The sequence below is a fragment of the Lygodium microphyllum genome, chromosome 7 (assembly GCF_053477565.2).
Source record: "Lygodium microphyllum isolate KBCC chromosome 7, Lygodium_microphyllum_v1.1.10, whole genome shotgun sequence".
Classification (NCBI taxonomy): Eukaryota; Viridiplantae; Streptophyta; class Polypodiopsida; order Schizaeales; family Lygodiaceae; genus Lygodium; species Lygodium microphyllum.
Window position 1 is genome coordinate 133,090,270 of NC_141141.1, and position 72,089 is coordinate 133,162,358.

General features: G+C 41.1%; 1 protein-coding gene across 5 annotated transcripts; it reads right to left on the reverse strand.

Annotated features, from left to right (window-relative positions):
• Nucleotides 1–4,005: 4,005 nt before the first annotated feature.
• Nucleotides 4,006–53,084, reverse strand: MUS81 (Restriction endonuclease, type II-like superfamily protein). 5 transcript variants are annotated; one of them, XM_087681965.1, is made up of 13 exons: nucleotides 52,782–53,084; nucleotides 52,561–52,655; nucleotides 51,858–51,936; nucleotides 51,687–51,776; nucleotides 51,484–51,609; nucleotides 50,315–50,633; nucleotides 50,048–50,202; nucleotides 48,510–48,567; nucleotides 47,753–47,911; nucleotides 19,579–19,679; nucleotides 19,275–19,509; nucleotides 19,096–19,182; nucleotides 4,006–4,684 (listed from the first exon to the last, which is right to left on the reverse strand). In XM_087681965.1, the coding sequence occupies exons 1-13, from the start codon at nucleotides 52,982–52,984 to the stop codon at nucleotides 4,553–4,555; spliced, it is 1,839 nt and encodes a 612-aa protein (XP_087538091.1). In that variant the 5' UTR covers nucleotides 52,985–53,084; the 3' UTR covers nucleotides 4,006–4,552. The 5 variants fall into 5 exon arrangements, with proteins under 5 accessions (XP_087538091.1, XP_087538094.1, XP_087538092.1 ...); XM_087681966.1 differs by having other exon boundaries at nucleotides 4,007–4,684; nucleotides 51,687–51,773; XM_087681967.1 differs by having other exon boundaries at nucleotides 4,011–4,684; nucleotides 19,600–19,679; nucleotides 52,782–53,083.
• Nucleotides 53,085–72,089: the final 19,005 nt, after the last annotated feature.

The window sequence follows — 72,089 nt, forward strand, 5'->3', positions numbered from 1 at the left end:
ATTACAATAGTTTGATTATTCAAGGTTTCAATATAGTGGCAAAGGTCTTAACTTTTCCCAAGCTTCAATGGCCTAAAGCCCTTGGCTCTTCCAAGAAAGTTATCAAGGTCTTTAATTTCAATATACATAACCAAAAAAAAATTATTTGCAAATAGATGAAAATATTAAAGTAACCTATCCATTAAGCACAACAAAAATCTAACATCAAGCCTATCAAGATCTTGGAAATATATTTCATACCTTTAGGATTTCATCATCTTCAAGAAGGATCTCATCGTAAAGATGTATTGAGCTCTTTGGCTTCTCCTTTGATGGAGGCTTCAATGTTTCTTCATACCCCATGCCCTCAATGCCAAGTCCTTTCTAGATCTCTAAGAACTCTTCTTTTGTGAATAGCCCCTTCTTTTCATATTCCACAATCTTATCAACACATGAATGCAAGGCCATGGAGGTATCTTGGAAATTCTCCCCTCAATATCTAGAGCTACTAGTGAGCATGGTATAATCAAGAGGGCCTTCTTTAGTCTCTATATTAAATTCTATCTTCCTTTCTTCTACCTTTGTCATGTTCTTACTCTTAAACACAACAAGATCAAGACCTTACACCTACTAGTTCTCAACATAGCCTTGCAACCTCTCTACTTTCTCCTCAACCTCTTGATCTATGCATGCAACATCTTCTCCCTTCTTGTCTTGCACTTTCTCTAAAGAAGAATATTTCATATGTTGGAGGTATACAAGAAATGCTATGTCTTTTTGGATCAAAAGTCACTATTATCGATCCCTATGAAAAGGGCAATTTGTTTCACACTTTCTAAATTCCTCATCAATAAAAGGACCTATGAAGAAAGTTGTAAACAATTATCAAAAAAACTTCATCACAATATTTGTCTTTCAATAAAGATATTACTATATGCACATCTTTTGCTATGGCTGTTATGTTAACATTATCGTCATGTTTTTCAAAATGTCTACCAATAAGTAAATGATAAATTGAAGCTCAAAGACTATGGTACCCTCATATTGAGCTAATGCTTTTCCTTCCAACACAAGCAAAAATGGACATGATTTTGACCAATCTATACAAAAATAACTTATAAATAAGCCATATTCAAAGTACAATAGGTCGAATCGATAAAATTACTTTATTATAGCCTTTTCTCTAAATAACCATCTCATGCCACGAGTCTACAAGGCTTTCCATTATTGTTCTAACAACGCATCCATTATCTTCCCCAACAGTTCTCATTTACTTCTTTATATATCATTTTTTATTACATTTTAGCACACATACATCAATGAGCTAATAAGTTTGTATAAATACAAATTACAATAAAAAAATGTAAAGAACAAAGTTATTAACATATTATTACTTTTGTTAATAGCTTCTGTACTACATTGATACCAACATATTAATATAATGAAAAGTTATTATCTTATTAATGTATCTATTCCAAAGAAAATTAGGGTTATTAGAAAGATGGTGCCTGAAACATAAATCATTTAATGAAGATGGCTCTAAGGGATATGAGGATTGAGGATTGAGGCTTCAACATGGTGGATAAGGCTTCAACATGGTGGATAAGGCTTCAAAGCTCCCCTCTATATCATGAATGATGCCTAAGGCCCCTAAACAAGAAAAGGAAGAAAACTTCATGATGCCACTGAAAAATTAGTCAAGAACACCGAATAATATAATAGCCTAAATGCACTTGCATTGTAACTCCTTTGATCCACGTAAATTAGGTAAGTGGTTTATGAGATTATGAAAAGGGAGTAAAGAGCAAACGACACATGCCATACCTCCTACATTTTGTTATTAGACACTACTCCCCAAAAAAAAAAATTCTAATGTGGCTTTATTTCTCCTCGATGCAAACTTATTTATTTGTTTGCTTGGTTCAAAAGTGGTGTTAGTGGTAGAGTACCATCCTCTGTTTGTGGTTTCAATCTCTACAATCCATGTTGTGGTGGTTCTTAGGCTTGATAGCTTTACTACTCGTTATTCTCCCACAAAACTAACATAGGGATCTCTTGCCTACAATAGTTCTATCATAAATCAATCGCTTCAACATGTGCTATCATTGCTCAAGCATGAATTAGGATAGCTTGGTAAGGGGGATGGCTTGATCCTTGTTAACAATTACCATGTGAGCTGGAGTACAAGAAAATTTGACCAATGCTTACACTAAACACATCAACTTAGAATACCCCATTAACTGTGATTGGAATTCCATTTATTAAAGTAATAGTACTTGCACCACCAACATCACACCTTCAAGCAACTCTACATCATGCAATCAATACACAAGCACATTTGGCCTCACAAAAGACTTACCACCACATCACACAAATACATCGACATTTGGAATACAAAGAACATATAGCACACATCCCAACCAATAATACAAAGCAATTAACAACCTTAAGACTCAACAAGTACATTTTACTAAAGAGGTGTTTCACAGTAAACTAAAAGTTCACTTCATCATTGATGGTGCTGGAACATGCATAACATTTTAGCCATTCATTGTTATCCAAGCTCTTTTCAAGCTACGATCGCCTATTAAAAGAACGCACAAATGTTTCTATATCATTATTTACAATACACTTTGTCAAAGCCTCCTTCAAGGCCAATGGCACAATATATACTCAACATCAAGCCTTCCAATTATAATGAGCAAACTAACAAATTTATCATACAAAACAGTGGACACAATTACAAAAACATGCTCACAAATACAAACACACAACTCCACACAATTACACATGACTATTGTAACTCATTTTGAGATTTTCTTTTGTGGTGAAGCCATTAGAATCATAGGTCACATTCTAGCAACTTTCTTGGCCTACAAAAAGCCTAACAAAGTAACCACGCGTTTGAAATCTTTCAAGGGCAAGCCATGATTTTTGAAATCAAAGACAAGGCTGTCATCATGTTCTAAACTTTAAAACATAAATTATCACATGGCTTGGTTCACATAACGCTCTCAAAATTTAGACCTAACATAATCTTCATTTAAAAACATCCAAACACACCAACAATATTAATTTCATTTTCAAACTTCCAAACACACCAACAACAATACTAATATTACTTGCAAAATATTCTATACAACATACCCACAAAACCAACAATTCATATACATGAGTGACCTCACCAATGATTATAACAAACCTAGGATATAAAACCTATTCCTAGACAACACATTATCAAACATCAAGCAACTCAACTTGTAGTCAAACCTACAACAATATATCAATCTACAATAGACCACATGGACAAGTGTACCCTCCCAACAAATTAAAATATGCAACATATTTTGCCAAAGAACAAATCGATCCATCTATATTTTGATATAGATCATTGCATGTAGATGCACTTACATTTAAATAATGTACTAGCGAATGGACCGACAAATATTATTACTGTTCTCTCTCTTGAATTTCCATCCAAAACCCCACCCCAACCAAAAAGAAAAGCAAAAATAACATACTTTTCCGATCTATAATAGACTTCACAAATACCTCACTTGAAAGAGCAAGTCCCATGAGGTTTCATCCCTTGTTACGTATTGTATTCGCACTGCACATAACATCTCCTATACATCAATATTATTCGTTCTTATGGCTTAGCCCACCAAAAAAAAAAGAAGCAAAACATAAGAAAAAGTATATTTCAAAATGTACTTGATTCTCCTATTTAATGAATGAGAAATAAGAGTAATAGTGTATATAACATTTGTCATATGTTCAAGGAGGGATGCTCTAAAGTGAGGGGCTCTACTAAGACTAATAAATACTTTAGACAAGGCATAAGAGCTTGCTTTTGCATCGATTGCAAGTTGGACACTAGAGGACATGGCAAACCTACATTTGCTCACATTGTGCTAAGTGTTGTCTTCATGCAACTTGTAAAACCCACACACCATTTGCACACTTCTCTATATGTGATCGTGAGGATACATTTCACATCATTCTTCCATTTCACATCATTCTTCACATGTTTTCCAATGCTGGAACTTTACACGTCACGTTATGTTTCAAGATTAGTTGCATACAAATGTTCAACATAACTTAAAACTCTTTCCATGCACACCTTCACAAACTAGTTGTACTCTTCATTCAAAAATATCTTTGGGGGCAGCATTGTGGCACCATGTATGATGTATGATGGCTCCACTTGGCTGGTCACCAAGATGGACGTTGTACTGTGACCACTTGTAAAATGCGTGACCAAGGGTTTGGGCAATACAGCCAAATATGTTCAACATCCAAAATCATTATCAATAAAAGAATCCCTTCAATGGCAATGCCTTGGATCGTGCAACCTTTGTTTATATACACAAGAAAGAAGCCAAGAGCATTTATTTTCATTGTGAAATCTTTATGGTGAAAAATGGAACTTTAGAACCCCAAGCTTCTTACATCCAGATCAGTTTTACAAGATGTAAAACTGGATAGTAAGCTGCAACATACATTCTCATAAGCAAGCAACTGGACTCACTGTAGAATTTCCCGAAGAAAGAAAAGGAACTCGTCAGCCAAGTTAGAAAGTAACACTCTCTGTAGAGCAAACAAACTTGAACACATTTTTGCTTATCGATGAACTGATCTGCTTATTTTGATATAAGATGGGAATGCCTTTGAGAAGTTGCTCCTGGGCTCGTTCATCTCCTGCCTGCAACAATACCGATCATTGATGTTATGAAACTTGCACTCGTCCTCATACTTCTTCATTAGACTTTTCAAGATTAGGGAAGTAAACAGTATGAACTTCTAATCTTAAGAACTCCTTTATCTCAAGACAAAAGGGACTCGTTAACAATGAATGGGATCAGCTTGATCTCACTGATTAAGAATGACACCCATCATTAAGAATGAGACTTCCTGCTCTACTACACAGTTGCCTACATGCTTCAGCTGATAAGTGCAGTGTAATACATCTAACTGGTTACAGCTTATGGATTAGACTGCAATTGCTACTGTCCTAAGGGAAGTAATTACACAGAAACCCAATCAATTTGACAGGATGCCACAGACAGAGCAACTCAGAAGAAAGAGTCTATATGAGGCATGCAAAGCATATTCCTGAAAGGGGTGTCAGAAATAACATATATTCTTGTGAAAGAAACACTTTCCAGAGAGAAGTGTATATGCATAAATAATTTGAGCACACAATCTTATTACTACAATCCTGGGTCTAAATAGTAAGTTGTAGCACCTCACTAAACTTTAGTCTTTTAAATCTCAGCATTCTATAGCAAAATAAAAACACTTAAAACAAAAGGCAACAGAAGAGAGTCCTAAGACGAAATCCCGAAGAAAAGTGGTTTTACATGGCCAAGAACTATTGCACAATCAGTCACACCATAAAACGACCAGCGGTGGCCACTACTAAGATTTAGAACACGTGTTGGGAATAGAGGGTCACCATGCCTTTTATATGTGCTCGGGTGTGAACACACCCTCAGCACTTGGTACTTTAGTACTTTACATATAACTATCACAAAAACCTGAAAAGAGGTACAACTCTTTGTACCCACATGTCGTGCATCTCTTTTTTTTTTTCGTAATGGGTCATGCATCTCTCTCTCTCTCTCTCTCTCTCTCTCTCTCTCTCTCTCTCTCTCTCTCTATATATATATATATATATACTGCTGCTGCTCACTCTCTTTGTCTTCGCCATTGCCATTGCTGAATATCAAACCTTCACTGCGCCCTGGTCACCACAAGCTAGTTTCAGAGCTGAAAGCCATCTCAATCACACTTTTGGAGCTTGTCCAAGCTCTGACACAGCAAGTCGTCAGTCTGAGTCAGGTCACGGAACTATCCGGCAGTCAGCACAGGCAGTCGGCAGCCGTCAGGCAGACAGTCAATGGACAGCTGTCGACAGGTCGTGTGCATCCTGACCTGCCGACAAGTTTTTTATTTAAGAAACTTTTTTTAAAGCAGCCCTGCGAGCTGTCAGGCGCGCTAAGCACAGCTTGACAAATCTCAATGATCTGGCACGCATTTACTCCGGGAGTATGCTTGAAGATTTTACTTGGCTGAGTAAAATTTGTGGAATTTTGCACACACTCGGGTCTGATAAATTGGGGTTTTTCATGTACTTGAAGAAATTGCAGTGGGACGAACAATTTCTTGAAATTTTGACACATTGGACCCCCTACAATTTGGTGCTTTTGCAAAATTTGCAAAATTTGGGTCAAATTTGGTCTTGGTATGTACTTGCAATGCAATTTCTATGCAAACTGAGCACATTGGACCCCGGACAAATTTGGGGCTTTTGCAAAATTTGTGAAATTTTGGTAAATTTGACTTGTGCAATCCACTTGGGAGTTATGTTTGATATAATTTGAGCAATTTGAGCACAGAAATTTAGGGGCTTTTAACCATTGAAGTCAAATTTGTGCCAATGGATGCATTTGGAGCAAAAATTGCAGCTAAAATTTGGGGCTTTCTCATGAAATTGATGTATTAGCCCGTGACACGGCTGCAATTGCTTGTGGTGTGCTGTAGCACACATTTTATACCACTGAAAATTGAGTTACAAATCTGATATTTCTGCAATTACTCGAGTTTTCATTGCTGGTTGGTACTTGCTTCGTACCTTGGTCATTTGTGCGAGAGTTGGGCTCATATTTGTTGACTTTTGAGTCACTTGTGAGCTGTAAATCATGGCTGGCGACAATGATAGCAACAATCTTTTGCACATTAAAAAGCTTGAGGGTGCACACAACTTTGCTATATGGCAAAAGCAATGCTATAAGGTCTTGGTGCAAAAAAAACAAGTGAAGCCCATAAAGCTAAAAGGGGTAAAACCAGCAACCATTGATCTAGATGAGTGGGATGAGTTAGATGAGCCTACATGCTCTACTATAGAACTTTCAATGTTAGACACCTTGCTCCTTAACATAGAGAAATTGAAATCTACCTATGATATGTGACGACGACTTGAGGAGATATGCTCAAAAAGTGCAGCCAGTAAGGTTTATTGGTCGAAAACATTGATGGACCTTCATATGAAGGAAGGTACAGCCATGTCTATACATTTGAATGATTTTAACTTTCAACCAGCTGATTGCTTTGGAGTTTCACATTGATGAAGAGTTCAAGGCAACATTCTTGCTACGCACTTTGCCTAAAAGTTGGGATACTTTTACGACAGCAATGTGAGTAATTCTAATGCTATGCTGTTATATTCAGATGTGAAGAGCTCTTTACTCGTGGAGGAGCTCAACAGGAAAAATATTTCAGCAAACAAGTCTTCCAATGCACTGCATACTAGAGGCAAATCCCAACAGAAGGGCAACCCTAACAACAAAGCACGTAGCAAGTCTCATGAAAAAAAAGTGGAGTACCATCATTGTGGCAAGAAAGGGCACTTCAAGCAAGATTGCTTTAAGTGGAAGAAAGAAAAGGGCAAATGCAAAAACACCGATGATAATGAAGATGAGAGAAAGGACAACCAACATGCAAAGAAGAGCAATGTGAAAATGGAGAAAGTCAATGTAGTCAATCACAAGACTAACACTCGCAATGATGTACTCTTTGCTTTTTCTTTTAGTGCACACTCCATTCTGATGATGACATGCACACCTAGATTCTCGATTCAGGTTTTTCATTCCATGTAACACCACACTATGAGTGGCTTTCTGATTACAGTGGTGAAAGACATGGTGTCGTCCACTTGGGAAACAATTATGCATGTGACATTGCAAGGATTGACAATGTGCAGTTAGCAGTTCAACATGGTTCATTGTTTACTTTGCATAATGTGAGGCATATACATCAACTCAAGAAGAGCTTGATAAGCACAAGGCAACTAGATGATGAAGGCTATCACACCACTTTTGGGGATAGCAAATGGAAGATATGTAAGGGCTCTAGGATTGTTACTAAAGGCTCTAAAAGTGATATTTTGTATCCATTATATGTATCTAGTGAGCATGATCATTTTGTCGTCATAACCAAGCAATCAAGTGTGTCTTTGTGGCATAGTCGATTAGGGCACATGAGTCAAACTGGAATGAAAGTGCTTTCTCATTTGGGTTATTTGTTGTGTTTGAGGTATGCTGATTTTGGCCATTGTGATCATTGAATTTTTGCAAGCATCCTCAAACATCACATGAAAGTTCTCCTTCATTAAAATCTTTACCCTTAGAGTTGGTACGTTCAAATGTCTATGAGATGCCAAGGTTGTCTTTAAGAGGAAAGAAATATTTTATCACTTTTGTTGATGATGTCACACTTAAAATATGGGTTTATTCAATCCTCATAAAGACGAGGCTTCTGATAAGTTTAAAAAATTTCTCGCACTTGGTAAAAATATGACCAACAAGACATTAAAATGTCTTCACTTTGACAATGGTGGAAAATATGTGTGAAAAGCCTTACAAACCTTTTGTAACATCAAAGGGATAAAAAGAAAGCTTACTGCCCCTTACAATCCGCTCCAAAATGGTATCATCAAGCCTATGAATAGGACTATTCAAGAGAAGGTCTGTACCATACTATCTCATGCTGCATTACCTCATGGATTTTGGGCAAAGTCTATAATGACAACCGTACATTTTATAAATCAATCACCGAACAAGTCTTTGGGGGGAAGAGTCCCTCAAGAAGTGTGGTCGAGCAAGTCACCTTCGTATACACACTTGAGAGTGTTTGACTATGAGACATTTGTGCACGTACGCAAGAAGCAACCAAGCAAATTGGAGCCAATATCCTGAAATTGCATTTTCCCAGGATATGGTGACAAGGGTGAAATGGGGTATAAATTATGGGATCCCAAGAAAATGAAAATTGTAAACAACAATGATGTTACCTTCCGAGAAGATCGGATGCATAAATAGCCCGAAAAGACTAAGGAAGTCAAAAGGGTTATGTTTCAAGAATAAACATCTGTAGAACAGCAAAGAGTGTCTGTTGTATAGCAGCAAATACCTATTGTAAATGACCCTACAAATGCAAGGAATGATGTGAAAATTGTTCAACAAGAAGTTGCCCATGATATACCACAGTTTCAACAAGAAAATGTGCCATTGGACAGCTGGAATAGGTAAGACAACATGTTGAACCCTTTGAATAACAAGCTGCTAATGCAAATTTGCAAGCTAAACAACCAACGAACACTAATCATTGGATCCGAGGTTAACCCAAAATACTAAACAATCAGATAGGTTTGTTCCTGGTGCAAATTATATTGCAAATTATGTCATGTTGACAAATTGTGGTGAACCGTCTTGCTTCAAGGAAATAATGGACAGGGAGGACAGCAAGAAATAGCATAAAGCTATGTTGTTAAACATGGAATCTCTAAAAAAGAATGGTACCTGGGATTTGGTGAATTTGCCTAAGGGGCAAAAAGTCCTACCATGCAAATGGGTTTACAAGATGAAGGCCACTTCTGGTTCTTCAGCAAAGTACAACGCACGACTTGTTGCAAAAGCATAGAAGCACATGGGATTGACTTTGACGAGATATTTCTTCTGTAGTCAAAATGACTACTTTGCAAACCATATCGGGCTTGGTTGCATGTGAAGATATGGAACTCATACAGATGGATGTAAAGAATGCATTCTTAAATGGTGATCTACATGAGGACATATATATACAACAGCCAGAATGTTTTGTGGCTAAGGGGCAAGAAAAGATGATATATGTAAACGCAACAAAGACTTATATGGGCTGAAACAAGCACTACGTGAATAGTATCATAAGTTTGATACATTCATGCAATCTCAAGGGTTTAAAAGAGGTCAAATGGATCATTGCTTATATACCAAAAAGGCAACAGATAGCAATCTTATTATACTGATTTTGTATGTGGACGACATGTTGATTGGTAGTAAGAATGCTCATGCTTTGGACACATTGAGGCAGAATGTAACCAGCCTTTCTTCCATGGATGGGTGGTAGATCCCCCATCATAACTTAATTACAGCAACAAACAATAAATGCAAATCTGAAAATACAAATTTACCTACTGATCTTGGACAATGCACACCCGATTGGCCCCAAAACTGGCACCCCTTTCGGTATTTCTTTAGCTTTATTGAACAAAAAATCGATTTACAATGGGATTCTCCCAATCCCCTTCGCAATCCAAACTCCCCTTACTGTCCAAAGTGACCAATAAGTCTTCAATCTAATTTGCCCCTTGATTCGAGCACTTAATTGGCCTTCACCCACTTCATAGATGATGGAAATGCCCCAAATTCAATGGCTGGCTAGTCCTCCACCTGAATTTAGCTGAAATTCACCTTCAGTCCTGAAAAATCCAAGTCTAGGAGCTTCCAATTTCTAGCATGCTTTTTGATGCTACTGCTAAATCCTAATTTCTGCTGCAAATTAAGATTTACAACAAAGAAATCTGAAATTTCTCAGCCTCTAGTGATCTCAATGTTGCAATCTCTGGAGCAAGGCTGTAGAAAGTTGGGAAATGAGAGAGAATGCTGAGGAGAGAGAAAATTCGGACTTTCTTCGCAAAGAACTAAAGAAAATCAATCATTTACTGCCACTGCCCTATCTCAACAGCTTGTAGATGTAAAGAACCAAAGAAAGTCAGTCATTTACTACTGTTGCTCTATCTCAATAGCCTATAGATGCTGTCACCTGCTGTTGATTGGTCTTCTTCTACCCCTGGCTGCCTCAGAAGGTCCTGCAATAGCTGCAAATTAGACCAACAACATCTCTTCCCTCTCTCTTGCAAGCTGAATACACTAAAAATGCCTCTCTCCAACCTCTAAAAGAAGTTTTTCAATCTTACATGTGCATTTTTGACAAGTGACAGCCTTCCCAAATGGTTTTTTCAGCATTAACCATAATTAAATATTAATTTTTAGTCTTTAAATACTGAAAATTAATCTAGTAATTATTTCAGTGCCCTAAAAATTAATCTAACTGGCCAATAATAAATTGACTAGGCAACTTTCATTCCCAAGTGTCACTACACCATCTTTGACCATCAAATTGGTGTTAGGTACCATTAGACGCCACTTCTCTAGTGTCACTGTACAACATAACTTATAGCAACTTTTGCCTTTAACATCCTGTGATTTTCTCGGGTCTCAGGCTTATAAATTTACTCTAACCCCAATTACATCTCACATGTGCAACATTTACTTAACTATGTGATTAAAAATTAATCCACATGTTAAGTGAGGTTTCAAAAATACATGTCCTCATGACAACCCTTCCCCTTGAAATACTTGCAATTATCCTCGATTGCACTGCCAAATGCATCAAAAGCAAAGAGCTACACTAGAATTTCCATAGGGCATCATAGTCAACACAACATTGTGCATTGTTGTTCAACCATTTCATATGCCCAACATATGCTAAAAATTACCAGCCAACATAACATGACATAAGATTCACAAGGAGTCTTAAAAACATTGCCAGATTATCATGTGACATGTCCATTTCTCATGATCTCAACTCATCTGGCAAAACCAAACCATAGTATAGTGTAACCAAGCATAAACCATGGCTAAAACATCAATGGCATCATAACACGTGCTGTTGTCCATGGAACTAGATGTAAACCATTGAAAACTGAGCATAATTTGATCATAAACCGATCACTTGCTGATCTGAGAACTAATCACAAATTGCTACAAATGTGACCCCAAACTGATCACAAACTCGTTGCAAAAACTTATAGAAAACTGATCCAAAAAATAACCACAAACGGTTCTCAAGCTTATCAAAAACTGAGTTAAATACCACTGAATATTAATGATCATACGTTGAAAACCAACATTTGATAATCAGCCCCTAATGATCATTAATTGATGCTACACCAAGCATAACCAATGCCATACCAAGCATAATTGATTACACACCGAGCATAAGGGATGCAAATGTACAGTTTCAGAGCTACAGTGAAAACCATACCAATCTACATACCAAACATAGTGACTAGTATACTGAATTGTAATCCTCTTGCAAACATATTGTTCAGCTACAGTACCTTGAATGTATGTTGAATGCATTCGAGATCCACCACTTCCAGAGTTGTTCATTATTGAGGAACGGAGGTGCTAGCTCCCTCACAAGCATCAGGTAATACTCTAGACCTCTACTTTGCTGAACCTGATTGAGCCCGAAAAAAAGTCGGCTCTAACTGAAAAGCATCAAGGTAAAGCTACAACAACTAAGGATGGTCTGCCAAGTCATCCTTCTCCATCCATTTGGCATCCATTGGTGAATAATTCTGGAACCCTTACCCCTGATCTTCCTCTCTTTGAGTGCCAAAATCTGCTCTGGTACCAGTATTTCATCGAGCTCTTCAACCTCTAGCTGAATTTCAGCAAGTACATCCTCTGGCACATCTCCATGAAAAGGTCTAAGCAAACTCACATTAAAGGCATTGTGTATCCGCCAGTGTGGAGGCAATTTCAGCCTATAGCATGCATCATTGGTCCTCTCCAACACTTGATATGGCCCATAATATCTCATAGACAGCTTTGGATACAATCGCTCTTTTGCCCTTCATCTTTTTCAACCGTACCTTTTCAAATCGCAACAATACATAATCGCCCTCTACAAGGTGCAAAGCATACCTATGACGATCAGCTACTCTCTTTTGCTTATCCTGTGGTCTTTGAAGCACATATTTAACCTTCTGATAAGTTGCATCCATGCTTTCCACATAGTGATCAAACTCAAAGATATCTTTTGTGTGTAAAATAGGGAGTACTTTCTTACCACCCTCTACCACCTCAAATGGAGCTTTGCCCGTAGAACTATGCACAATGTTGTTGTAAGCAAACTCAACCAAGGGCAAATACTGCTCCCACTTTGTCTTGTGGTCTGAAACATAGCACCTCAAAAGATCTAACACTGTAGAATTTGCTTCCTCAAACTAACCATCTATCTGCGAATGGAAGGATGATGAGAATTTTAGCGTGGTATCCATATTCTCAAACAAGCCCTTCCAAAATAAACTGGTCATCCAAGGGTCTCGATCACTAATGATCGACTCTAGCATACCATGATACTTAAAGATGTGCTTCAAAAACAATCATGCCATATGATCAACCTTAATTTTCTTCCTCACCGGAATGAAATGGGCTTGTTTGCTAAACCTGCAAATGATAGTCCATATTCCATCATTCCTTGTAGGTGTCTTCGGAAGCTCAAAAATAAAGTCCATTGCAATGCTCTGCCAAGGCCTATCTAGAATAGGCAAGGGCTGCAACAAACCCGGCATCTTTTTCCTATCATGCTTTACCTTTTGGCATAAGATGCATGTCTTAATAAATTGTTCTACATCATACCTCAAAGCTGGCCAATAAACGAAATGCTCCACTGCCTTGACCGTGGCATCAATACCTCTGTGTCTTGCATACGGAGAAGCATGACTTTCAGTGATAACTCTAGGCCTTAATTGCTTTGTAACATAGTCGTCCATGCATTATCAGAAATCCATCTCTTACACAGTGTCCATGCCTTTGGCCATTGCAAAGCTAATCATAAACATTAGCAAAGTTCGAATCAGCAACATATTGCTCTTTCATGGCATCCAACTCAGTGTGATATACCATATTGACAGCCGACAACTGAGGTTTACGTGCCAGTGCATCACTTTTTCCACTCTTTCTCTACGATCTGTTTCTCTTTCGAGCCTTATTTTTCATATCTGCCCTGATTTTCAGCTTTATTTTCAGATTTACCCTTTTTCTCAACCTTTGACTCTTTGACATGTGGCTTGGCATCATCATCATGGTATCCTGCATCCTTTCCACGCAGCAATGTGTCAGTTGTAGTAGCAGTTTCTATAAGCTGAGACATGCTAGAACCAATGGACTCAATGCAAAAATCCTGAATACCCTTTGGCAAACCACAAATATACTTCTCCGCATGCTCATGGAGGGATATTGTGTGATAAGAAGTAATTGGCAGCAATGCATCCCAAATCTTCTTATTGTACTGATCCAAGTTTTTGCAGTCTTTGGAATTCAATTGATTCCAAGCTGTCATAATGTCTACTTCAAAGGTATTTGTCAACCAATTTGAAGCAAACACTTGCTTGAACTAGACCCAAGTGGTAGGTGACTTCCCTTGAATAAGAAGTATAGACCACCACTGCAATGCATTTCCCTTCAAAAATGTGATTGCCTTGCATATCTTAGATGCCTCTATGAAGTTGCCTCCAGAATAGGAGGCATCAAACTGCTGAATAAAAACAAGTGCTTTCAACCTATCTTGTGCACCACTGAAAGGCTCAAACTTCACGCGTTTGCCACCTTCATCATAGTCCTTCAACAGACCTATGGGAGTCAAGTTATCATAAATGGGTTGCTGCAAAAAGGGTGCATTGGCTGTATTTGCATAAAAACCAGTACTATCTAAAGCACCTACATGACCAACATCAAATCCTTGTGCTCCAACAATCCCTAGGGATACCGATACATATCCATATGGCCCGCTTTGTGTCCTAAGCATCATGCTTATGCTACCATACATGGGATTAGGCATTCCACTTGCATTACGCGGATACATTGGGTGTTGTAAGCCATGCATTGGTGCCATACATTCCCGTATGTTGTGTCTGTCCAATCATAGCATGAAAAATGGTACTACCACCAAAGTATCCTTGTTGTCTCATGCTTGCATGTGCATAATTGCCTTGCTGCCCATATTCCCATGGATTAGCACTACCAAGTTGGCCATGCAGTTGCACTTGTTGCCCCACGAATACCAATTGTTTGTGCTCACAAGCATAGTGGGCTCTTCTAAAGTAGGCTTAGGCATTTTCTTCGATTCTTGTGGCTGTCCCGAAGATGTAAAAGGTGTCTTCTTCTCTTTGCCTTTGCTGTCGTTCTTTGGGGCATTCAAGAATCAAGTAAACTAGGGATCCTTTGCCAATTCAGTAAAAATATTTGCTATTATACACATTCGATCCTTGAAGCTATCATCAAATTCTTCAGCCCCTTGCTGGTCATCACTCTCTTTATGCATTGAAGTGCCAACATTTGGGTCATTTCCCACATTTTCAACATGCTGTCCATGCTGAGAACCATGCCCAACATCAATCATTGAATTTCCCCCTTCACCACGTGATTGACCAAGGAGTGATGCATCCTCTCCACTTGATCCCGTATCACCATGTGAAGACATGCTTGCTATAATTCACTGTTGAGAGCAACTTCAGCAATAATGCAATAGTCCCAAGTTGCAATCAAGTACCACGGGCCCACCAATTCAAAGGATTTGATGGTATCCCAACAACGGAACCATGTAACCAGCCTTCTTCCGTGGATGGGTGGTAAATCCCTGATTACAACTTAATTACAACAACAAACAACAAATGCAAATCTGAAAATACAAATTTACCTACTGATCTTGAACAATGCATACCCGATTGGGCCCAAAATTGGTATCCCTTTTGGTTTTTCTTTAGCTTTATTAAACAAAAAATCGATTTACAATGGGATTCTCCCAATCCCCTTCCCAATCCAAACTCCCCTTGCTATCCAAAGTGACCAGCAAGTCTTCAATCTGATTTGCCCCTTGATTCGGGCACTTAATTGGCTTCACCCACTTCATAGATGATGGAAATGTCCCAAATTCAATGGCTGGCTAGTCCTCCACCTGAATTTAGATGAAATCCAACTTCAACCCTGAAAATCCAAGTTTAGGAGCTTCCAATTTCTAGCACGCTTCTCGAGGCTGCTGCTAAACCCTAATTTCTGCTACAAATTAGGGTTTACAACAGAGAAATCTGAAATTTCTCAACCTCTGGTGATCTCAATGCTACAATCTTTGGAGCCAAGCTGTAGAAAGGCTGGGAGATGAGAGAGAATGCTGAGGAGAGAGAAAATTCAGCCTTTCTTCGCGAAGAACTGAAGAAAATATGTCATTTACTACTGCTGCCCTGACTCAACAGCTTGTAGATGCAAAGAACTAAAGAAAATCAGTCATTTACTGCTGTTGTCCTGTCTCAACAGCCTGTAGATGCTGTCACCTGCTATTGATTGGTCTTCTCCTGTCCCTATCTGCCTCAAAAGGTCCTCCAAAGGCTGCAAATGAGACCAACAGCATCTCCTCCCTCTCTCTTGCAAGCTAAAAACACTAAAAATGCCTCTCTCTAGCCTTTAGACGTTTTTCAGTCTTACATGGGCATTTTTGACAAGTGGCAATCTTTCCAAATGGTTTTTCTAGCATTAGCCATAATTAAATATTAATTTTTAGTCTTTAAATATTGAAAATTAATCTAATAATTATTTCAATGCCCTAAGAAATAATTTAATAGGCCAATAATTAAATTGGCTAGGCAACTTCCATTCTCAAGTATAACTGCACCATCTTTGAACATCAAATTGGCGTTAGATACCATTAAATGCCACTTCTCTAGTGTCACTGACCGACACTTGTGGCCAAATGAATGACCTAGGCCAACAATTGACACCATGCAACATAACTCATAGCAACTTTTGCCTTTGACATCCCGTGATTTTCTCGAGTCCCCGACTCATAAATTTACTCTAGTCTCAATTACATCTCGCATGTGCAACATTTACTTAACCATGTGATTAAAAATTAATCCACATGTTAAGTGAGGTTTCAAAAATACATGTTCTCATGACACAGAACGTACACAGTAATTTTGATATGAAAGATCTTGGTGAAGCAAATCACATCCTGTTAGCAATCATGTTTGTCATGCCTTGTCATCTCCTGCCTGTGAGCCTCAGTCTGAGTCAGATGAGGACTTTAGGAGCTCTGACTTGTTTATCACTTGTTTTGATGGAGGAGGTAGCTCGTTCTAGAGCACTCAGTTTATTGCATTTCAGTGCATTTTCTCCTCTAGTCGGGATTTTATGTGCATTTCCCGGGGCAGTTTCTGCATTCTTTAGCCTGCCTCACCTGCCAGACATTGTCCACCCTTTCCGGGATTTTTCTGAGCATTCCTGGCATTTTTACCAGCATTAAATGCTGGTCGGACATATTTATGGCCTCAAATTTCAAGTCGGCCAGTTTTGGGGTTTTTTGGCTATTTATAGTCATTTCCCACTTGGCAGTCAGTTGTATTATCATCTTCCCTCCTCCTTTGGCAGGCGCACACTCCGACTCCGTCATCTTCCTCCGTCTTCGGTGCTGCCGTCATCATCAACCTGATCCGGTGCCCTCACTGACGCTGTGGGCTGCGTGCAGGGACTGATCAGTCCACAGTTTTGTATTCAGCATTCATTACAGTCAGTGCAGATTTTCTTCCTTCATTTTCTGCTGTCTCTCTCTCCTCTGTGTTCGTGTTCTTCTTCCGTTGCGCACTCTCACACATCCTTGGTATGCGTATACTCACAGACAGATCGAAAGGTCTTCTTTATTTGTCACAACAAAAATATGTATCCAAGATTTTGCAGTGTTTCAATATGGAGGGAGGAAAAGCAATCAGTGTGCCATTGCCTCCGTATGTGAAACTTAAAGCAAAGGACAACCCTACATCTGATGATAAAAAGACTAAAATGGCTAAGATTTCATATGCTTCAACTGTGAATAGCTTGATGAATGCTATGGTTGCTACACATCCTGACATGGCATTTGCAGTGGGAGTGATTAGCAAATACATGGCATATCCTAGTAGAAAGCATTGGAAAGCAGTAAAAGGTATCATGAGATATTTTTAAGAGCACAAAGAATTTGTACACCTGCTTTATAAAACAGAAGGCTTGTGTCTTTGGCTTTACAGATGTAGACTATGTTGATCATACTTCCTGAGAGCCTACTTTAGATTATGTATTCAGCTTCACAAGGGGAGCAATTTTCTAGATCTCCAGCCTACAAAAGTTTGTTCCATTGTCTACTACAGAGGCAAAGTATGTGGGTGCCACTAAGACGTGCAAGGAGGCTTTATGACGTGAATGGTGGGAGACCTTGGCATTCCTAAGATTCTTGTCCTCCATTGCGATAGCTAGTGTGCTATCATGCTAGCACGGAATTTGATTTTTCATGCAAAGACGCAGCACATATGAGTGAAGTATCACTTTATCAAGGATGTACTTGACAACAAAAGCATTGAGCTTGCTAAGGTATATACAGATGATAATCCTGCAAATCTTCTCATTAAGGGTCTTCCAGCAAAGCAGTTTGCTCATTGCCCCGACACATGATGGGAGTTGGATAGTATGTGTATTTCAGCTTTGTACGTACTTCAAACTTAGCTTATTCTTTTCTCAACCTTACGGTAAACTATCTTTAGATGGGAGGTTGTTGGAAATAAAGGGCCACCGTGCCTTTTATACGTGCTCGGGTGTGAACACATCCTTAGCACTTGTACTTTAGTACTTTACATATAACTATCACAAAAACCTAAAAAGAGGTACAACTCTTTGTACCCACACATCATGCATCTCTCTCTCTCACTCTCTACTACTGCTCACTCTTTCTCTCTTTCTCTTTGCCATTGCCATTGCTGAATATCGAACCTTCACTACACCTTGGTCACCACAACACCATCACATACTCACAATCTCAACACCTTTTCAATAAAATACTAGCCAATCTGAGGCCTGAATTGCTCTCTCTTCTGCTAGCGATGGAACTAGAGGTCAACTTAGGTATTGGAACCCAAAATGCTAGAGGCCTAGAAGGGCACCCAGAATGTCCAATGTATTGGAACCAACATCAACTCTAGTTGCTTTAAGTCACACGCTACGCCTCATTTGCATATCACCCTTTTAACACTAGAAGAACTCAAGCATACTGCGATCCGGAATCCAAACTTATCACCCCAGATTTGGCCAAATAAGTATCCCTAACCAAGTAGTAGGCCTCCTTTTGCTTGAACTTATCTTCCGCCAATTAACAAACTAGAGACTAACCTGGGTCTGACCAGGGCTGGTTAGTCAGGTGAAATAAAAATCAAAGATACATTGGCTTGAAAAAGGGAGGCCCTCCTCTACAGTGAATAAGACCAAGCAAACAGTTCACCACTAGAAAAGCCCCAGCAAAAAAGGCTCAACAACAAAGAATATTCTTGATTCTATAGACATGGAGATTCAGAGAACTACTGTCATGCCCAGAACATGCATGTAATTGCTATTAGGAAACTGTCTAGTTACAAAAAGAAAGACATACCAATCTCGAATATGCCAACACTAGTGAGAAGGGGGTAGGATATTTCTCAAGAATAGAAAGCGCAATATTCTCTGTCACTTGTTTCACCTGCAGCCAGTCATCTGTCATTTGCCCACTCTTGATTCCAGTATGTAAACCATTGATATGAAACCACCCTCGTATTTAAACATTTAGCTTACCTGCATTAGCATAACTCCAAAAACATCAGTCACTCTCTCTTTTTCAAGATCTTTGCATTGGTCAACGAATTGTGTGTATGTCCTACACAAACTATAGTCAGAATTCCGGCACACACTCAGCTCATCATAATGACCACTGATGGCATTGGTGAGGTGACCATATTTTCGCATCGTGTCCCTAATATCATTCGTTCTCTGAACATCAAAACCTTCAGCAATTTCTGTAGTGAAGCACCTGCATGAAAAACCTTCAGATTCACATAAGTAAAGCACTTACTGCAACTGCAAGGTTCAAAGATATTACATGAGGACTTGCGCAACATACGCTGTCTTGATGCTTTCTGCAGAATCCATGACATTTGGATCCCCCTCAACAATATATATTAATTTCCTCAAACCACATCTCTGCATCACATAAAGAAGAGCCATCACCATTGCAAGCAAGTATAACATCATATTGGACTATAGTGTCCAAAACAAACCAATCCATGTAGTACTTTTTGCATTTAGACATCCTCCTCAGCCACGTAAAGTAAGTTTACAGACACCATGCTTTATAGTTGAATACAAAAAAGCTATGTAAATGCTTGAACTTTGTGCTTTTAACACAGCAGGCACAATATGATATGGTTGAAATCCACTTTTCAAATCCTGCAACCCCAAAAAAAATATTCCAGTCGTTTAAAAAGAGACATTTATTCAGCATGCAAGAAAACTTACCATATCAAGTTCTCAGGATAGCAAGGAGCTCCAAAATCATAGAATCAATATGCCAGTACTAGCAGATGCTTGACATTCCAATGGTTCACTATTTAATATGGCAGGGCATACTAAGCCATATTGATGACATACAAAAGTATGGATGTAATAAGAGTGATGAATGTTTGGAAGCATCATCTATTGGGCAAAGAACTTCTGATTATATTCATCAAAGCTTGACCTCAGTAGAGCAAGAAAAAAAAATGTTTCAAGTCACAAAGGAAAATGCAGAATGAGAAAACATACTACGTATGTTTCTTTCTATAAAACTTGTATACTCCTTGAAAGCAAACTATGGTTGTAAGTGTATTTCCTAGGGTTCCTCAAATCTCAACCATGAAAGTAGAACATTGAGAAGAGTTTCAAGAAATGCAACAAAGCTATGAAATAATACAGTAAGAGGGGGTCTGACAATAACTAGAGCCTACGATCAAAGTACCAAAGTAGAACAAAAAGATAACAAAGGAATCAGGATCAAGCTCTTACTATTGCACCTTTGTACCGAGAACTACTGAACAAGTATCAAAAGATTAATCATGCATTTGAATTACAAAAATAATTCAAATGTGTTGTCTCAATAATCCACCTTATTGATGTCCAATATCACTAGATCTAGCTTCATTTATCTAAGATGTTCTACATCTGTCCAAATTCCATTTCTAGCTATATAACCTTGAGCTTGAATCCAGTAACCAGTCATACATTTGACACAATGCTACATGAAAGAAATGCCAAAAATGGGAGGGGAAGTTCATGACTTCCACCCAAATATCACAAGTCTGCAAAAGAATGTCCTCCTTCAGGGACCCACAAGCGCCAACTGGCCATCCAAAAACAAAGAAGCACTCTGTAATCTATTGATGAGCCTGAGCAGTTCCAAAGAGGATTTCAGGAAACCATTAGATTTGTCGTAAATTTACTCCGCCGCCACCTCCTGCACATTACCTTCCTGTGCATTGCCACTCAACATGATGCCCTCCAAACAAGCCTGAATCCACCCAACCAACAAAGTGTGACTAGTCAAAAATAAATGCTTGGACTCTCATGCAAGGCAACAATTTGCTGCAGAACCAAGTCCACAGCCCAAACAGCCATGGCATCTTCCACCACAGGAAAACAAGCTGCTCAACCTTTGTTAGCATTTATATAGTCCTACATCAAAACATTTGCTTGGGGTACATGTGCTGAAACATCCCATTTCCCTTTACAAAAGATGGAAGGAGAATCCCCCTCCTACAAAGGTGTGCCTGAAACATCACACCACATCCCAGGGTATCCATTCTAAGCTTACAATGCTTACCCACATTCTCACCATCAACATCAAGTATCTTTTGGAGACCCCTCATCATACTCGATCTGATCCTTATTCGTACCCAAGTCAATACCTTGATCCACAAAATCCATATGTATACCAACAACTCCTTGGTTGCAAGGGCTGGACAAATCAACTTGACACCAACAAATGAGTTCTTGAACAATGAAACTCCACAAGCTGCTCATGAAGCTGACATGTAGTCACAAATCTTCAACTATGCAGAGACTTCAGCAACTGCAAGGGAAACTTTGGCTAGAGAAACTCAAACACATCCCTTGAGATTTCACCTAAAGGAATTCAGACATATTCCTGGAGATCATGACGTGGGTCACCAATGTCTTGTGAATTTGGCCTATCTTTGTTATACTACAAAATTATAGAATAAACATCAAAGAAATACAACAACAGGCAATGGTCTTGGGGCCAATCAATGTCAATTGTCTCATTTGCTTGGTAATGTGCTGATTTTGTTAATTACTTATTTCTTGCTTGCTGTAAATTACTTGTAAATCAAAAAAATCACCGCCCTCTCCCGCAATGAAGGCTGATCTCATGGTTCCATTGCCACAATACATCAACTTTCTCAAGTAGGTGGACTGAAGGCACTGTAAAGAAAACTATGGGGTAGCTGATAGGGCTTGCACTGAGGAAACACAACGATACAAACACAAACATGCAAAACTCAAAACTCAAACAATTCAAACACAAAAACAAAAACAAGCAAGAGGAGAGAGAAAGAGAACAACTCTAAAGTGAATGAAGGTTTGTTTTTTTTGGTTCCATCTAAAGAAGGGGAGTCACCCTTGGTTTGGCTTGCCTTCGCATCTTGCAAGTTCTTGCCACTGCCAGTTTTACCTTGCAAAAAAGATGCAACCATCCTCATCTCTCTATCAGTGTGTGTGGAGGATTTCTTAGGGACTTGGTTATGCAACCTTGCGTAATGCAAGAACTAGTACTCAAACTCATAGAAGGTCGGAAATCTAGGTAGTGAGATAATGTGCTAGATAAAATGGAAGTATTTGTCGGTGAACTTGTTCAAGAAGAACATGACCTAATCATCATCTAACTTTGGGGAGCCACTAGTGGCAAACTCCACGAGTAACTACCGATATTTGACCAACTTGACTTTCAGATTAGCCCCTTCCTTAATGGAAAACTCCTGAAGCTCAAAATCGAGATTGATAGATCAAGTGTGATCTTGTGCTGCATAGTATTCAATGAGATGACTTCAATGCTCAAATGCAAGGGGAAAATGTAGTAACTGAGAGTGGAACTCGTGAAGTAACCCTTACATTAACTCGACATTGGTTGTGGCATTGTGGGCTCTCCATTGATGGATGTGCTCAGGGTGAGCTAATCAAGGGTGCAATATAGGCTTTAGACCAATGACAAGGTCCCTAAGCCCCTAAGATTCAAGCACTTGTTGCATGAAGTTCGAGCAAGTGGTGAAATTCAACCCGTTAAAACGAGTCTAATCCTAGAGGCATTCTTGGCCATTGCAACAGGAGTGGTAGTGCTGGGAGATGAATAAGATGTATAATGAGGGTAGAATGGATACGGTGGGGGAGTCGAGTACACTTTGGAAATGAATCCTAGAGTGCCCACTATGCATACGAGAAGTGTGCACATTGGATCCGAATGTGAGCATGGACTAACTAGACATGGGCATAGTAACCACATGAGGAGCCCAAAGATAGGGACACGTGGAGAAGAGGATGGAAATCCTCGTGTAGAAGTGACCCATGGAAAGTGTGATGATGCACCATAAGCAAAGGATGAAAATCCCTACATTTGAGAGGTCAAAGAATGGGTGTGACTGAAGGTAGTGAGGGAAATGCCCATCATAATCGTCCCAAAGGGAAATTATATTCTCACTTGCAAAAAGGTGGAGGAAATTGTGTAAAAGGGTAGCAATCCTTGTAACAAAGCCCATGGTGCAAAGGGGCTGGAGAGTAAGGGGATGGTACATTGTTAAAAGGGTGGCATTCCCTATAACGATGCACCATGATATAAAGAGGTACTAACGTGTGAGTATGAAACGAAGAATGAGAATGTGCTAGGAGGAGAAACAGAGGTTCCAACTTCTAGTGTGGAGGATGCCGATGTGGAGTGTAATTCAAGGTTTTAGAATGAAGAAGAAAGGAAATCGATGTGTGGGCCATAAAAGGGTGGGATAAGAGGGATTTGAGGAGAGTGGCCTACATGCTCAAATGAAACACAAGATGTAGATATACCTAATGAAGGATATCTACTTCCAAAGCTCCATCTATTAAAGTTTACATATAAAAAATCATCTAGATCCTGCACACCAAAAGTAGAAACAAGAGAGGGCTTTGATTCATACAACTCAAAGGGGTTGTACAAGCCTGACACTAGGCCTAGCTGAGATGATAAAGATGATCACCAATCATCCCAAATGCCGTGTCCTTCATGATCGAAGAGGTGACCAACCTCACCAACCAATCCGGATGGAGTAGCAAAGCTAGTAGGAGGGGTGTAAGTTTGACTATACATGATGCACAAGTACTGTTGAAACCCCTCTGATATGGGACTGAATCTTAGACGAGAAACCAAAGAAGGTGAAGTAAGTGTCATCTACCTCGCCGAGTCCATAATGTCTCCTTAGGGCCTCTAATGATGAAGCAACCTAATAAGACATCATGGGTTCATAAGAAGAAGGTGACTAGGACATTGTGATTTAGTTACGAGTTGTTTGTGTGCCTTGCACAAAAACTAGCACTCCACAATATCCACAAGATACTCTTTACAACAGCACCAGCTCTAATAACATGTAAAGAAAACTATGGGCTGCTAGGGCCTAAGATTGAATGGAGAGGGAGAATATCTCTTCAATGAATTTTTTGATTTTTTGCAAAAAAATGGTATATAGAGGTAAGCATGCAAATCTCGTAGTAACAATGTCATTGGGATGAAACAACCCAAGCTGTCATGAGTACTACTCAAGAAGCGAAAGATCTTCTTCACTACCTATCAATGCTTAATACTTGTGTCCTACTCATCTATGAGACTGAAAACTATATACCAAGCCTCCCAATGCATACATAAAATCAAGCATCCGATAACTTGTTGATAGAGAAAGACATAAAAGCTATCTCTGGCATCATGAACGCTCAACTTTAAACATGTCTCCATAGTAGTAGCAATAGGCTTGTAGTCTTTAAGACCAAATCTCTATAATAATGTCTATACATATGTTTTTCTACACAACAAAAATCAAGGCCATTTATGTTATGTGTTACTTCCCACCAAACACCTCCACATATGCCATAAACATATATGATGCACAGAATTTTGAGGATGTTGAGTGTTGAAATGACTTGTTTTTTGGCTGATTTTTGTTGTTTTTGAGAGCTGAATGGTTGATTTTATGAGATGATTGATTGATTTAGAAATGGTTTGAGAGTGTTTTGGATGGTAATGATTGTGTTTTGGAAGATCATGATGTTTGTTGGTGCTTCTGTGATGTTATGATAGGTTCTGTATACCTTTTGTTTTGCTCTGTTTTGGTCTGTTTTGTTCTGATTGTCTTATGTAAGGAGGGATGGAGTATTGATTGATGAAGATTGAGATCTTGTGAAAGTTTATTGAATGGTTTGTGAGAGTTTGGAATGGTTTGAGAATGAGTTATGAGGTTTTTATGACCTTCTGTAACCTTTTGTAGGTCTTCTGTAGAGCTTCTGTTTCTGTTCTGTTCTGGTACTATTCTGGTACTGTTCTGTATGCTTCTGTATGTGTTCTGATGGATGAGAGTGTAGCTTGGGAAAGTTTTCTAGCCTTGGAAAGAGGTGAATACAAGTGCAAAAGAGCTGAAAGAAGTGGAAGAAGTAGCTGCCAAAGACTCAAGTGAAAACTAGAGTGAAGTGACAGTAGTGAGCTATGAAAGGACACTGTAGTGGCTCTGGTGACTCTTCATATCAGACATACCTCTTGGGAGGGGTATCCACGACCTAAGAAGGATTATTGAGGGTGATTTTAGAGAGATGGTAGTGAGGATATGATGTATTATTGATGGAGAGAGAGAGAGAGTCAGAGATAGCCAATTCTACTCAAACAGAGTGATTGTATATGAGAGATTGAGAGAGAAGATTATGAAGATATTGAAGATGAATACTATGTGATATATTTCCATTCAAAGATGGTGTACTTCTTTGTTTTTTTTGTTCTATTGATGGATTTTGTGAAGATATTAAAGAATATGGTTGATTCTATTAAAATCCGTGGGAGGTCTACATGATGCTGTATGAAGATTTATTGTGCTTGGTGTTCTTTTCTTCATTGTGATCATATAAAACATGATAAACAAGCTTGTTGATGTTACAAGATAGATTTTCTTGCAAGAGAATTCCCTTTTCTTTGGTGTTCCTCTCGGGGCTCCATGTTTTTGGTGCGCAACCGGGGAAACTTGCCATCAACAAGCACCAAAAGAGGCTGAAAATGAAGGAAATGGCATTGCCAAGAAGAGAAGAATTCAATGGATGTTTGTAAAGTTCCTTCTTCCACTGAAGAGTTGGAGTTTCTCATAATCAAAGCCACTTTCCACAAGAAGTTTATCCCACAATGGCGGAAACATATCACCATCATGATGCATGCTTTATGTGGTGGACAGTTTCCTCTTCCTGTTGAAGCAGCAGAAACTTGCATCTTGGTGGCAAACTGTTTGGGAACAAACTGAAGAGCAGAAACAGAGAGAATGACCATCCATGGAAGATTTGGCATTCATTGAGAAGTTTCCAGACAACATCAAGTGGGAGATTGTGAAGAAGCTTCAGGAGTCTTGGTCTGTAGAGGTTCACAAAGACAAGAAGGAAAAGAGTTGGAATTTGTTCGTGGACGCTCAACAGCAAGATACATGGGATGCTTGGTGTACTGATAATCTTATGTTTGTTCAATTAGCAACCCACTGGAAGTTGGTAGACAGAGTGTTTTTCACAACATACACTATTGAAACCATCAGAAGCTGGTATGATGATGGCACCACCACAATGCTCAGACGTATGCATTTTGACACCTTCAGAACCGAATATCTTCCCCTGTGCAGTGGCATGAAAGCAGAATTCAGGGACATTGAAAAGAAAGAAGTAGAAGAAATGTTGGCAAGAGAGTCCTCCAGAGACTGAAGTCTTCTGTTAACCCTCTGTGGAGCACTAATAACCTAGTGGAGCCACACCCCTGATGAATGACGCAATAAAGAGGCAAGCGTTAGAACGAGTCCAGAGGTACGTGAGAAGAGAGAAAGCAAGAATCAGAGCCGAGAGCAAGCTCGCAGCAGAAGCCGCCTTTGACGCCCTTGCGGAACTCTTTACAGAAGTCCCAATGGCACATCAAGCCCTTCCTCCTCCTGCTAGAGGTCCACTTCCAAGCCAGATCCGTCCTGGAAATATTGATAACAGGCCAGCGAATGTAGTCCCATTGCCAGTTTTTAAGGGAGAGTACAATGAAGACCCCGATCTTCATGTAGCAGAATTTATGGTAGCATGTGTGGCTAACAATGCCAGAACCCCTGAGCATTGGTTGGCAATATTCCCCGCCACTTTCAAGGGCGCGGCGTTTCAGTGATATGAGAGACAAGCAGCAGGAACTTTTGGCACATGGGACGACCTGAAGTTGGCCTTCCTCACTAAATTCAGGCGTGAAGGTTTTGAAGAGCGGATGAGAGAGGAATTTATGAACCTAAGTCAGTCCTCTGAAAAAAGAGTGAAAGCTTATGTCTTACCACCTCTGAAGGAGATGCATGATAGGAGAAGGAAGGAAGAAGACGCAAGATTCAACTTGTTGGAATCCAAAATGACAACACAAGATATTGGACCCAAGCCTAGAGAGTTTGGTCCTAATTTCGGACCCAGAAGATTTCCCTCTCAAAGTTACAGAGGAAGACAGTCTGGCGGTGATCAGAGATCAGAAGTGGAATGTTACAGATGCGGAGAAAAGCGACACATTTCACCAAATTGTCCAAATCCCAGAAGGTCAGTGGATTACAAGCCCTTATGCAGTCGATGCAAAGGAGAAGGCCACACTGCAAAAGATTGTCCAAGCCTAGCCCCAGTGAAAAACAGTGCTACTGATAGTCCGGCCAAGGCCCAAGAGCCTACCTCCAATTTAGTGGAATTGGAAGTTGCTGCCATCACGCGTGCAAAGCAGAAGGAACCACCTATCCAGAAAGAAAATAACCCTCCAACCAGAACAGTGAAGTTCAATCTTCCACCAGAAGAACAGAACAGAACAGAGCCTAACAGTGCCGTACAGAGCACTACAGTGCCACAGAGAGTTACAGAGACAGGACCAGAGGTCCAGGATACAGAAGAGGAGGAAGTGCCACAAGTGGCAGAAGAAGTTCCTGTGATTCCCCTGTTGGAAGAAAGAGGGAAAATGAAAATGGGTGTTGCTCCATTCCCTAATCGGTTAGAGAAGCCAGTGGATCCTATTAAGGAATACGATCTGGTCAGAGATCTAGATACCTTTAAACCAAACCTTACATTCCGACAATTATTGATGTTGTCTCCCAGTTGCCGGAAAAGGTTCAAAAGTATACTGACAAAAAGACGTGGTTTAAGGATTGCTCCCTCAACAGCAACAAAATCCAACAAGGCTCCAGAGCCTGTAAAAGAAGTGGACGTAGCTAATGCTTTCCTAGATCCGGGTACTCCAGAGACTGGCGTGTGGATAGAAGACTGCTTCATTGCAAATGCACTGATTGATGGTGGTTCATCAGTAAACATTATGACGGATGTGACAATGAAGGATCTAGGTCTACAAGGTGTGCAACCCACCCAATGGCTCATCAGACAAGCGGATCAGAGTAGAATCAAGCCTTTGGGAATTCTTCCATATGTGAAGACTACAGTGGCTGGAAAAGATTATTGGCTAACCTATTTGGTGGTGAAGCCAAACTCTTATGGTACATCCTATCCTCTGTTATTGGGCAGACCATGGCTTTTTGAAGCCCGAGCAAGGACGGATTGGTTCAAAGGAACCTTGACCTTGGGTAGAGGACCCAACAAAGTGGTGCTGAAGCTGTATGGTTCTCAAAAAGGACATGGATCCACCTCCTTGGAATTATCTTCTGACTCCCTTAATGAGGCTACAGATGGAACATCAGCAGACGAAGATGCTGTCAAACAAATCCTTCCCAAGAAAACAGTGACACATTCCTTAACAGTGGATACTGTAAGCCGACTTCCAAAAGATGCAAAGCCATTATCAATGGGTGAATACTTCCTGCCTGAACCAGGAATGACTTCTGAAATCACTTCTGACAGTGAGATAGAAGCATGGATGTACTGCTCTCCCTGTTATATGGCTATAGCAGAGACAGAGACAGAGACAGGAGAGGAAACAGAGAATCTATTCTTCTGTTACAGAGCTCCTACAGAAGCAGAAACAACAACAGAAGCAGAAGCAGAAGCAGAAACAAAAACAGAAGCAGAAGCAGAAGCAGAGACAGAGACAGAAGAGGATGGATATGATATGGACGAAGAAGGTGATGAAAGTGAGCCAGAAGAATCTATCCCACCTGAAGAGGATACATTTGAGGAAGAAGTTCCAGAAGCATCAGAAGCAGATGAGCTTATGCTATGGGACAAAATGGTGATGGTACCATTTGGTCTGGTAAATGGATCTTCTCATATGCAAAATCTTTATAAGAAATGGATTAAGAAGAACAAGCTATCTTTTAGCAATGGCTCATGCCGTCCTAACCCATCCTTGCCAAAGAAAGATGATGATGATGCACCGTGCCAACAAGCACCAGTCCGACAAACCCAACAGAAATTAGAGGGTCCCTGTTATGTGACGTTCCTGGATGTGTCATCTTCAGAAGATGAGTCTTCAAGCCAAGAAGTAATTAATCTTGAAACCAAACCCGAAACAGCTCTTATCCCATTCCAACGTCTTAAAGAGCAACCTAAGTCTCCACCAAAAGAAGAAATTGGTTCTAGTGGGACATCAGAAGAGGACACCACTCCCTTGAAGGAGTCGGATCTGTATCCAGAAGCAGTCCGTGGGACCTTCATCCGTGAAGTAGAAGGTGAAAGGCAGTTAACCTTTGTGGATGCAGAAGGCACTGAACGCCACTTGAAGGTGGGTAGTAGCCTCCCAGAAGAGAAATTGTCAACCTTGTACAACTTGTTGAAAGAAAATTTGGACGTGTTTGCGTGGTCCTACAAAGACCTAAAGGGGATTGATCCCACAATATGTCAACATCATATTGACTTGGAGCCTGATGCCAAGCCAATACGGCAACGACAGAGGCGAATGAACCCGAATTATTCCACATTGGTGAAAGCGGAGCTGCTGAAGCTTCTGGAAGCCGAGTTCATCTATCCAGTAGCAAATAGTGAATGGGTTTCACCCATCGTAGTTGTACCCAAGAAGAATGGCAAATTGAGAATATGTGTGGATTTCCGAAAGCTTAATTCTAAGACAAAGAAGGATCACTTTCCTATCCCTTTCACAGACCAACTGTTGGACACAGTGGCAGGACATGAGCTTTATTCTCTTCTGGATGGATTCAGCGGATACAACCAAGTGCAGATCGCAGAAGAGGACCAATCCAAAACAACCTTCACCACAGAATGGGGGACCTACGCTTACCGAGTGATGCCATTTGGACTCTGCAATGCCCCTGCTACTTTCCAACGAGTCATGATGGCCGCATTTCAAAATCATCTACACGACTTTATTGAGGTATATCTAGATGACTTCTGTGTCTATAGTTCGATCCGTGAACACTGGGAGCACCTGGAACAATGCTTTGACCGATGCCGGGAGTATGGGATTTCCCTCAACCCCGACAAATGCATCTTTGGGGTCTCTTCTGGAGTTCTGTTGGGCCACATTGTCTCTGCACAAGGGATATCAACAGACCCGGCAAAGATCGAAAAGATCGCAGCTCTGACAGCATCCACCAACCTCAAACAATTGAGGGGATTCCTAGGCCATATGGGTTACTACAGACGGTTCATAGCTCATTTCGCAACAAAGGCAACCTCCTTGCACAAGCTTCTGAGGAAAGATGCAGAGTTTACTTGGACGGAAGAATGTGACAAAGCCTTTCACACTCTGAAGCAGTGTCTGATTGAGGCACCCATTCTGCAACCTCCTGATTGGACGAAAGAGTTTCATGTACACACGGATGCATCAATTGAAGGGTTAGGTTCTGTCCTCTGCCAAAAGGGCTCCTCCAAATTGGATCAACCGATCTATTACGCAAGCCGAAAAGTCACTGATAGGGAACGGAACTATACAGTGACAGAGCTGGAGTGCTTGGCAATGGTGTTTGCCTTGGAAAAGTTTCGCCATTACCTCCTATCTACCCACTTTAAATTTTATGTGGATCATGAGGCCCTATCCTTCCTAATGAACAAAGCAGATGTGAAAGGACGAATGATGAGATGGCTCCTTTTATTCCAGGAGTTCGACTTTGAGATGAGGAGCAGGATGATCCAGACCTCCCTGATGCTTCCCTATTCTTGGTAGAAACTGTAACTCCCTGGTATGCAGACATTGCCAATCTGCTAGCAACCCAACAGTATCCTCCTGGCATTTCTAGTCGGAAGAGGAAGAAGCTTATGCTAGAATCAGCCCCATACACCCTGCTAGGTGGTGCACTGTACAAGAAAGACAAAGATGAAGTGCTCAGAAGATGTGTTGCAGGAGAAGAGATTAGGATTGTTCTGAAGGCTTGCCATGACGAGCCATGTGGAGGTCACTTTGCAAGAGAAGCTACAGCCAGGAAGGCTCTGCTAGCAGGATATTGGTGGCCTACCATTCACAAGGATGCCTATGATTACTGTAAAAGATGTGATGCTTGTCAAAGAATGGGGAAACCCACGAAGACAAGTGCCATGCCATTGCAACCTATCCTTCCCTTGAAGCCGTTTGAGAAATGGGGCATCGACTTCGTAGGTCCGATCGATCCTCCTACCAGAAGGAAACAGAACGGATACATCCTCGTATGTACGGATTATGTTACAAAGTGGTATGAAGCTAAAGCCCTAAAGCAGGACGATGGTAATAGCGTGGCCTTGTTCATGTACGAGAATATCATCACCCGTTTTGGCAGTCCCCTAGAGCTGGTAAGTGACAGAGGCACTCATTTCCTTAATAAAGTCATGGAAGAGTTGACGGAGTTGTATAAGATCCGCCATCGCAAGTCCACTCCTTATTACCCCAGAGCCAACGGCCAAGTCGAAGTCACCAATCGCATCCTCTGCTCGATTCTGACAAGAACAATTGCCGCACATCGTCGTGATTGGGACGATCAACTTACAGAGGCCCTCTGGGCGTATAGAACCTCCCCTAAAGCAGCAACAGGACAGACACCCTTCCAGCTGGTGTATGGTACAGAAGCTGTTTTTCCTGTTGAATTGGAACTACCCTCTTTGAGAGTGGCTATCAAAGAGCGTTTGGGGGACGATGATTCACTGCAACGCGGTCTCCTGCACCTGGAATGTTTGGACGAAATTCGTAGGATGGCTATACAGTGCATGGAAGCCACACAAGCTCGACGTAAGGCTTACCATGATAGCTTCATCAAGCACAAGGAGTTCAAAGAAGGTGATTTGGTCCTAGCCTATGATTCACGCTTTGGCAAGTTTCCTGGCAAGCTCCAACAACGGTGGATGGGCCCCTATAAGGTACTTGCCGTCAACCCTAATGGCTCTGTCCAAGTGCAGACCGTTGATGCCTCTGATGATCCCTTTCTGATCAATGGATATCGCCTGAAGAAGTACTTCCCTCCTTGGGGATCTTGACAATTACGGACACTTGATTCTTTCCCTCGTTGGCGCGGCACTGTACTTCTTATGATGCTACTTCTAATAGCCGTTCTTCAGTCATTCTTGATGAAATGGACGCAACCCTCTGTCCCCTCAAACCCCCCTTCTAGCCTTGATTTCTTATCCTCTATTTTCCCCCAGCGACAGTGGCGAAGTTGGTTCTGACAAATGGTCTTTCTACCATTCCCTTGCTCAATTCGAAAAAAAAAAAGAAAAAAAAAACATATCGGTTATGGGAGAAAAGGACTTAGGTCTCTGTCATGCAGACCCATTCTTCGAGAAAATGTGAAAACACCCTCGAGAATAGGGGAAAACAAGAAAAAGAAAAGAACAAAAAAAAAAAAAAAACAAATCTGTTATGAGAGAAAAGGAAGAAATTCCCTGTCATAGCAGGCCTCGTTCCAAGCAAAGGTGGTCAACACCCTTGGGCGGGAAGCTGGTTGTGGAAAAGGTGGTAACACCCAGCAATCCAGAAAGTGGATTCATTAATTGATATCCCTAGGATCCAATTCCGAAGCTGCCTCCCTTGGTACGCTCTGTCCTGGGTCTCTCTGCAAAGTGACTACCTGTCCTCTAGCAGATGACATGTTCTTATCCAATACAATATTCGATTTGATGGCTACCTCCCTGGGTACGTCTCTTCAACAATTGACGAAGCGGTCTTCATCGACAGCCCCTTGCGTGATGTGAGCTTTCATCCTAACCGAATGGGGAAGTGAGTATGGTTGCCCTCTGTATCTATCAACAACGAGTGAGACAGAGGGTGGAGCGAGAGACCAGTCTTTTCCCTTCAAATCAAATGAGGTGAGAAGTGTGAATGAAGGGTTGCACGCACGGGATGGGCCTCTCAATGCACAAAGCACAATTTGTTTCTGTGCACTGCACCATAAGGCTCCCTTGCCTTCCTTCTCGCACCGTATACCGGCACAGGGCGGGATGCACAGTTGCACCATCAAATGCGCACAAGGCATACAACCTTTGCACAAGTGACTGTGAGGATTACATCAATGGGTTTCAGAAAAAGGCTACCCTTCTGTATTTATCAACAGAGCGTAAGACAGAGGATGGGCTGAGTGTGACTGGAGTTTCTTCAATCAATTACCGAGAGGTGAGATTGAGGGACGTTACGACACTTGGAGTCAGGTATGTTCCACTTTCCCTGTGCACCCACAAGATGGGTCTTTACCGTCAACACCAGACACGTCACCCTGTTCTGTACACTGCACTGTAAGGCTCCCTTGCCTTCCTTCTTGCACTTATGCCAAACGGGTTGGACGCACTAATGCACCATCAACTGTGCACCCTGGCATACTCCTGCACCATTCCCCCTTGTTGATTCCTGAACCGGGTATGAGATATGGATTTTTAATCATTCTTCCTCGAGTGATATTAGTCATGGGGCGAATGACTATTCTTTCATTCCAATTGAGTGACTATGAGTTGAGTGCAATATCCCTCATCATCGATAAATTTCCTGTGATTCCTTCCATCAGCTACCTCTCTGGGTACCGCCGCGTGGTCCCTGCCATGACGAACGTGTGCCGAGAAGATGCCTTGGTCCCTCCAGCGCAGACGATAACACTAGACGTGCCATCGACACTCATACTTGCTTCTTGACGAAAGGGGCCAAGTTTTTCTAACCCTCCCACTTTGGTTTCTTCATGACAGTCATGTTTTAAGTGCGGGGACGTTAGTGGATGGTCTGTGGCGTGGTCCTAGGTCCCTGTTGCTCGGTTAACCCTATCCGTTAAGGTCTTAACTGTGGGGACGCGTCCCTGCGCGTCTACATTGCATACCCTTCTGCATATGCCTTAACATGTTCATGCATGTATGCCATGACTTGCTTTTACCCTACGGGGATCCCTTTCTATCTACCCGGTTATGTTCCACCCACCCTTGGGGCTGTTCCCTTACAGTTTTCCTTTATTCCTTGATTTTGAGATCCTACTATGTGAACGCACCCTACGTTCACTTAAGTCCAAATCCAACCTTATAGCCCTGTTCCTCCCTTTGAACAAACCAATTTCCTTTTTACCTACCCTTGTTCCGGCGCACGGTTTTTGAGTTATTAATTTTTGAAGCATTGTGCGCAAATTAGCCGGTTTCCCATGTGAACGCGCTTTTCTTGCTTCGGAACCATGCTTTGACGTCATAGCCCTGCCAACCACTTCTCCCCTGACATTTTTCCTTTTTATTCCGTGTCATTCCCATATACGGTTTGTCCAATATTAATTTTTCGGTTTTTTACACCTTTTTCGAGCGTATTTTTGACATTCTTCCATGTGAACCTGCCCCTGCCCTGTTTGCATCGGAATTCCAATTTGATTTGACAGCCGTGTTCCCTGTGCCTTTCCCCACATTTTTCCTTTTTCCTCCACCCTCTTTCGACTTTCGGATTTTTACTTATTAATTTTTAAATGTGTTTTCGAGAGTATTTTTTGTGTTTTTCGCATGTAAACCCCTCCTATTTCCACCGGAACTGCGGTTTAACATGATAACCCTGTGCCACTCCTTCCTGCGGACATTTTTCCTTCTTACTGCATGTCATTCCGGTGAACGGTTCGTCCGATATTAGTTTCCGATTTCATTTTCGGGTTTGTTTTTTGGGTTTTTCCCATGTGAACGCGTCTTATCTCAGTCGGAATTATGTTTTGATGTGATAGGATTGTCGGACACATTTTTTTGTACAGTTTTTCTTTTTTTTGCACCTCATTCTGATGCACGGATTTTTCGATATTAATTTTTAATTGCGTTTTTTATTCGTTTTTTGGGTTTTTTGCACGTGACCGCCCTTTCCCCCTCCCGAAATCTCCGTCATATATTTTTCTTGTTTTCCCCCTGTCGTCTTACCCACTTTTTGTTTTTACGCTATTTCGTTTTGATGTCCGGATTGGGAGTTATTAATTTATCTTTATTTTTTACGTGTATTCGCGCGCCCGTTTTGCGCGTGAACACGCCCTTTTTCGATTTTACACGTCTCCACGTGCCCCGGTCGTGTCCGCATGACCCGTCCCGTCATCCCAACGCCATTTTAATCCCGTCACGGCAAATTTTTTTACCCCGCCCCGCGCACGTGCGCGGGACGGGGGTATGCGCCCTTGGGCCCTGCCTACCCCCCTTGGCCCACCCTCTACCCCCCTTGGGCCTGCCCACCCACCCTGCCCACCCCTTCCCCCCAACCACCCGACCCTTCCCTCCAACCACCTCCCCCCTCTTCTTCCTGTGTCCCCTCCTCATCTCCATCTCCTCTCCCCTCATGCATTTCTCCCTCCTCTCCCTTCCTCCTTCTTCCTCCCTCTCCCGGCTCCTCCCACCCTCCCCTTCTCTCCTCCTTCCTCTTTCCTCCCCCCTTCTCCTCCCTTGCCCAGCGCAGCCGCCCCAGAGGACGCTGTCCGCCCCAGAGGTCGCTGCCGCCGCCACAGGAGCCGACGCCCTCTTGTGCCGCCCCGTCGTAGCAGGCCGCCGCCCCGTCGTCGCAGGAGGCTCCGCCGTCGCCCCTCAAGAGGCTCTGCCCCTCCCCGTCATCCGCCAGGCCGTCGCCCTCTGTACCTGTCGCCTCGCCCTCGGGTCCCAGCCGCCTCCCGCCTGTGACGTCATCGCCGTCGCTGTGGACGTTGCCGCCACTGACGCCCCGCCGCGTGGAACGCCGCTGCCGCCTGACCGGTGCTGCCGTCGTACCCGCCCGCCCGCTGTCGCTCCTGCCGCAGTCGTTGCCGCCCGCGATCGCCCCCGAAGCCGCCGACGCCTTCTCGTGCCACCGCCCTCCACGTTTCCTCCTCCCCCACCACCTATCTCCACCACCTCCACCTCCAACCACCTCCTCCTCCTCTAACCACACCTAGGTTAGTTACTAACCTTGGTTTAGTTAATACTAACCTAAGTTCAGTTAGGTTCACAACTAACTTAACTCAAGTTAAAAATTAACTCTAATCTAGTTAACTCACATTAACCCTAATCTAGTTACCTAACTAACCCCAGTTAGTTGGTTACTAAACCCAGTTAGTTGGTTACTAATCCCAGTTAGTTGTTACTAACCCTAGTTAGCTTGGTTCTACTAACCCTAGTTAATTCCCACTAACCTTAGTTAGGTTAACTAACCCTAACCCTAACTAGGATCCCACTAACCCTAACCCACCTTAGGTTACCTAACCCTCTTTAGGTTAGTTTCTACTAACTGGACTTATCTAACTTATCCAACCTGACTAACCTAACCTAACTTGACTTCCTGTGACTACCATGACTTACCCAGACTAACCAAACTTCACTGACTTACTTCTAATTTACTTATCTGATTGACATGATTTATATGATTTAATTAATTTCTAAATTAATTTTTCTATCAAAAAAATTCAAAAAAAATTCTAAAAATTCCCTTTGCTTTTTGTCAATTTTTGGGAGTTTGTCCGCTGGAAATTACCTACCCTACAATTTCTGAAAATTAAATATTTCCTAATTAATCCCCTAAATTGCCAATAAATGTAGAAAATTCATTCAAAACTAGTTTAAAAATTCTAAAAAATTTCTACAAAATTCTAAACAATTCCCCTTACCTCCCTTGATCATTTTCCATTTATTCAACCGTAAATAATCACAACTTAACACAAAAAAAACATAAAAATCAAAATCAAAATCAAAAACCAACAAAAACCAAATTAACCCATCTGCTAAGGTGTTGTGTTTGTTGTTTCATCAATGATCTTTACTTTTCCTTTACTGGATTCACTTCTTTTGGGAGACTCTTCCGTGCGTATTTCTGCATTACATACACACCCCTTCCAGGTATTTATTTTATGTGCTTTATTTATTTTTATTTCCCCCTTAATCACCAATTAATTGTTAAAATGAACTCTTTATTCACCCACAGTTTCCACGCGCATTCGTGCTCAACACACACATACTTTTTAACATAAAATAAACCCGCCGTTCACTTAGCACGCGCTACGTGCGCTACGAGGCACTTTAATTTTTAAATTAAAATAAACCAGCCGTCACATGAGCACGCACTGGCAAAAAAGCGCTCCACATCACCTTAATTTGTAATCAATGAACTTGCATTTAGAGACCCAGTCAGGTATCGAAGTCCGAGATTCGAATAAAAGCACCGGTTTAACCTAATAATGGGTAATTTAATTTATAATAAGGAACCGTCGTTTTCTTGCTAAGGTTTATCACCTAATAAAAATTCACCCGTTTTTAATAATTTATTAAAATCAACCCTTCATTAAATTAATTCCCCCTCACTGCACTTAATTCCCCTTTTTAATGAACCGTTTCGTGGGATGGGTATGCGCAGTCATTAGAGTTATTTTCCATGGTCCAGTTTGGTTTATCACCGATGTAGTATTGATATGTGTCGGATATGGTATTATTTTGGTTTCCTGTTTTTGTTACGGTTAAGGGTACGGTATGCAGTTTTTTCTTTTATTGCCTATTACGGGGTTCTGGGTATTTGTCTGATGCATCGCATGAAGCTTTCGGTCGCATTTGTCTCAAGATTATGTCAAATTTTTTCTAGGATGTGGTTTGCTTGGGGTTAGTTGATCGTGTCACGTTTTATTGGTTATTCTCTTATCCTTGGTTTTTGTCTGTTGCTTTGCAGGCATTCTCCTTGATTGTCTGTGTTTGTGGTGTGTGTGTAACCATCTGAATGGCGCCTTCTCATGCTCCTCCCCCTATCCAGTACGTCCCATTAGTTAGTAGGAATTACTCTTCCCTACTTACTTTTGAGCCTCTCACGAAGGCGGGACTTGCTGCTTTTGTGGCTACTCCTTTTCCCCTGCTTCCAGAGGATCCGTCGTTATGTGATGAGTTTCTGGCCTCTTACAGCAAGATGACAAGACTAGTCCAGGGCATGTCTATGACTTTGACACCTCGAGGCTTAGGGAAGGCTCTGTCTCTTCCTTTCAAAGGTGAACCTTTTGTGACCACTCGTCAGCTTTTCTCTAATGAAGAGATTCTGAAGCTGTTGCAAAAGCAGACAAGGGAAATCCTCGATGTTAAGAATGTGATAAACTCTTCCGGAGTTTCCTTTTCTATGATCACTGATCCCGTATGGAAGACGATCTGTCAGTTCCTTCAGGACAGGTTTATGCATGCCAAAACGCCATCCCACTATTTGTCCAAAGAGCTTTTTACAGCTTCCAGGATGGTGTTGAAAGGAGTTGCTATTGATTGGAACACTTACCTCCTCACTAAAATGGATCAGCATTTTGTTAAAGTCACCAGGGGTAATGTTACCAATGTTACATATGGATCATATTTGTCTGCCTTCTTGACCTATTCAGGTTTACAGAAGACTGTGCCTCCACCTCCTCCATCAGATCCAGTACCTCCTCCTCCACCTTCAGAAGAGTCAGAACCCATTGACATAGAGGATGATGATTCTCCGCCTCTCCTGGTCATCCAGCACAAACGCTTGAAGCGAGTAGCGGATAAAGCTCCTTCTGTACTTCCTTCAGTACCCATCCCTACTACTTCTGGCAGTGAACTCCCTGGGTATCTCACTTGTAATAACCTGTTCAGAGCACATCGAGAAGGATCCTTGGAGATCTCAGTTCCTTCCCTGAACAGTCTCGTCTCTGGAGATGTCATTCCTTTCCTCTGTAAAGATATTCAAAGTTCCATTGAGTTGTCAGTGACAGCCTGTGTTCAACAGCTGTACGCGTCTTTTTATGAAGAGCTCATGCAGTCTAAGGACCAGATGCATAAGGCAACATCTGAGTTAGCTTCTGCTAAGGATACCCTAGCAGATTTATTTAAGCAAATGGAACAACAAACCCAACTGGTAGCCACCCAAAGCGATGAGATTTCTTCTTTGAAGACCCAGTTACTCGAGGTTCAATCCCAGGTTACTAGCCTTTCAGAAGAGAAGGAGAGGATGTCCAGAGAAGCGAAGGAATTCCAAGCTATCTTAGATTAAAAACTTTCAGTTTTACAGACTGCTAATGACACAGTGGCCAACCAAGCCTCCCAAATCAAGCAGTTGCAAGATCAACTTGCAAAGTCCCGCTCTGTTACTCCAAGCCCTCCTGTTCCATTGATTCCTTCTCTTTCACAGCAAGACTTGGCTGCTCTTCAGAGACAGGCTACTTTGTGCCCTCTATTCCAAGATAAAGTGGAAAGATTGCAGTCCAGAATGGACTTGTTATGGTCTACATTTGAGCAGTTTCAGGAATATGTTCTACCAGACCATTCTTTCTTTGTCCACTACCACTTACAGAAGTTGATCTTCTATATGAAGCTTTTCACGATGGATTTACCTTTTCCAGAGGATGGCTGGAGTGGAGCTTGGTCTGCTGAGTTGTTGACAGAGATAGTCAGAATGGTCTTTGAAGATTCTGTCACGCCAGATACCATGTTGATGTCGTACATGTACCTACGAGGAGACTTGTTAATTCCAGATGAGGTGGATATGGCATGGTATGTGGGGGATGTGGTCTTACAGGCTGTTTTGTATGTCAATCATTTGAAGTTGCGCATAGCTGACATATTCCAGAGTTATTCCTCCAAAGTGGCTGATTGTCATGATAATTCGTGGCATCCCATGATTGATTCGGTGGTCCTCAATCAAAGACAAAACACAGCTCCTACCTTTGCCCAGAGTACTAATCAACTAAGGATGGATCTCTTAACCTATCTTTCAAAACATAATCCATTTATTGCTACCTTCTTTGATGCCTATCATAGACGATCTCTCTTAGGACCTTCTGTTCCTACCCTCCTCTATTACCAACAAATGGCTCACCGCTATGCTATATATCTTTCCCTTTGTCAGTTTAATTCCACCATTATTTTACCCCTTCTTTTCCAACCTTCATCTTTCCCTCAAATTCCTATTTTCACTTACTGTTCCTTTATTGAGGATACGGTATTTTCCCCTTTTCCGCCCTGTCCTTCTCCCTTCATTAATGTATCCTCCACATTTCCTATTTATCAGTTAACGCCGTTCCTTAGTGATTCCTTACAAATTTCTGACACTCCTTTAACCTTTTCTTCCTTTTATGATTTTTCCTATCCCTTCCTACATCCACTTTCCCTTATTCCACTACCCTCTCCTAACACTTCCATATCTCAACCACCTCAGTTGGTTAGTGACTGTGACGGGTTTGATAATCAGATTTTCAGAAAAAGGGGATGGAGTTCGGATGATTGCCTTACAGGACCGCAGATCAATTGGCCAGTAATTCCAGGAGAATGGACAGCTTCCAATCAAGCTTATCAAAACTATGTTCATTTTGCCCAGCAGTATTCACAGTCTGCAGATTCCTCAGTGAGATTAACTGCTCACTTTGCTTGGTACCTGGCATATATGCATAGGCACTCTCATAATGATTCGAAGCCTATTCCAAAGTTGTGCATGAATGTCAATGTTAGCATTGATTCCCAACAGCTGGAGATATTGTATTTTCATGCCCTCTGTTTGCCTAGCAGATACCTGGTCCTGTTGGAAAGGATGTGCTGTCTCCAATTTTTTCAAAATCCTCCTAAAAACTTTGTAGATGAATCCTTATCTATGGATCGTTTCCAACAACATCAATCTTTTAAGAGGGATCATCTTTATTGATACCTTTCCAATGTATGGTGAAAGCTTTTTAATGAAAAACTCTCTTTTTTACGGAGTCATTCAGATGGTTGTGTTGTGTGTAGTGTTTGTGTTGTGAGTTCATTTATGTCAAACAAACGTGGTGGTTTCCTATTGGATTTCGTGTACGAGCTACGTTTTGGAGATTTGTGGTGATGGGGTCGTGGTTGGAGAATTGACGCAGATGCAGATGAAAAAGGAGCAAACTCTTATATCCTTTACAAATTTGTTGTGATTTTTAGTTTAATAAGAGGTGTTAATGTATAAAGGGTTTTCCTTTCTTTGTATTTTTATATCAGAAACAGGTTATAAGTTGGGGTCGTGGTGGATGAATTCTTTTTAAAAAGATATTGAAGATCAAAGTTGAGCTTTTCAATGCACTTGTATTCCCTTTTTCCTGGGTCGCGAGGACGCTTCCTTATTAAGTGTGGGGATATGTTGAGTGTTGAAATGACTTGTTTTTTGGCTGATTTTTGTTGTTTTTGAGAGCTGAATGGTTGATTTTATGAGATGATTGATTGATTTAGAAGTGGTTTGAGAGTGTTTTGGATGGTAATGATTGTGTTTTGAAAGATCATGATGTTTGTTGGTGCTTCTGTGATGTTCTGATAGGTTCTGTATACCTTCTGTTTTGCTCTGTTTTGGTCTGTTTTGTTCTGATTGTCTTCTGTAAGGAGGGATGGAGTATTGATTGATGAAGATTGAGATCTTGTGAAAGTTTATTGAATGGTTTGTGAGAGTTTGGAATGGTTTGAGAATGAGTTATGAGGTTTTTATGACCTTCTGTAACCTTCTGTAGGTCTTCTGTAGAGCTTCTGTTTCTGTTCTGTTCTGGTACTGTTCTGTATGCTTCTGTATGTATTCTGATGGATGAGAGTGTAGCTTGGGAAAGTTTTCTAGCCTTGGAAAGAGGTGAATACAAGTGCAAAAGAGCTGAAAGAAGTGGAAGAAGTAGCTGCCAAAGACTCAAGTGAAGACTAGAGTGAAGTGACAGTAGTGAGCTATGAAAGGACACTGTAGTGGCTCTGGTGACTCTTCATATCAAACATACCTCTTGGGAGGGGTATCCACGACCTAAGAAGGATTATTGAGGGTGATTTTAGAGAGATTGTAGTGAGGATATGATGTATTATTGATGGAGAGAGAGAGAGAGAGTCAAAGATAGCCAATTCTACTCAAACAGAGTGATTGTATATGAGAGATTGAGAGAGAAGATTATGAAGATATTGAAGATGAATACTATGTGATGTATTTCCATTCAAAGATGGTGTACTTCTTTGTTTTTTTTGTTCTATTGATGGATTTTGTGAAGATATTGAAGAATATGGTTGATTCTATTAAAATCCGTGGGAGGTCTACATGATGCTGTATGAAGATTTGTTGTGCCTGGTGTTCTTTTCTTCATTGTGATCATATAAAACATGATAAACAAGCTTGTTAATGTTACAAGATAGATTTTCTTGCAAGAGAATTCCATTTTCTTTGGTGTTCCTCTCGGGGCTCCAGAGGAGGAGGAGGAGGAGGAGAGGATAGAGACTAGATCACCATGTGGCACACATTCTGAAAAAATCAAAAAAAGATGAGATTAGGAGAGGTTCTATTGCTAGGAGACTTCAATACAAGGAGGATGAGCAAACAACACACTACATTCAATAGGAGGTCGACTCCGCCACAATTGTCTCCCATACTATATACAAAAGTAGGATAATGAATCATTAAGATTATCTATTGACACTAAAGTAATCACATATTATGGGTATGGTCGAGAGCTTGTCATAGTCATAATTCAAGTGGCCAAACTGAGCATGCCAAAGCTTGGACTGTGTCTGTGAAGTAAGAAAAAGAGAAGTCAAGGCAGAAGGAGACCTCAACTTGTAGACTCCATTGTCCTCATAACCTGTAGAAAGCACCTTCCTCGAGCCGCGCTCAAGAATCCTAAAAGAATCTGTATCAAACTCAACCAACAAGCCAAAAGCACAAATCTTGTGGATGGAAAGCAAATGGTAGCCCAAACCTGGCATATAAAGCACCTCGAAAGTATGAGTACAATCTCATTCATCTGTGAAGTAAGAAAAAGAGAAGTCAAGGCAGAAGGAGACCTCAACTTGTAGACTCCATTGTCCTCATAACCTGTAGAAAGCACCTTCCTCGAGCCACGCTCAAGAATCCTAAAAGAATCTATATCAAACTCAACCAACAAGCCGAGAGCACAAATCTTGTGGATGGAAAGCAAATGGTAGCCCAAACCTAGCATATAAAGAACCTTGAAAGTATGAGTACAACCTCATTCATCTGGAATCGGCTATATATCACCCCTACCCTATATGGAAACAAAAGAGCTATCTCCTATGAGCATCTGCCCGTGCAAAGGCTGCAAATGGGCAACACCTGCACAAGAAGGGGTCATATGCCGCAAGGCACCACTGTCAACAATCCATTCGTGGGGGCATGGGGCCATCAACACAACATCAAAAGCCTTTGGGTCATTGCTTAAACCACCTCCAAATGAAGGAAAGTAACTGATGAGGGAGCAGCCACCGCTTGGAATCCTTTGAAAACATCTCCTTCTCGATGTCCTTATCCTTGTCGAGGCAATCCTTCTTCCAATGACCTCTCTTACCACAAACATGACAAGTAGAGTCATTCTCTTTGTCCTTCCTAGATTTTCCGTCCTTCTTCTTATTGTTGTCCTTCCCCTTTTTCTGAGAGGACTGACCTATCAATGACTCCGCCTTGGAAGCATTCTACCCTTTAAATTGTTCCTCTTGGTCCAAGACCATAGGAACCAACTCCTCCCATAGAAGAGTCAACTCCCGCCCTGAAGCAATCAAGGCAGAGTAAAAAGCACCAAGCCTAGGCGGAAATTGTGACAGAAGAGTTATTCCCGTGCCTTTGGATGTGATCACCTTCCCTTCATGCTAAACCTGCATTTGAAGTTGTCGTAGATTGTTCACATGCTTCCGCATAGAAAATGACTTCTTAGGATTCAACATCCGCATCTGCACCTCCAAAGACACCCATTTCATAATGGTCATTCGGTTGTACATCTGATTGGGCTCCAACCATATATCCCTAGCCACCATCAAGGGTTCAATATGAACAATCATGACTAGAGTACATGAAAGGAAGAGAAAAGAGCAGACGCAAGCATTCAGTTTGTCCCAATGTGCCTAAACCTTTGCCAACTCCGCACGATCACCTGCAAAAAGTTTGGACTTGTCTCTCAATGTAGGATAGTCAAAGGCCTCCGTAACAAGCTCCACCAAATCATAGGACTCCAAGACGACAAGCATCATAACACGCCAAATACAATGGTTTTCACCATCAAGCTTCTTATCTAATGGAAGAGCCGGTAGCATGGGCACCTTCCAATCCATAATCGCCTGAAACTCCATATCGAAGTCAAAGGACATCTTCACTTGAAATGACTGCAGAAACACAAAAGCAATCCCCTTCTAACTGTGAAAATGCAACCTACTAGGACTCTTCTCCACTCGTCTTGCACCTTCTTCACCTTCTGCAAGCGATAAAAAGGTAAAATTTGCAATTGAAGGCTGAAAAAACAGCCTTCCTCCTTCCTTTACAGCGGAATCAGCAACTTTGCTCCTTTCCTACATGCCCACACTCACTTCAACCTTGTTTCAATGCACAACCCTCTCATTCACCCTCAAATGCTGAAAACACAGTCTTGTGTCGTGCCAAAAACTCCTCCTCAGGTCTCCCCACGATCAATCAATCTTTGCACTGCTCTAATACCATGTTAGAGTGCAACAATGCAAAAGCGGATGACCAAGACCAAGAGAGAGTGAACATGAAGAGGGGAGAGAGAGAGAGAGAGAAAGAGAGAATAACGCAAATCTGCAATATGAAGAATGCTGAATAAGGAATACAGATATGTACATAGGCACAATTCGTATGTTTGTGTATCTCCACCTCGATGATGCCAACCTATTGTACATCTCAAAGTCTGCAAAAGTCTGCATTATCTCTACCCCGAACTGATCCTCAAATCTGAACCAGAATGTGTTAGTGTGTGCTGAAAATCTGCTATTTATACCAAAAAATAGAGACCAGTAAAAAATAGCAATCAGCCTGCTAAATCTGGCCGATTGCACCAAATCTAGCCGACTATAGGACAAAACTGTCCAACTGCTGACATGTGGCACCTATGGCCAATTGTTGATGTGGCAACCTTGCTGACGTGGCGATCGGTTGACATGGCAACAACTGTACAAGGTGATCAAACTGCTGCCTGACCATAGCCCTAACAATCAAATCCCCCACAATTGTCTCCCATACTATATACAAGAGTAGGATAATGAATCATTAAGATCATCTATTGACACTAAAGCAATCACATATTATGGAGTATGGTCGAGAGCTCGTTATTTGCCATGGAGAAGAAGGATTATGAATCACAAAGAGTATATATTAGATCTAGAGCAATCATATACTATGGTTGAGAGTTGGTTGTCTACCATCTATCATAGAGGATTATGGATCACGAGTATTTTCCCGTGAAAGTATCTTCTCATCGAAATGCAAAAGAATCAATCTCTAATAGTTTTAGTTAACATAAGATTTTTTATTTAACATTTCAATTTTATCCCCCTAGCTCTAGGCATGGTAATGGCAGCAATGCATATGGACACAGAACATGCATTGGAGAGTCTAGGCCTTGTGGCACAAGGGCAAGACCTAAGAGTGACTCAAGAACCTTGAAACAGTGACTTCGTAAGGTTAAGAGAGTGAAACTTTCATTAACTAAAATTGGCCAAAGTTTCAGCAAAGGACCTCATTTAAATGGAAGTTTGATCATTTAAAGAACAGCCCAAGGAATTTAATACAGCCCATGGGGTTATCAAGCTGGTGATGCAATAAAACAGTTTATCTTGCCATTTGCAACTCTCACTCTCCCCCTTCAACAGCCCACGCATAGTTTTGCTGCTATATTACAAGTTTTAATGCAGTTTTGTACCATTGGAGCCATGGATATTGAAGATGCAGCAAGTTCAAGAGCTGGAGAAACAACTAGATCAATCACATGTATATGGGAGATCAACTTGTGTTCTTCCATTCTGATGTATGGCATGTCTTGATCATGCACAATCCGGTCATCCCCATCATTGAAAGCCCCATATTCACTTAGAGTAATTTGAACAAGAAAGACTTTCATATTCATACTTCTTGAGGGCTATGAATCACAATGTATTGTTGACCATTTCATGATGTCATAAGATTCATGCAATGGTGGATGTGTACAACACAAAGATTGCTCTTGTTAGCAATCATGTCATTTCATGTCTCTTCACTTGTCCATCTCCTAATTGTGAGCCTCAATCTAAGTCAAGACTCCAACTCAAACGATGACATTTGGAGCTTGGGCATCAGTTCATGTTACACCCTTCGACATCTAGATGGGTGCCTAACTTTGATCACTACCTTTGATAATGAGTGACTTGATGTAAACACATTACAAGCACTTTAAATTTTGGTCAATTAAGTCCAATGAATAGGACTCAATGCCCATTTATGCAATGTGGAAGAATGACATCCATCGGAAACGGATCCCAAGTGCAATAACCACCAGTCGAAGTGTCGAAGTGTCGGAGTGTCGGAGTGTGGAAAACACCAAACGCTGATCACCAAAGTGTCGAGGAACTGAGGCAACAACAAGAGATGTGTTTGTTGATATAGATGACCTACTAGACAACAAAAACACAAGTACTGCAATAATCACCTAGTGGGAGAGATGGCAGCAGCCTGTCGCCTGGCACCAAATGCTGAAAACGCAAGCAACAAATGGAGACCTCCAAACAGCAAGGCGATGGCTAAAAATAGGCCGCCTGGGGCTGGATAGTGATGGGTTGCAGTCGGTGATGGCTGGACAACAGATGGTAGATGACTAATGGCTAAAATCTACACGGTAGAGTGAAAAACCTGCACAAAAGGATGAGGTTGAATGGTGGGAAGCCTATCTATTTATAGATGTTGAAGGGTGTCCCAAAAAATTAGGGTTTTGGGAGACCATTTTGAAACTCTCTCGAACCGTACACAAATTTATATTTTTCATTAATTAAGTGTACTTTGGGGATGTTTAAAAATGCTAATCAATTGTAAAGCGTGTTTTAGCTCAACACACTATGCCTAGACTCCACGCCTGATGGTTGTCATATCCATACACTAGGATGGTGTGCATTGGTTGTATGGAATTCTGTCTTATGGAACATTAGATTATAGGAAAGAGACGATACATGATAGCCACCCCATCTCTCGGCAACCCTATATGTTTAGCCCAATAGAGGAGGATGAGATAGCTACACATATACAACTATCTTGCTAAGGGTTTTATTGAGCCAAGTAAGTCCTATTCGGTGCACCGATCCATCTCACCAAAAAGAAGGATGGCACAATGGATTTTTGTGTGGACTACAAAGGCCTCTATAAAGTGACCATAAAGAACAAATGGTTCTTACCTAGGATGGATCAAGTATGATGGTACCAAGGTCAACAAGCATTAGTAGAACAATCCTCTTGCAAAAAACTACTAAATAATTAGCAAAATGTGCTCCAATTTGGAGAATCCCGAAGTAATCTAAATAAATACTAAAAGAAGAACCAAGCTTGGGGCCAACTGGTGTCATCATGTTGAGCAAGAGCATTCTAACTCCGACATGAACAATTTGGAGTTCTAAAATTTAGTGCTTTATTGTAAATTGTGTGTGCACAATTAGGATTTATTGCCCATGAGCTAATATATTGTTGTTCCAAGTCAACACTAGCAACAATCGACTTTTACATCCAAGTTGTATTTATTAATTGTTCACCTTTGAGTATTGTTCATAACACTAGTGGTGGTATCCTAGTGGTGGCTACCAAAAGCTAAAGCTTTGGTGGTAAATTCTCACTTCTATTCACTTCATCACTTCGTAAATGTTACTTTTGAACATGAAAAGACTACCTTTTTCCAAAATTTGGTTAGCATGTTGCAAAAGAAAGTAAGTGATTAAGGGAGGACAAACCATACCAGCAAACGCAACTTTTGTTGCTTATATCGAGTATCCCTAATTGAATGAAGCAAATCATTCACTTTCTTTCTCTCAACTATGAAATCAAGCACATATTCTTCTTTGCTCAACTTGTGCCTTGCTATCCACAAAGTATCACCTATAGGTAGATGTCTTACCTGCAATATAAATGCAAAAAACACTTTATGAAGCTCTATGATTGTTCCATTGGCAATTGTTTCTCTAATCAGTACACTTTCCATGTGAGGCAAACAACTAAAAATCAGCCAAATGGTTACCGTTTTCTAAGAGACTGATAGAGTTGTTTAAAGAGGGGATAATATGAGCTCAGCCAGAACAGACTGAGGAAAAGCCACAAAAACACGGGGTAGGAGGACATGGAAGGAAGGGAAGGCATAAGTGGGAGGAGTGGGTGGGGAATCCCTTGTATAGAAAGGAACAAAAATGGCAATGAAGAACAGTTCCCACAACTACAATTCTCCCAAGAACTTTGTGGGGAGTGGTACAAGAGGTTCAACATTGGTAGGAGGGTAGGAGGGTAGGAGGTACATGGGGCTCCATGAAATGAGGTCGGAAGCATCGATTGCTTGAAGCATGATTAACAAAAAAAAAATTGTTAAATTTCAAGTTTATTCATCGGGTAAATTTCAAAGTTGTTCATCAAGCATATAGCTCAATAAAGATATGGTTCACAATCATCTCACAGCAATGCAAACTTAGATAAGTTAGATTGAATAGTGGACTGTTTTCACTTACTTCAACTTCAACATGAAACTGTGCTCTTAATTGGTCAGAGAACTTCTCGCTGGCACTTCTGCATACAAACATGAAATATCAAAACCAGCTAAAACATGTCCAAAACCACTTAATTAGATGGTCAGATAGGCAAACAAAAGGTAAGCGATAAACAAAACTTGTCTTGTTCAAACCGCAAGTGAACCAAAAATTGGCATGCTCTTTTGTGTACTCCAAAATACCAGTAATGAATTTACCATTAAAATCCCAGATTCATATTTGCCATCCATTGCAATGAATAACGTGTTAGTCCCACAATTGTATATGCAACCCACCACATAGCAAATAGCATGTGTGGCAAGAGTGACAAAGCATCCAGGTTTTCTAACTTGGTAGTTTAAAAATACCCCTGTTTTAAGCTTCCCTAATTTGGCAGATAAGACACATTGTAATGTTCAGAACTTAAAACTTTGATCCAATTTTTTTCCCTTACACTTGCCACCAGATTTTCTCTGTTTCTTTTTAACTTGAATAGGATTTTCCTTGATACAGTACCCAACCCCAAGCGATGGAGGAAAGAAGCCCTTCATTGATTGTGCAACCAAATACAGATTTGTTTGGCGAAGAGAATCCTCCACAATCTCATTCCCTCAGAAATGTGTGTGCTTCTTCTCAAGGACTTTGCAGGAAAGTGGTGTCAATGCTGAGGCTGCTTAGAACTCTTCAATGCAGAGAAATCTTGGCGAGCCTACAGCACCAGTGCTACAAACATGGTTTGGGGCACAATACTTGGCTAATTTCAGCCAGTTTACTACCTGAGTACGAAGATGTTCCATTTTCAGTATCAAGATGGTGGAGCCTCCACAGAAACATGTCGGAGCTTTTGATTCAGAAAGCCTAATATGTATCAGCAGAAAGCCCAGTAAGGTAGCACTGGGACTTCTCAGTTTACAGACAGGTAGTAGAATCATGGTATTTTCCTAAGGTATCCAAGATTTTTGGTGCTTGTTAAAGAATCTGATTTCAGGTACATTCAGGTATGCTGTGGTTTGAACATATATCACAAGCCAAAAATGTAAGATATGTCATCAACAAAAATTAAGCTGTCTAATGTTTACAGACAGGTAGTAGAATCAGGACATTTTGCTTAGATGCCAAGATTATGGTGCTTGTTAAAGAATCTGATTTCAGGTACATTCAGGTATGCTGTGGTTTGAACACATATCACAAGCCAAAAATGTAAGATATGTCATCAACAAAAATTAAACTGCCTAATTAACAAACCCAATACTTGAGAATATACATCTCAGCAAATGTACACATAAGATTAATAAGATAAGATACTTTGAAAATCTATTAATAGCATCAGAGTCTTGTTCCTACATGAGCTCCACTCCACTCACAGCTCCTTTTCTGAAAAATCAAAAGCCTGACAGAATCTATGCAAAAGATCTAACACTGCACTTTGTCACTCTTCAGTAAAAGACGGGGATCAGGATTAGGCACATGAAGAACAATCCCTTTGTTCAAAGACAAAGGCTGGATAATTATGCTCTTACCCTCCAGCACTGCTCATAAACCGTTCCCGGTCATCTAATAATAGTACAACATCGTACGCATCCGAAAACCTTTCACCTTGTTTGAGCAGCGGAAGATGTAACCACGATGAGATGTTGCTAGTACTGGTGCTCAAATTGCCTGTGCAATCTTCGACCTGATTCCACAATGATGAACAGTCAATTGGCAGAGACTAATGGATGTGACTTCAGTCTCAATCTCAAGCTACCTTTCAACGTCAAAATAAACTTGTATAGTATTGCTTGAACCTCTTGACTTTCCCCATCACTGTCTGAGAACTTGTCAGATTTTCCTGATCTTTCGTTGTATGAAGATATATCTGCGGCCTCGTTTATACAGAGTTGCATATGTGTCTCTTTCAAAACTGGCACATTGCTATCAATCTTTTTTGTGCACTCAACAGAATCTACACTGATTAGATCCACATCATGGTTTTTGGCTAACAAAACTGCAGATGAGCATCTTCTCATCCCTTCCAAAAAAGGGGGCTGCGAACTTGTAGTTGTGAAGCCTGCCCTCAGTAAACACTCTTCAGCTGTTGCCTTTCCCTCTTCAGTAAGCATATATCTGGAACAAAGAAGCTCAAGTATTACCTTCTGGCTTAAAATAACTGATTGGAAAATTTTCCAATACAAACACTGATGTCAAAAATATTTCTGTATGGTTAGAATATCAGACAATAAGTGTGCAGCTTGTAACTTGTATGATTTGATTTTCATATTCTTATGCTTCCAAATTTACAGCTTGTAACTTCCATGATTTGTTTTTTCCATGCATACAACTTCATGCAGTCAACTAGTACCATAAAAGGACTTTTATTTATTTCTCTACTCTTGTCTACTACAGAAGTTTCAGTTACATCAGTTACAATCACAGCAATGTAGATGGAAAAAGGAATTTGTGTTTAGATCAAAGGATTGAGGAGGAGAAGAAAACAAGATGACCAATAATCACATGTACAAGCATTTTGCTTTGAGCTACCAAAAATATTCACTGAAAGCATGACCACGGCAGAATGCCAGAACATGAGCAAATCAGGGTTACTCAGCTGCACCCTTCAAAACACGTGAAGGTACCGGAAAAAATGGTTTTGGAATGAACTGCCTAGAGTTGGCAAAACACACAAATCATCCTACTTTAAAAAGTAGCCCCTATGTAGCATGTGTTTGCTGTGATGTATCAAGCCACATCCATGTAATAGCCTATAGCGGCACTCATTTGGATGAATAAATCTTATATTGTGTTGTTTCTCTTATGATGGTCTTACTATGTGGCATCCCCCTTAGTTTTATTATTGGTTGCAAGCCTGAATATAAGACATTCTTGAATTTAAGATTTGTCAGCTACTCAAAACAAAAATATCGAAGCAAAACAGATTCCCTTGACAGCACTATTCAACAATTTTCCAGCCACCTACTTTGCAGGACAACTTGACTTGACAACTAAACCCTTGGAGAGGAGTGTCTTCATGGAGCTCCATCCTGAATACCAATCCTTGGTAGAGTAACCAAACTGCGCAGAGGGTCCAGAGACTTTGTTTGGCCTGAAGTCAGGATCATCAACTGTTCATCAGAATGGCTTTTACTTCAAAACTGCATGTGAAGCATCAGAACAACTTACTGGATTTGCAGCCGTGAAAACCCACTAGCATCTGCTGCATCAATAAGCTCTTGTCTCTTCATGAATTCACGACCATCCTGTAAAGCTCTGCTGCAATAGACACATACAGATCAGACACAATCTAGAAGAACATAGCCAGTTTCTCTCTCCCAATGTAACAGAAGAACGTGCCTGTACAATGTCAAAAGGATTGCATAAGGGGCTGAGCTTTTCTGTGGAATGTAGCGTCTTTTAGCCTTGCTCCCTGCAACTGCAAAAAAGGAGATGATATTTATATGAGTTAGGCAATGGCTGATACATGCAGAGTGTGGCATATCATATTGCAAAACAAACGAACAGTTTAAAGTATCAAGACACTATGATGGCTGATGAATTCAACTTACACATGCAAAATACGACATGCCATCCCATGAACAAAAAAGACAGTTGCAAATATCAAGAACAGGCCCTATTATGGCTGAAGAATTCCGCTTCTGGACAAACAAAAGAGACAGCTAAGAGGATCAAGAACAGCCCCTGCGGCAGCGGGCTGCGGCCAAACAACAAGCATAAGTCACTGGAATGTGTGCCAAAATTTGTACTTTACACTAAAGCCTGAGAGCATGATTGCCTTCTTGCAGCACTTGTGAAGGGGATTGCGGGCAAGCAAATGAGCTTGCAGGCCCTGTATCGCTTAGGAAATAACAAAAGAGTCTACAAGCACCATATCAATACGCAAATCGTAGGAAAGCAAATAACCTTGCAAGACCTGTATCGCTTTGTAGAAAACAAAAGAGCCTACGCATCATACCAATATGAGAATCGTACGATCTTGCAAGCCCTATGTCACTTCGGAAACAGTAAAAGAGCCTACAAGCACGATATCAATACGCACCCCGAGCATTTTGAGCCTCCTGCTGTTCCTCCTGCTCCTCCTCCTGACTAGTGAAGAAGCCTTTGAGCAGCTTAAGCATCCACTGGCCAATGCCCCTGCCGACACAGAACCGGGATCAATCCATGGTTAGGAAAGGAGAGCAGATACGGGGACGAATCCACGGTTAGGAAGGGAGAGGAGATGCAACATCTGAGCGAGAAAATGGAATGTATTATGTGTACTTGATTCCACGAGCGTCGCGAAGCGTGAGAATGGGATCCTTGCACTCGCAGATGTTTCTGTAGGCCCTGGTGAGGGTGGCATCGAGCTTCTCCTTGTATCCCCCTTCGTCGAGTATGGCCTGCCGCCTGTCCAGCACATAACGAGCGAGCTCTTCATTCTCTGGGCGGACGACGTGAAGATGAAGAAGGACTGTGCTTCCCATAGCCTGATTTGCAAAGCTTCGGTTTGAATTTTGACGGTGCTGTTAAAGTTCCGGGGTCACGGAAAAACATTTTGGAAAAGCCTATGCAATAATAAAACCCCGTACCGGCGGCTCAATTTGTAGGAATACCGGGTGTGTGGAGTGCGACCAGGATTTACAAAACAATTAACATAACAATACTAATACTAATAACAAAACATTTAACATTAACAATAATAACAATAACAAAATAATTAACATTAATATTAATAATCAAAAAAATAATAACTTAACTATTATTTAATTTACTAATTATTCATCAAACTAATCTCTCTCACTCTGCCCGTCACGTTGGCCATAGAGGAGCGAGAGGCATCGAGGAGAGAGAGAGAGAGAGAGAGTCGGGGAGAGGGAGAGGGAGAGATAGACTGTGTGTGTGCTGCCCACCTAAGACAAAGAGACAGAGAGACTAAACTGCGTGCCTATTGTTGACTGCGACACATGCCCCGAGCTCCCACTAGCCTGCTCCCAAAATCGTAAGTTTGCCTGCAAGCCTCCAAAATCAAAAATGAGAAAGAGAATCCTTATCTATGATCATGAGAGAGAGAGAGAGAGAGAGAGAGAGAGAGAGAGGACGTCACACATTAAAGCCACCTCAACTGGCCTCAATGATCACAAATCATGTATGGATTATAAAATCAATGATGATTCAAATTCAAAATCAAGCTTGGGAAAAACAATAGGCTTGGGGGAAAAAATGGAGGTTCAGGAGATACCGAGTGTGTGGACTGCGATCAAGAATTCAATTCTTGGCTGGGTGACTTCAAGGGGTACTTCGCTGCGTGCTTTGTATATGCAAAACGTTTAGTGGCTTTGCAATAGAAGTGAAGTTGTTGTGCAATTAGCTTCCCTCGCTTCTTCCCTACAAAAAATATTTTGTTTTTCTCATTAGTTTTAGTAAAAAAACGCTAGGCTACTTTAGGGGAGCTTGTTGCATGAAAATGTCGCGAATAATGTTGTGGAATGAACAAACTTCCCACTTGCTTGCGTTATTTAGTGGCCATGCAAATTGTTGCCTCTCTCTCTCTCTCTCTCTCTCTCTCTCTCTCTCTCTCTCTCTCTCTCTCTCTCTAAGAGAGGGAGAAATGCCACTCCCCTAATGTTTCTATGCCCATCTGTCACTCCTGGCATCTTCTAATGATGTTGCTCCCAAACTCTACAACCTAAGCTATCTATCGTCCTATTTTGCAATGCATATTACCCATGTCTTCTACAATAGAGGGAAGGGGGTAGCATAGGGAGAGTGAGTGAGTGATCTCTAATAATTTGCTTGAGAGAAAGCAAAGCTATGGTAGCCATGAACGGAGGAGAGGGGGGTAGAGAGAGATAGAGAGCAGAGATCCACAACCACATCAATGGGAAATTAGGATTTGTGATATGAGGAGTTAAGGGTGAGGGGAGGGCGCTTAAGGTGTTTTAGTGGGGAGCATTATAATTTAAGGGTGGCAATGGTCAAGGTTTCTCCAAACCAAGTAGCTAAGGCTTTTAACTGCTCTAAGACTTCAAGGGTGCATGTGGGGTAAGGTATTTGCAACCCATCATGGGAAGAGTAGCATTAGGAAACTTAAGATGTATAGTGTAAAGCTCAAACTAACATTTTTAAAGATAGTGAGGGCTCTTTATTTGGGGTTTGGTTGCCTTCCATGAGGGAGATAGGATACTTATGACCCAACGAGGGTGGCATGAGAATGGGGGTCCACTTAAGGTTGTGGGGCTTAGGGTCTTTTTGTTAGGTAGGTGACTGGTATTTTGGGGGCATGCTCTTTCTCTCCTTCTCACCCCTATTTTGCCCTCTTCTATTTTTTTGTGGGAACATTTGACAAATTCCCTTGCCCTCACACACACACACACACACACACACACACACACTCTCTCTCTCTCTCTCTCTCTCTCTCTCTCTCTCTCTCTCTCTCTCTCTCTCTCTCTCTCACATTTAAATTAACGAATGAAAATTTTCCCCTCTCACTATATATTTTAATGTGGAAGGTTTAATAAATGAAATATTTAATATATAAAAGCGATGAAAATGCAAATAACAAAATTTGGCCCCGTCGTCATAATAAGCATCGTTATTGGCGATGCCATAGAATAGTTGGTATTGGCGTCGGCATTTGCGACGCTGATAGCGACAGTTTGAGACGAAAATAACGACGCTAATAACGACACGAGCAGTAAAATTTGCGACACTAATAGCGACGGTAACAGGGAAAAAAAATTGTGGCTAACAGTGTGTGATTTATTAGAGCCATGCAAAATAGTTTATGCACTGTGTACAATGCGCTTGCAAACAAAAACAATGTATACTGAAATCATAACACTGATATATGAAATAAATACACGATCACATAATAAGCGATTGGTACAATCATGACAAGATATCACTAATACATAGAAAATGTCTACATAGATCAGGTGACCCACAAATAAAGGTGTGTGAGCTCCAGGGATCCAAGGGCGAGCTACATATCCTCGCCCTCTGAAAGCTCATCTCGCCGCAAAGGAGCATCGAACGGACTTTGCAAAAAAAGAAACAACACATCAGTCCACCATACAATAATGCATTTTAATTAAACATAGTAACTACGGACAAGAAAGATGAGTGACTTATAGGGCCGTCGCGTTTACACAATCAGTCGATCAATAAAGTGAGACCGTGCCTCTCTGTATATCGAGTCTCAAGGTCAGTCGGATTGCGATTTGTAATGGAGTGCTGCAAAGAAAACAAAATGCTAACTGTTAGAAATATAATTGTCAATACAAAGGATATTGCAAAAAAATAAATAAGCAAAACAAAAGAAAAACTTACAAAGTCCTCCAAATATGTCCTGTGGCCGCCACTCCCAAGATGATGGACCACTCCAACCTCAAGTTATGCCCTCGCTGCCTTGCGTTGCTGACTCCAACGTCGTGGAGAATCTATAGCCTCCTCCCTCAGTTGGCGCCAGTCGTCTGCATTTAACCACTTGGGCTTTGCAGCCCCACTCTTGATTGCCTTGCGTGCATCGGATCGTCTGTGTGACATATATGCACACATGCAATCCATCATCCAGCCCGTAAAAAATCTATCTACTGAGGCTGGAACTGGAAACTCCTCATGCAAGGATGCTACTATGTAGTCCTTGCTCCCCTCCGATATGTTCTTCCAATGATCTAAGACGTTGTGTCGAAAAACTTGTTAGCACAACTCTCTCATTGCGAGCCATCACTCTCCTCCCCTCATCATTCATGATGATGGCTCTTGACCTATCATTGACAATATAGGCATATCCCTCTGGGGTATGCCTAAGATGGGTCCTCTCCCACCTGTGTCCACGCTCCTAGGTATATCCAGGAGATCTCTGTACATCCGATGTACCAATCGGGGTAGAATCTATCGGTGTAGTATCCATAGGGGTGCCACCTACAAACAGCTGAGCAAAAGCTGGATTAACTGGAGTAGACATCCCCACAAGTGTGACAAATCCCTAAGGTGACGCAACTCCAGCTGAACGATGAGACAGAGACACCACATTCGTGCCTCCACATCATCCACCTGAGCCTGAGCCACGCTCCCTGGAAAGGCCACGAGAGCGAGGAGTCGCACTTATATCCCGTGTCGACCGCGGGCTCACTGCATCTGTATATCTGCAGCATCCCCTTGACCCTGAAGCACTCCCTCCCTTTGGCCCAAGTCTGGAGCGTCGAGCTCGTCTGCTCGAAGCTGAAGCATCTGATCGCGCTGAAGTAAATCTAGTAGAGCGCCCTGACGAAGACCAAGACAGCTCTTGGTCTGCCATATCTCTGAATCTCGCAATCTGGTCTGGAGACATGCGTGTAAAGATATCCTGTAACTCCTCATCGCTCATCCCTCGACTCATCTTGAAAATGTCACCTGCACAGACAAAAAATGATGTTAGAATAATCAATTTTAATCATACAAAGCACAATAATATAAATCCTTTAAAAAAAACTCACTTAAAATGCATATCTTATGTACCCTTATAAGCGATTGGTCAACGAATTGAGTAAGTGGATGCTCCAAGTATGAAGTATCATATGGTCCCATGTCAATCTCTTGACATAACTCTGCATACACTGCAAGGTCGATAGACATGTCACCACAAAAGGATGAGTCCACCCTCGTTCTCAAAGAATTTTTGGACTCGTGTATTTCCATCATTGTTAGCCGATGCTGGCTCCAAGCTTTCGGTGGCCTCCACCCCTTGCAATATCGACCCCTCTATTTGCATATTATCTTCATCTATGCCCACAACATCGCTTTGATCATATACTCTCGCACTTCGGGGAGTTGAAGGTATAACATACCACCATCGAGGCTGTCGGGGGTTTGGATAGAAGATTACATGTTCACAAACATGTACAAGAGAGTTCAAACCATTGTGACATAAACCATGTTGCAATACAATTAGCAAACAAATGAGTCCATGCACTTGTTCACAATGGGCCGGCAACACAAAGGTGTCGTGCAAATCCATCCTTTTTTTTTCGAAATTTATTTCGAGAAATCCAGGTGGACCTCGTCGAACTGTTGCTCCAGCTCCTCCAAGTACCACTTTGAACCACTACACATCGAATAGTATTATGAAGAAGCTACGGTAATCCACCGTAACAATACTTTGCAAGTTTCTAAAATACTTCATCTCATCCACAACCGTGTTTGGATATGTTGCTCATCGCCGGCTCTCTTGCTCGAACCTTGCCATGATACCACAGTCCATTGTGGAGCGTATTTTGTCAATACGCTCCACGTGAAAATGTCATCCGCGTGACCACGTTGCACTATATATTTTGTACTGTATATTGAAATACTCAAATTAGATGTCGCATATAAAATTTAGATACGACAAATTATAAACCCCTCATCACCTTTGGACTACATCCCCTCGAGAATTCCCACTCCTTCATTGAGACCTTTGTCCCTTCGCGAGACGTTGCAGTCAAAGCTCCATGCAACCATCGTGTTGATATGAACCACGGCATCTCCTCCATGCCCTCGAGATATCGAATCGGTCGATGACGCGTACTACGTCAAAATTTAGCTCGGCTCTCGATCTTGCCTAGCGATCTGGTACTTGGCGAGCCACGTCTCTAGAGAGGCATGGTGCAACATACAAAAGTGATTCACATTCTCCTCCATTGAGACATCTATTCTTTTTTCTACCCCATTTCCAACCACCACATCTCCAGTCAGTCTATCATCGTCCTTTAGCGACCATAGCATTTTGTTGTCTGGATCCACCGTTGGTAGCCATTGTGAAATATGCACTAGCGCCTCAGTCACCAACCAATATTTAGCCACGCTACCTTCTGGTCGAGCTCGTTGTGGCACAAAGCCTTTCAGGGTTTTCATGAAGCGCTCCAAGAAGAACATCCATCGCGTATGGACATGTCCAGCAATCTCCACTTCATCTACAAGATGCAGAAGAAGGTGGATTTGTATCGTGAGCATGCTGGTAGACAGATATTTCTCAAAGAGACAGACCATCTCCTCTGCTCCCCGCCTCGCGGATTCAATAGAGGATGTCTTGATCTCCTTTTGTGAGATCCATTGCACCACAGTCGACAACCTGTAAATGACCCCGCATATTTCTGGAATAAGACATCCTGCGATCGCGATTGGTAGTACAAACTACCACAAATGAGAAAGCATTATGAATAATGGCTACACTCCAAATAGCAAAATGCATACGCCAATTAGAATCCATTCGTAATACAAACTTGAGATATCTTATGCCAGTCATGGGATTTTAGCCTTGATAATTGGTCGTCTTTAGAAAATGCAAACATGAGAGAACGCATCATACCCGTCGGAGTGCGGATAGACTTGACTACTTCCGTCACAATGCGCTCTTTTTTAATGGACAAAACCCAAGGAGCGGGAGGAAGCTGCACGCGACCATTAGCACTCAACTGCGGCCAAAGCGCCTCCATCTTACCTATCTCCTTCAAATCCATTCGTGCCTCTATAGTGTCTCTCTTTCCTGTGATGTGGTCCCATAGCAAGCTACCCACTTTCTTAAAAATACGCATGGGATCCAACAAGTGGTTGACCTGTAAGTGGGTCCAATATGGCAACTCGTAGAAAACTGAGAACCGCCACATTCCGTTTGGATGTGATTCCACATGGACCATTTTCAGCTCGTACCAGCTTGCGGCATTCATACGTGTTAGAGGTCGTCCAAGGAAACCTTCCCCGAGTTCATGATCCTCTGGCAAGAAAGCAGTGTGTCCTTGATATACCATCTTCTTCATGGTTCGTGACCTTCGTGAGTCTAACTATGGTCCACACAATGGACATGCATGATAACCTGAGGTAACCAGACCTGTTCCAACACCACGGCCCATTGAATACTTGCTTGAACGAGATAAAATATAGGTATTACCAACGAGAACGGAGGCCTGTTCACCTGAGCACTCTCCGAATCTCGGAAAGTCATGCATCGTCCACATGAGAATGGCTCGAATATTGGCTGACCGCCGACCATCGCGCTTGCTCATATCTTGCACGGTGACTCCCTCCTCCCACAAAATCTTAAGCTCATTGACTAATGGACGAAGATACACGTCCATATTTTTGACTTTGTAGTGGCCGAGGATGAGTAAGCTAAGGATGAGATGTCCTTTCTTCGTAGAAAGCCATGGAGGGATATTGTAGTTGATAAGGACTATAGGCCATATAATGTAAGAAGTTGAGCGCAAACCAAATGGATTCACGCCATCCATTGCAAGACCAAGCCAAAGATTCCTTGGCTCTCAGGCAAAGCTTAGGAAGGTAGAGTCAATGTGGCTCCATGCACGTGAATCCGCTGATATTCGTTGAACTCCATCCGTGGACCTATTCTGTGCATGCCACGTTGTCAAGCTCGCCATGCTGGACGTACGAAACATGTGGTTTATGCGGGGGATAAGCGAAAAGTGTCTGAGAACTTTTTGAGGGATGGTTTGCCATTGCAAGTTCTGTCGATACCTGTGAGCACCACACTTTGGATATGTCTCCATAGTCTCGTATTCTCCTTGAAACAGTATGAAATCGTTGATACATGCATGGATGTTATTGTAGTCAATGCCAAGCTTTCATAAAACATATCGTGCATCATCACGAGACTCGGGCATGGTATTTGCAGGTGGTAATATATGATATTTTAATAACTTGAAAAAAATCATAAACACCTTGAAAAAACACAAATGTTTGTAATATTAATAGTGCTGAAAAAAAATCAACGAAGCGTATGTACAAGGTACTTGAACAACTCGGCCACACTCATATCGCTCCACCCGTATTTTGCTTGCACACTTAAGAGTGCAAGCAGTGTCTTCAGGCGAGATACTCGGCACCTATCATATAATGGTATGGATGTTTCCTCTCTAAGCGGATCAGAAGTCTCAATATCCATGGGAATCAATGCATCGATCATTGCCTCCATCTCAAGCTCCAAGATTGTAGGTAGATCTGGAAGGTTGCCTATCTCCTCTAGCATTGACAGTATAGATTGGCCTTGCAAGTGATGGATGGGCTCCTGCACTCCATCCATTGCATACCCACAAACTCTTCTAATTGGCCGCAAAGGGTGCACTCCTCCTTGGGATGAGACATCACCTCCCTGGATAGAAAATTTGCCAGCGAGACCCAATCTTATTGTATATGGTATTCAATTAGCTTGCGAGTACAATGCATGATTGATACTAACTTTTCTTACCGTTTGCTGAAAATCCGCAATTGCCTGATCAATGATCTCAGATTGAAACTCGCCAAATCGTCGTACGTGTTCTATAGACAATCGACGTTTTCGTCTAATTGTCAGCTTGCATTGAAAGCAAGGACATGGGACACACTGATTAAGATATGCCTCGCGATCTTAAACAACACGACCTTCATCATTTTCCATTTTGTCTACGTTACAACAAACAATTTGTTTTTGTTATCATTCTTTTTTTTTCTTAGATTGTTATCCTCTCCTTCCATCTCTCTCTTTTTCTATGACCACGACTACGACTACGACCATGACCATGACCACGACCACGACTACGACTACGACTACGACCACGGCTACGTAGTACCTAGCATATAGTATCATAGAACACTAGTATTTAGTACCTAGTACTCAGTACCTAACACATAATATCATAGCATCTTAGTATCTAGCACCTAGTACTCTAGTATCATAGTGCCAAGTACCCAGTACTACGATAATATGTAGCGGGTGCTAGGGTACCTTAAGCATTATGCAGTAGATGTGAGGTTCTAAGGTACTATGATAGTATGTAATAGGTACAAGGTAGTATATACTAGGGTACTATGATACTATATAATAGATAGTAAATACTTCGCTATCATGATAATATTGAATAGATAGTAAATATTAGGATACCATGATATTATGTAATAGGTAGAAGGTACAAGATCTATCTATGTAACTATGTTTCTATGTCTCTATCTATCTCTTTATCTATCTATCCATCTATCTATTAATCTATTAATCTATCTATCTATCTATCTACCTTCATAATACTTAGGTACAATAGCAAATATGGGTAGTAAAGAATAAGAGAAGTTGTAACACTGACTATTATACCCACATATTGTTACATTTGTCTATTTGGCTTCTCTTTTGTCTGTTTTTATTTGTATCCTTTGTACATAGATGCATACACAAATAAAGAGAGGGGGAGGGTGAAATATGATAGTACCCTTGTGCCAACACAAGTGGAAGCTTGTATAATGTAGTTTCTAGGATAATGTATTTGTACCCTTTGTACCTAAATGCATACACAAATATAGAGAGCAGGAGGGTAAAATACGATGGCACCCTTGTGTTGACACAAGTGGAAGCTTGACTCTAGGATACTATGAGGCTATGGGGATGATGCTAAGAGGGTACTGTGATGGAATGTGCTAGGTACATGGACTCATTCTTAGTGAGGTGAATTGCCAATCCTATTCTTAGTGAGGTGGACTCATTCTTAGTACACACTATCATAGTACCCTAAGCTTATTGTAAGGTCCTATTTACTTTTCTCTCTTTCTCTCCCTCTCTCTTTCTCTCCCTCCCTCACCCTGACCCTCTCTTTCTCTCTTTCCCTATTAGGTTTAATGATTTTTATCTCTTTTTCTCTCTCCTCTCTCTCTCATATTTCTTTTTCTCTATCCTCTCCATCTCTCATTTCCCTTTCTCTCTTTCTCTCTCTCTCTCTCATTTCCTCTCTCTCTCTCTCACCCTCACCCTCTCTTTCTCTCTTTCTCTATTAGGTTTAATGATTTTTTCTCTTTTTCTCTCTCCTCTCCCTCTCTCATTTCCCTTTGTCTCTTTCTCTCCCTCTCTCATTTCGTCTCCCTCCCTCCCTCACCCTGACCCTCTCTTTCTCTCTTTTCCTATTAGGTTTAATGATTTTTCTCTTTTTCTCTCTCCTCTCCCTCTCTCATTTCCCTTTCTCTCTTTCTCTCCCTCTCTCATTTCCTCTCCCTCCCTCACCCTGACCCTCTCTTTCTCTCTTTCCCTATTAGGTTTAATGATTTTTCTCTCTTTTTCTCTCTCCTCTCTCTCTCTCTCTCTCATTTTTTCTATCTCCTCTCCCTCTCATTTACCTTTCTCTCTTTCTCTCCCTCTCTCATTTCCTGTCCCTCCCCCACCCTAACCCTCTCTTTCTCTATTAGATTTAATGATTTTTTCTCTTTTTCTCTCTCCTCTCCCTCTCTCATTTCCCTTTCTTTCTTTCTCTCCCTCTCTCATTTCCTCTCCCTTCCTCACCCTGACACTCTCTTTCTCTCTTTTCCCATTAGGTTTAATGATCTTTCTCTATTTTTCTCTCTCCTCTCTCTCTCTCTCATTTATTTTTCTCTCTCCTCTCCCTCTCTCATTTCCTTTTCTCTCTTCCTCTACCTCTCTCATTTCCTCTCCCTCCCTCGCCCTCACTCTCACCCACACCCACACCCTCTCTTTCTCTCTTTTCCTATTATGTTTAACATCTTATCTCTTTTTCTCTCTCCTCTCATTCTCTCTTTTTTTCTCTCTCCTCTTCCTCTCTCATTTCCTTTTGCTCTCTTCCTCTCCTCTCATTTCTTCTCCCTCTCTCATTTCCCTATTATGTTTTCGTCTCCCTCTCCCTCTCCCTCCCTCTTCCTTTCCCATTTCCCCCCCTCTCCCTCTCCCTCTCTCATTTCCTTCCTCTCCCTCTCTCTCTCTCTCTCTCTCTCTCTCTCTCTCTCTCTCCCTCTTCCTTTCCCATTTCCTCCCCCTCCCCCTCTCCCTCTCCCTCTCTCTCTCTCTCTCTCTTTCTCCCTCCCCCTCTCTCATTTCCTCCCCCTCCCTCTCCCATTTCCTCCCTCTCCCTCTCTTTAATTTCCCTCTCTTTCTATCTCTCCCTCTCCCTCTCCCTCTCTTATTATACACAAATTATACAAAAAATAAATAAATAAGAGAGAGAATACACTCTCCCTCCCTCTCGTTCTCTCATTTCATCCCCCTCCCTCTTCCATTTCCTCCTCATTCCCCCTTTCTTTCTCTCTCTCCCTCCCTTCCCCTCCCTTTCCCATTTCCTCCCTCTCCCTCTCCCTCTCTTTCTCTCTCATTTCCTCTCCCTCTCTCAATATATATACACAAATTATATAAAAAAAAGTAAAAGAGAGAGAGAATGCACTCTCTCTCCCTCTCCCTCTCCCTCTCTTTCTCTTTCTCTCCCTCTCTCATTTCCTCCCCCTCCCTCTCCCTCTCTTTCTCTTTCTCTCCCCCTCTCTTTCTCTTTCTCTCTCATTTCCTCTCCCTCTCTCAATATACACAAATTAAACCCTAAAAAAGTAAGAGAGAGAGATAATGGACTCACTGTAAAGATTTGGCGAGGGTTTGGCGGCTCCTCTTCGCGACGGCAGCTCCTCCTCTCCTTCGCAAATGGCGGTGACAAGCCTTCTTCCTCTCCCTCTCTCACCCTCTATGCAAAACGCTCTCTCTCTCTCTCTCTCTCTCTCTCTCTCTCTCTCTCTCTCTCTCTCTCTCTCTCTCTCTCTCTCTCTCTCTCTCTCTCTCTCTCTCTCTCTCTCTCTCTCAATGTCTTACGAATGTGCGGAATGAAACGCGCTTGGGTTTCGACCCTCTTTTTTTTCCCTGTGGAGCGTCTCTATTTGCGTCGCAAATGCGACACAAATGCGACACAAATAGCGACGCAAATAGCGACGCCGCTATTCCTGCATCGCTACCCACCGTCGCTATACATGCGTTTCCTTGTAGTGTGTACTCTTGCCCTAGCTGTCACCATTCCCATTTGAAAGGGGAAAAGGAGAGAGAGGGAGAGAGATGTTGCAGCGGCCTACATAGAGAGAGAGAGAGAGAGAGAGAGAGAGAGAGAGAGAGACATGCTATTCTCCCTACTTGTCATTCTTTGCAACTCCTTAGCAGCCTTATCCCACCACCAGCTACTATAAGCAAAGAGAGAGAGACATATATGCCATGATGGTACTGTGCACTCTTCTGCCTAGCCACAGAGAGAGAGAGAGAGAGAGAGAGAGAGAGATGTTATAGTTGCATGCTACAGGTGTCACACACACATATACATGCTATTGCAGTAGTTGCGTGTGTTGTTTTGCCCAACCTACATGTGGCACCCAGTCTCTAACACCACCATGGCCCAGTCAGTAAATCTAGTGACCTGGAGGGCAGAGTAGATGGCATCCACCTAGACGTGGCCGGTACTGAGGTCACTGAAAGCAAAGGATGATCTAGCAAGGCGATGGATGTGGAAGTGGACTCCGTCAATGATGATGATGTGGAGGACAGGATGAAGGCACCAACGGGGTTGCCCTCTACCCACTAGGTTGGCATGTTGTCTCGTCGTTCATGTGTCCTCTGTCCCATTGCACCTACCCTCTATCTCGATGTGCCTGTTGTGCCCTCTGCATGTTGTGTTTACCTACTTTGGATACTAGAGAGAGAGAGAGAGAGAGAGAGAGAGAGAGAGAGAGAGAGAGAGAGAGAGAGAGAGACCCACTTTGTCTTTTGCTACTGCACTCTTAAGGGGGAGGGGGAAAGAGAAATTTTCAAGAGGGGAGGCCTTAATGAGAGAGAGTGTGTGTGAATACATGCATTAAATTTGTTAGTTGTAAACAAAGGGGGAAAATTTTAAAATGATAGGTTTGGAAGATGGTGTAGTTGGCATGTTGTTCCATTATTTGTGTGTCTTCTATCCCATTGCACCTGCCCTCTATCCCGATGTGCTTGTTGCGCCCTCTGAATGTTGTGTTTGCTTACTTGGATGCTAGAATGAGTGAGTGAGTGAGTGAGTGTGTGTGTGTGTGCGCGCGCGCATGTGTGTGTTTGTGTGAAGAGCCACTAGCACTTTCTCTCCCACTCCATAGAGAGAGAGAGAGAGAGAGAGAGAGAGAGAGAGAGAGAGAGAGAGAGAGAGAGAATTTTCGAGAGAGGGGAGGCCTTAATGAGAGAGAGTATGTGTATATGTGCATTAAATTTGTCAGCAAAGGGGGGAAATTTTGAAATGATAGGTTTGGAAGATGGTGTAGGTTTAGGAGGCCTTTTGGAGGTTTGGGACCTCATGAGCCTTCAACCAAAATAATATAATAGTATATATAAAATATAACAAAAGGCATGACATTTAATAATAAAACTTCAACCTTGTCAATTGGAGATCCTAACCTAGTTGGATGAAGTGTCACAAAGTACGTGATTTCTGTCCCTCCACTTCCTCGACAACATCAATCTATTCGCATCCAAACACTTCAACTTAATCAATTTAGAAATTCTTTCAAAGATTTATAAGGCTTTTCGATTGTAATGTAATTTTGATGGCATATAGTTTGCATAATTTAGAAGCCTTCTTTTTGTGATGTTTAAGGTTCTTTTTCAAATTTAGCAATTCACTTGACATTATGCATGCTTTTTGTATTAACAATGCTCACAAACATAAAGATCACAAAAATCAAGAGAAGGCAAGTAACCCAAATGAGAGAGCATTTCCATTCCTTTTCTAGACATGTGTCCCATTTGACGATGCCACAAAGATCCATTTGGTTGCTTGATTATTGCAATTTCATGATATTTGATAGAAGATACATGAAGGGGATACGAAGTGCCACATTTAGCTTCTTGATCAACAACAAATGATCCCTTGTGGATGCTTCATGACTAACTCCCAATAGTAATAAAGTATCCCAAGTCATCCAATTGACCAATAGATATCAAGTTCTTAATAAGTGTAGGTGCATGGAGTATATTTCGAAGAGTAAAGATAGATCCATTTTGAAAAGCAAACTACACATCATCTACACCAACTATATCATATACATAGTGATTACTAAGGTAGACTCATCCATGCCAACCTATTGCCATATTAATAGAACCACTCCTTATGATAGCAAAAGTCACATGACAAGATGCATTAGAATCAAGAATTCAATCTTGAGCTAGTTTTCTATCCACTATAATTAGCATATGTGCAAGAAGGAGTAGAAGTAAATAGCATCTCACCATCATCATTAAGGATAGTTATCTTCTTTCCACTTAGCATCCTTATCCTCCTTCAATCTTTACCTTTCATTTATCTTCTTTCCAGTTAGCACACTTATCCTCCTTCTTCTTATCTTTTTGCTCTCACTTCCATTTGTAACAGCCCTTCTTAATATGACATGTTTTACCATAGTGAAAGCATTAAATGTCTTTCTTGGATTGGGACGTTGTAAATCTCCCTCTCCAAGAACTCTCAATAGCAGTAGGCCTCTTTTTTCATCTCTCTCCCCCAACCCAAATCTCATCCTCCAAAAGATCTATCCCCTGTGAAAGCTCCTCTCCTTCAGGATTTCTTGAACAATCTCTCTTCTTTCATCCTCTTGATCCGCCCTCCCTTCTTCGCCACCTTCTTAACAATATTCCTAGTCTTATCACCTATTACACTAAAGCTCCAAAAAATCATAATCCTTCAAAAAATAAAATTTGGTTTGCATTTTGACTTTGCTTTGATCTTCTTTGATTTTTCCTTCCAGATTTGCTTTTGATATTACCCCCTTCTAAACAAGTGCAAGTCCCTTAGCATTCATGTCAAAAGTAGTATTGTAGCTTGCATTTTGTAGATACAAAATGTTGGGACAATAAATGAAGTAGTTCTAGCAGAGGAGTACTAAATGCTACAGATGAAGATGTTGTTAGTGAAGAAGATGGTGTTCCTATTGACGGCATAGATGAGTGGTACACTAATAGACAGAAATAATGAAGTAGTGGGAACTAGAAGAAGCTCTAGAACAAGGATGAATATGTGATGTCCACCTAAGAGTTGTTGATAGCTGCATGTGAGGAAAAATATGGAATATGGAATAGGGATATAGGATCCACTAATGTTGATAGAGCAAACTTGTGGAAAATGCTATATGCATATCATTTTGTGAACCTAGCTTTTCTCATTGATGTATATTAGGAACTAATGATCCTATACAATGATGTATAAAGCCACAAGTTTTAAATGCATACCCATTTCTCGCAACAAAAAGGTAGAATCTCATCAAAGTTGGCTCCAAGAATACTATTTTTTGGGCTTTATGAGAATTCAAAAATGGGGCATTTGATGAAGACTCTTATGCTTTCAAGAGCTTGACTCGTTCAACTATCTCTCATCTAATTGGCTTATACTCTTGCTTCAAACCATCTAAGTTCCCTTTCTCATTCCTCATGAAAGCATGAAGAGATCTAAAGGATAAAGTAGTTTCATATGCTTACTGTCTTTACATTGTAGTCCAAGATGCATGAGAGGCTCATTGGTGAGCACACGATCTAAGTGTACCTCCTTAAGTTGCTTGCATTGCCTTCTCCCAATTAGTCCTCACTTTCCCATACACACACTCAATCTATCAGAGCTTTCACAAGCTCAACCATCGAACTTGAAAAAATGCTTGTTGTTTTAAGCACTTCATCCAATTTGGCAATTGCTACCTCTCTCGCATAGCCTATACATCCTCCGCACTCATCAATCTATCCATTCTTCTCCCAAACCACACAAAAGAAAGAACGAATGAATTGATGAGGGTGTAGTGAACTCGTTGCCTTACCTTCTCCTTAAGTGAAGGCTTGATGGTGGCTCCACGATTTATGCGGTGGTACTTGATCTACCTTATCTACTCCATTGCTCCCAACCCAATCTACTACAAGCATCTGACTATGAGAGAAAATACAAAGAAGAAGAAAGTCAACCCAACCTCTCCTCTAATCTACCTCTTACCTAATAAGGAAAAGAGGAGAAGAGTGTGTGCAAGGAAGAAGCTTCACCTCTCAAATCCCTTGCTCTCACACTCTCACTCTCCCTCACTCTCAAGATAAAGCACAAGTAGATAGACTAGAAGCAAGAAGAAGGACAAGGACTGAAAGGCCTTGTCTGAGTGACTCAGGGAGACAAGTCTATGAGCTAAGGTTCCCTAGGTGTATCCTACCCTTGCCGTGCCTTGAGTTTATATGGGAGAATAGCAAGTGGGGCTAGGGGGTTAGGGATGGAACCAATTGACCAAGGCCATTGGCCATACCTAGCTTAAGGTCCCCTAGGTGCGGTGTCATGTTTCTGCATGCATATTTTTCCTTTTTATTTTCTTGTTTTCTTTCATTTGAAATACAATGCAATTCAAAAATACTTTCTAGCCTCGGTGAGAAGAATACAATGGCAAGATTAAGAGACTCTTAAGGAGGGATAGCATGGTCGATGTTGAAGAAGTAATGATGGAGTGGTTCATGGGACTCGAGGTAGGGTATCACTAAATTTATGGCTTGGTCGAGGAAGAATCTTTTCCCATTGATAGAAGCTTGTTTTTTAATTGGTATTATGCCTTGTTTGTGGGAAGACATAGTGGCCAACAGACATACCCCTAAAAGGAAACTTTTTGGTGGAGCCCAATCTTTGCACATGTAGTCTTTACTATCTCCCAATGAGGTGTTTCGTAGAAGTTTTCACTGATTGATGTTGCTTTTGGCAATTCTTCAAAATTGCATTCACTTGATAAAAATATGAGAGTACATGCAATTGATGTGCTTCAATTTCCATTAATTAGTCTATGGTAGAAGAAGTACCACTTACTTAAGGTTTTGGTTACCATTGCTTGTCAGTCTCATTGCTTATGCGGTGTGAGTATTTTTTTCAACCATTTATTTTGATTTGTACACAATTATTGAAAACATGTTTGATTTATGTATGCATTTATAATCTATGAATACATGTCACTTTGAGGCATTAAAAAAAATTGCAGAACTAGGGATTATTCTCTAGTGTAACACAATCATCGAGGAGTCATGGGAAGTTTATTGGGAAGGATAAATATTGTGCAACATCAAGTAGTACCATTCCTTATCATATTCTACTAGTAACATTCAATTCCTCTTCTATTAGAATTTTGTTAAGCAAGGGATAGTTTAGGATGGGTCATGCTAAGGCCATACCACAAATTGTAGCTAGTATTTGAAAGGAAGTAGGGGCTACATAGGTTGGGTCTCTTTGAGATTGCCATATAGCTCATCATTCCTCTGAGATAGTCATTAGCTAGCCTTCGAGTTAGCCATCTAAGCTCAATTATTAAATTTGTATTTCTCAAATTGGCTATGTTCCTCAGCTTTTTGTTTTAACTCCTCTACCTTAGACAATTCGCGAGGACAAAGTGCTTCGTTAAATGCAATCATTAAGTGGTGCTCTTCGACAACCTCGTTTGAGATGCAACATAGAAGATTGTCTAGAAGCCCATCATGGTGCTTGCCAATAACATATTTGATTCTTCTTTCTTATTCGGATACAACCACACTTCTTGAATGTAAAGCTACCTAACCTTCTAACCCAGTACCTACAATGCACCTTTCAGGCCTAAAAAGTGGAATTGATCGTCGATGTTGCATGGTGGACCTCATTAATGCATGGCTTACCTGATTATGCTCAATAAAAGGAATAAGAGAAGCTCCGATAGAAAAATGTTGTAAAAGATGCACATTATGAAAACGGGCTTGTTCCCATGTAGCAGTTAGAATTTTTTGTCGGTAACACGGTATAAGCTCTTTTTCTTAGGTCCTCCATACTCAAATCAAATAAATTTCCAATTACTATTTGGTAAGAATCATCTTCACTAGCCAATAAATTAACTACTTGTTCCTCCTCGTGAGATTCAGACATTTGGAGCAAAGGGCTTTGCAAGGACCCCAAACCATTGACTTCTGCATAAATGGCCAAAGATGATATAAGTCCAACATTCATATCTTCGAATGTTTCTATAGGGAAAATGTGTCCGTAGTGGCTGAAATGAATATCTTAGGTCATTCGTCGTGTCAAATTTTTAGGGGCTAGAGCACTTAATCGTCGCTTATGAACCATTTCTGCCAATGGATTGGTTTGATCTAAAAATTGAGAGAGTGGGTGTGAACCAAAGAATTCTTTGAGGCCATAATGAATCTATGGAGCATCTCAATTTGTATCTGAATTGATGACAAGAAGAGTCAATCCCAGTAAAATGGGAAAAACTTGGATTAGTTGACATCCAAACTCGAACTAGGGAATGAAAGATTTATAGTCCCTTGTCTTACCATTTAACTATATCACCCCTTCTTGATCTCATCAAATTTTCCAATCCTATTAAGATCTACTTTTGAGGAACGGAAACAACAATTAAAATAGATATTAGAAACATGTGTTTCAAGATGGTCCAAGGCATGCAATTGTTGAATGCATCGTGACACAACATAGTTGCATCACACTACAGGATGATCACTGTGTGTCTTTGTGATTGTAGCCTTTAGATGGGCAAGACAATGGATAGGGAGTAGGTCCCTTAGTCTTGATTAGTGTTACTCGTGTTAGTCAAGGTAGTCTGTCATCAATTCTTCCTATCATTTCCACTACATGGTGCTCTCGAAGTTTCATCAATGAATGTAAGAAAAGAATAGGTAACCAAGCAACATAATGGCCATTCATGGTTGGAAGATAGCATCATCAACAATAATAGCTTTCCATAGATTTGTTAAGTAGTAGGACCATCCAAGACAACAAGATCATCTAGGAGCCTCAACAAAGTGATCAAGAAGTCATAGAGCTATCCTCAATGAGGTTTCCATTAAGACGTACATTGATAATAATATCCAATGGTCACTCATTACCATAAGAAGAGTTCAAATTGCTTCACAAACAAGCCTACAAGTCTTCATAAATTGTTTAGTTCTTCTTCTATAATACCTTTGACAACAACAAGGCATTGTGCTTTAAATGTTTAGGCTTTATATTCAATCTTTCTCACATGGATTTCAATGCACAATTCACTCGTTGGGCCACATTTTCTTTTTTTAACCAACCTTGAGATCTTTCATAGATCCATTTATCTTTGTCAAGTTTTATACTTAATTGTATGTGGTGCGCAAATCGGATGCCGTATGTGTACGCAGTGAGCATCGGAAGGTCCCCAAGAACAAAGAACTCTACTTTTTGCTCAAAATCCAAGAGAATAGACTTGCGCGACATGAAGCAAGAAGACCAATTGGGTACAATCTTCCCCCATGCCTTATGTGTGCGCTCCAAAAGCATGTATTAATATTTTATTCATCTCCAAGCTCAAAAATAGCCCAAATTTACAATTAGTATACTTTAGCTTTTGTGTTTACTTTTGTCCAAATAAAGAATAAAGCGGTTGGGCGCCCTAAGATTCGGGTTGTATCCAAATACAATGACCAATAATGAATATTTAAATCGTGTACCCATGCGCATACAAAATAATGAATATATGTCAAGCGCTTCAATAAATAAGTGCATCAAAATAAATATTGGTGCCATGCCTATCAAAAATGATAATTTTTTCTAAATCACTTAAATACACGCTATCGCCCAGTGCTTCCCAACGCCATTGCCGCTTGCTCTACACATCAACTGAAGCATTCACAGTTGTTAGATAATAATAAAATTAAATCGATAAAAGTGAATACCTAGCAGTCTTCAGCTACAAAATAATTAAATAGGTTGGAACTCTATCCTAACCTTAATTTAATACGAGTGCGCACTCTAAACTCATAAACATCCATTAATTTAAATATGTATTTTGTGAAATCACCCGCTATGGAATCACCCACTT

What these genes read in the sequence shown, in the direction of transcription:
- MUS81 (XM_087681965.1), bottom strand. Translation starts at nt 52,984, where the DNA reads ATGGGAAGCACAGTCCTTCTTCATCTTCACGTCGTCCGCCCAGAGAAT. An exon ending in TTTTCACGGCTGCAAATCCA is followed by an intron (nt 51,610 to 51,686) that starts GTAAGTTGTTCT and finishes TCCTGACTTCAG; the next exon opens with GCCAAACAAAGTCTCTGGAC. An exon ending in TTGGAGTTATGCTAATGCAG is followed by an intron (nt 19,183 to 19,274) that starts GTAAGCTAAATG and finishes GACTGGCTGCAG; the next exon opens with GTGAAACAAGTGACAGAGAA.